This window comes from Pipistrellus hanaki, assembly GCF_964339955.1.
Source record: "Pipistrellus hanaki genome assembly, chromosome: 17".
NCBI lineage: Eukaryota > Metazoa > Chordata > Mammalia > Chiroptera > Vespertilionidae > Pipistrellus > Pipistrellus hanaki.
The window spans coordinates 43041220-43113308 of NC_140519.1; the positions used below are offsets into that span (position 1 = coordinate 43041220).

The window sequence follows — 72089 nt, forward strand, 5'->3', positions numbered from 1 at the left end:
CGCTGCTGGTATGAAGTGATTGGGGCTGGCACCATCAGTGTGTGTGAGTGGCGGCTGCTGCCCCGATTGCCCCTCAGGAGCAGGGGGAGGTGGAGAAGCCTTCAGGGGTGATCGGGCTGGCAGCCACCACTTGCACGCACTGATGGTGCTGAGCGATTGGGACCGGCGCTGGGCACAGGCAGCAAGTGCAAGCAGTGGCTCTGGTGCTGGCTATGGATGTGAGTGGGCAGTGCTGGCAGCAGGTGCAAGTGCCAGGTGGGATTGCAGTGCACAGGAGCAAAGAATTTTCAGTAACCACTAGAGGCTTGCCCCGATAACAGTGACTGTCGCCCCACCTTGGTCTGGCACCTCCACTCACCTGCTCCACCATCCCACTGCAGTCATGTCCATCATGTTCTGTACACACCCCCTGGTGGTCAGCACACATCATAGTGACTGATTATTCAGTTGTTCGGTTGTTCCACTGTTCGGTCTATTTGCATATTAGGGATATATATATATATATATATATATATATATATATATATATATAATTTTTTTTTAAGGTCATATATGATGTAATGTGTATCACCTGATATAAGAAAAACAGTCACAGAGTCCCATTTGGGGAGATGGTATTTGCAAAAGAGGCATTACGTTCTCTGAATAATGGTTCGCCTTTTTTTTTTTTTTTTTTTAAGTTTTAATGTAAGTGTATATTGCATTTAAATGAGGGAAGGGGATTCCATAATCATTAATCAGCTCTTTCTGTTTTTTCCCTGAGATGTGATAAGTCTGTCCCTCGGAGATAGATGAGAGTTTATGTTTATTTTTAGCATTCAGTCCCCAAATCTGAACTGAAAAGCCTCCACACCGCACATGGAGCAGTGCACTCCATCCTCTGAGCTCCCGGTGCTCTGGTGAACGAGGGCGGGGACAGCGTGAGGACTGGGACAGGTAGTGAAGTGAGAGGAGGAGGAGCACTGTGTTCTCTGGGCTCTGAGGGCCTGTGAGCTCACCGCCCTCGGGGAAAACCTTCTGAAGAGCTTAGTGGGCCCTCTGCTGCCATCTGCTGTCGCCGTGGCTTCTATCAAGCCCCACAAACTTCATGTTTTGAATTTACAAAATAGCCCTGTGGAAAGTTTACAGACTAAGACTGAACACCCCACTTTACATAAGAAATGTACCGGGAAAGTTCATTTGCTCCATCGACGTCCTATCAATACTTGGTATTCTAAGTTTTAAAATTCTAGCTCTTTTGGTGGTTTTGTAGTGAGTGGTACCTATTTCATTTTATTTTGTATTCTCATATACAGGCTGTATTTCTCATACGAAGCACTATATGCACTTAATTTGTCATTTGGAAACCCTGATGGAGAGATGTGTCTTCAGCCTCTTGCCTATTTTTCTCTTAGTTTGTCATCTTTTCCTGATTATATAAATTATTTATTCTGAACGGTAGAGCTTTGTCAGATGTTTTTAAATATTTCTCATATTGAGGTTAATCTTTTTATTCTTATGATGATATATTTTGATGAATAGAGTTCCTAATTTCAATGTAAATAGGAAAATTATACCTAATGTGAAATACACATAAGTGTAAATTTAATGTAGAATGTAAACTTCAACTTACTGTTTTCCGTTAAGATTGGTCTTTTGGCCCTAGCTGGTTTGGCTCAGTGGACAGAGCGTCAGCCTGCGGACTGAAGGGTCCCAGGCTCAGTTCCAGTCAAGGGCACATGCCTGGGTTGCAGGGTTGATTCCCAGTATGGGGAGTGCAGGAGGCAGCCAATTGATGATTCTTTCTCATCGTTGATGTTTCTCCCGCTCTCGCTCTCTCCCTTCCTTTCTAAAGTCAATAAAGATATATATATATATATAAAGATTGGCCTTTTGGGGGGATTAAGAAATCTTGTCCTATACAACGTCATAAATACATTCTATGTTATCTTCTAGAAGCTTTATCATTTAACCTTTCACAATTTAATATCTACAATAGACCTGAAGTTGACTTTTGTGTGACAGTGGGGTGGAGATTTTTCCATTGTGATATTCAAATGTCCATTGAAAAGCCATCCTTTCCTCAGTGCACTGCATGCCACCCTGTCACAGACTATATACCTGTGGATCATTATAGACTCAATTCCAGTGTCACCTGTTTATCCTTGAGCTGCAGAATTATTTTAGGGGCCTATGCATTTCTAGGGGCGATACAAGGTGCACAGCAGCTTGTAAAGAACCCCTAGGATCAGTGGTCAGCAAACTCCTTAGTCAACAAAGCAGAAAACCACTGCTCTAGTGAATGGGGATGACTAGAAACCCAATGCCTGAAATTCGTGCAAGGGGCTTGGCTCTCGCAGCCCTGGCTGCCTCGGCCAGCCCTCAGAGCCCTGGCTTTGTCCGAAAGGTTGTCAGGACAGTGGTTCTGCTGTGGGGTCTAATTAGCATATTAGCTCTTTATTATATAGGATAAAGAGACTTAGCAATGGTTCTAGTAATCAGTAAAATTAGGAATACAGATGCAAAGTACAATGAGTTGGTACTATAGAAATAGACAAGAGATTATAAATCTAGTGGAAAAGTAGTCATGTGACCATAAAATCTAAATTATGGCAAAGTGAACAAAGGAGTCAACAGTGTATGAAAATCTGAACATTTTTCTTACCTAACCAAAATGAAAAGTTAATTCTGTTAAAAACTAGTGCGGAATCATTTTTAAGTGTCTTTTCTCTGTTTTAATTTATCAGCAGATGATCAACTAATCCTATTTTTTCAAAATTTCCATTTAAAAACATTCACTTTAATATTAACTTTGTACATATGGAATAAGAGTTAAATTTCTTTTATGTGCTTCTGTGTAGGTGGTTTTTAAAAATCTGTGCTAGTATATTTATTTATCTCTGCAGCTTTTATAAAGGGATTCCTGTAATGTGTCCCTTCAGATACTGGAGTTTCAAATACTTGACTTACTAACCCTCCCTCTTTCTCTTCAACAATTCTCAAGATTCAGGGAAATGTGTAAGATTCAACTTTGGCAATGGCTGGGGATCTCTGCCCCTATATTCTGTATTTATCCCTAAATGCTATTTCATGAAAGACACATTAATTAAACAGGAAATAGAAACACCAAGTATTTTATTCTATACTTTTAATTAAAAAATATAAACAATATTTACATAGCATTACATGTAAGTATTTACACAGTATTAACATAGAAGGCAGTAAGAAATGTTGATTTGGGGATTAATGATCATTATCCTTGAAATATAAGGTGCCTTTCAAGTATACAGTATAAATGAAAAAGACTGTCAAAAAGTTTAATGAAAAAAAATCATATAATAAAACATTATTAGCTACATAACTCAGAATTTACATTAAATATATTTTGGATCCCAATAGTGTTTCCTTATTTAAAAATATAACCCCATAAGCCTACTGTCTTATAAAGACTAAGTTTGCTTTCAGTAAAGCACCTTGTCAACATAACATGATAAATAGTTTATTTGTTATTTACAATCGTTAAACATAGAAGAGCAAAATTCTGACAGTGCTTTAAAAATGTTAAGTAATTTAAAGTGTATTCAAAAACTATATTGGGGAAAATATCACATATTATTTCTTAATAAAGATAAATGACATTTCATGAAAAGAGTATATTGACCTAATAACACAGACACATGATGGAATGAATATGTAATGGACCATGTCTTGAGATGCCTATTAGTCCAATAGTCAATTAGTCCACTGCCAAGCAGGGTGAGCGATTAAGATGAGGCAAATTGAGTCAGCAATATACAATTTTAAATTCTAAGTAAACTTAAAAATGTTTTTCAACATTCATTTAACCATAAAATATGTAAAACAAGAAAATACTAAACTAAAAACTAGGCTGGAACTTGAAGTCAAATAATTTTTTCAATGTGAGATAATGCAGGCAAATCCAAGCTTAAAAATAATCTAGAAACAAATGATGGGGACTGTTTTGATAATCATTAAAAAAGTGTTACATTGAAAGCAACATCTGGATTTTTTGGCCCCATTGTCAGTGCTGTCTAACCTATGAGTTGGTGAATTAAATACTACATATAATGGTAACACAGTATTTCCCATTATATCTTCTTATAAGCTCTGAGAGCAAATTATGTATCCACAAATTATAAAAATAAATCTTTCTGTAGGTTAAAAACAAATACAAAATATAATAATTTGTATTTAAAAAATATGGCAAACTAACCTGATAATCATGACCTTTTTTGGCTATGATTATATTGAGTTTTTAAGTTATCTATTCAGTACATTAAATCAAAAACCTTTGATCCACCAACGTTTTGGATGCCAAATTCTTCTGTCCTACTATATTACGAATAAATTTAAAAACCTGGAAGGGAAAATAAAACAATTTAGAATTATAAAAATCTGCATATAAAGAACACTACGTATGCAAATCAATTATAATATCTAAATTAAACTGGCCCTGGGCTAGATCTCCAGTGCTTGCCTTTTTATTACGTTAGCATCTGGCACAGAGGGTGTATGAGGGTCTAATTGCTGCTCACATCTGGCACTAGGATATGGAAAATGTAAGTGCTCAGTAACTTGTGCCCTCCATAAGACCCCAGTATTTCATTGACTCGACAGAGTATAGAAGACAGTGGTTGAAATGTTATTCATTTTGGGGGTGGGGTTAATCATATTCTAAACCTTTACAAATTCCTAGTGAAGTCATTGTTTTCTGCTATGAAAATAAACATGTCTACTTCCAACACTTTCTTTTTAAAAAGAAACCCAGAAAAAACATAAACCTTTACCTCTTGTTGCAGATATGTAAGGAAGGCTGCTAAAATAAAGTTCTGGCAAGCCAAGTCCACAACACAGAAGAACAGCAGGTCATAAATGAGAAGAGTGGCTTCATTTCCATAATACAGAACACTGCTGAATGAATAACCGTCATCTATTTAAAAAACAACAACAATTTGTAAGATATAAATTAGAAATCGAAAAAGATCAGTCAAGGAACTCTGCTCGTAAAATTCAGTTTTAACATTTGCATCAAGGGTTGGTAATTGCAAGTAGTAGTGTACGTTTATCATCAATACCTTTCAAAGACCAAGTAATGAATATTCCTTTCTGTTTATATAACAAAAGGCTAAAGAAACCTCGGGTTAAAAAAGCAAAACAGAACCAACGAGGACTATGATCTGTGTCTCAAATAGTCCTCTCAGGTTCTGCTCTGAAACCTCTTCTCACTTCACCAGGAGAGAGTTTTCCTTCTGGAGACGTAAGCGCCCGTTTAAGATTAAGGAGGAAGCTCCAGACCGTCCACCAAGAGGAGGAAACATCAAGCGCACAAATGCGAATCCTGCACACGCACCAGGGGGTTCTGAGAACCACTGAGCGGCCGTGGGCCCAGCCAGGAGCTCTCACACAGGGACATCAGGTGATGGTCTTGTTCGGGTGCTGGTTACAGGGCTCTCTTCAGGGCCTGTATGTTATTTCCCTACATTTAACATTTAATTTTCATTTTATTTAAGTTCTTAAAAATTGCCGAAACCGATTTGGCTCAGTGGTAGAGCGTCGGTCTGTGGACTGAGTGGTCCCGGGTTCGATTCCGGTCAAGGGCATGTACCTTGGTTGCGGCACATCCCCAGTAGGGGGTGTGCAGGAGGCAGCTGGTCGATGTTTCTCTCTCATCGACGTTTCTAGCTCTCTATCTCTCTCTCCCTTCCTCTCTGTGAAAAATCAATAAAATATATTTAAAAAAAAAAAGTGTGTGTGTGTGTGCGTGTGTGTGTGTGCGTGTGTATACAATTTACAAATCAGGTCTGCTTAGGACTTTTGGATGACATCCATGTTCATTTCCTTAACCGTAGTTACCAAATTATTTCCACATGTATCTCTATCAGAATACAGTGCTGAGCATGCACCCCACAGTAGGCATATTTTATTAATTATTTCTATATATTATCCATTTAAAAAATATAAATTAAAAATGATGGGACTGCAAATATACAAATAGACATTTTAATAATTTCTTCTCACATCTCCAAGGAGCAACCTGCATGCCTCCTATGGTACAAAAATTTTAAAAAAACAAAAAAAACAAAAACTTTTTGGAAACTGCAGGCTAGAGTGAAACTCCTTAGGGTATCAGACAAAGCCTTGGGGCTGGGTCTCGGCCCTCTCTCCCCCAAGAACTCTCTCCCTGTGTCCGCTTTGCCCGTGGCTTCCCTCCTAAAGCTCTTCAGTGCATAATGCCCGTCTCCCTCCGCACACGTCTCTGCCTCTTTTCCCTTGACCCTCCTGTCTGACAAGAGCAACTTATATTTAAGACCCAGCTCAAGCTCCTGGCTTCACCCGGTGTCTGGTTGAGTTTTCTGCTTTCCCTGCTGTCTCCAGTGCAAGCTGTGCCTGCACTCATCTATCCCATTCACAGGCCGACCTCTCCTAGTCCACCAAGAACTGCTCCAGGGAGAGACCGCTGGTCTGTGTGGCCCAGGACTGGCCCACGTGGCACTGGGGGAGGCACGGCGAGTGCAGTGAGGCCGGGACACTGGTTATTACGGCCATTCTTACCAAGCCAGACAGGCGCGTATCAGTCACATGACAAATGGCACAGACATTAATTTTTTAATGTTAAGAAATCATGGTTAGTCACTATTCCCATCACAGATTACCTGCAATTTTTCAAGAATTTGAATAAAATGAAAATTAAATGTTAAAAATTAGTCACAAATGTTATTCAAGTCTTTCATAAGTTTGCTACTGAATGGACATTCCAATAAGATCTGAATTTTATTTGTTTTACTATTTCTTCTATGTGCGCTATTGCTTTTGAAATTCAGCTTTTTTACTTTCTTGTAGAATAATTACGTTTTATTTATTTGTTTCTAGATACATGACATGACAAAATAGAACTGAGAAACTACTATAATTCCATGAAATTAACTGAAATCGTTTTCTTTTTATATAAATTTATAAAATCAAAAGAAAAATTAATAACTACAACAACTTTTTTTTTTTTCAAACTTTGAAAATAGTAATCAAGTTCTGCAAAGACAGTTGAACGATACCATTATAAAAGATGCTTTTTTCCATTGGTTCCATGAATTCTATTCCAAGAATTTTTTCAAGAAGCAATTTATCTTTTATGAAGTAGTCCATGTCCTTATGAACCTAGTACAAAAAAAACCACAGTCATTTAAAAAATAGCATTGAAATAAATGTTTCCCAATTATTTTTTTAATCGAAAGAAAACAAATAATAGTACACAAAGAAGATCCGTTCTTCAAAAAGACTTAATTTACTCCATTGGGCTTTATAACAAAATTCCTTTTAGGAATATTTTAATTTTTAAATGCCCTTAGTAGTAATTAGGGCTAAATATACTGACAATTTATAATAAGTTTTTCAGGAAAACAACCATAGCAAAATATATTTCTAGAATAAATAATATGAAAGATTTTGGTAGCTGGCTAACAAAATTCCAGTATTGACATAGGTATAGACAATGTGCTAACAGACATGTAAAATCTCATTTTACTTTTACATAACCTACATCTATATTCTTAAGCCACATGATTAATTTTAACAGAAAAAAACAAACAAAACAAAAAACAAACAAACAAACAAACAAAAAAACCCAAGGTGGGGACTATCCTAAGTCCACCACCTTGCTTAGCTAAAGAAATAGCTGATATTCTTGGTTAACTTTTTAAACTGCACTTTGATTCTAGCTTAAGTATAAATGCTGACATACATACATGATCGATGAAAGAGCCCAGAAATTTATTCATAGTATTATATGCCTTTATACTCTGCTCAAAAGTACTTGCTGATGAACTCAATAGTCTAGCAGGGCCATTTTTCTAGTGTGAAAAGAGATAAGAATAAATGCAAATGTCTTAACATTCTTGACATTTAAACATAAAATAGTGGCAAAATATATCTTAATCATATTGTATACAAACCCTTATTAGAGTCTCATGAATTCTGTCGTAGTGCTGTCTCATCTGGCTAGAAATTGCAATCTGGAAAGTCTGACCCTCTGTGTTGGGTACCAAACCTCTCTGGCTACACAAGTTTTCCTGAAAAGTTAATGGATTTAAATCAAGATAAAAGTTATGAAAATTTCTCCTGTGTGTGTGTGTGGTGTTTTTTTTTTTTTAAGATAACTTTTTCTTTCAGTTGGTATTACATATTACAAAATTCAGATACCAATTGAAATTTTACTGAAATCATATTTGAGACAAAGAGATTCCAACATTATCCAAGGTTCCCATTCTCTCAAGGTTTTATTGATCTCTATTTTGCCATATTCCCTTGTAGGTCTCTGTTATCTCCTTTATTCTCTCCTACTTTTAAAAAAATCCAGGTATAGTCCCTTTTTCAATAAATCTTCTTGTATTTTCCTCTTAGGTATATAATTACCAGGTTTAATCTATCCTTCCAAATTTTCTTTAAAAAAAAAAAACCCAAACCTCAGATACTATGTCATTTCATTTGTAAGTACTTCTGTATATATCCCTAATAAGGTCTTTTTAAAATACATATATTTTTCAATTACAGTTTACATTCAATATTATTTTGTATTAGTTTCAAGTGCATCTAATAAGGTGTGTTTAAAAAAAAAACAACCGCCATGCCATTCTTAGACTTAAGATTAATCTTCCTTAATATAACATATAATCCATTAAATCTTTTACATTTTCCCCCAAATTTTTTATAATTGATATATTTGAATCAAGATCCACAGTCAATACATTGTATTTGATTGCTTTGTTTCTTAAATTTATCTTATTATCCAGCAGTTTTTCTCCCATCGCCACCACCCCTTTTTATTGTCATGTCTTTCATTTGGAGTCATTGGGTCTTTGTTCTGTGAAACATCTTATTTTTTTAAATTAATCTATTTATTTGAGTTTTTTTTCCTGTGAAACATCTTATATTCTGAATTTTACTAAGAGCTTCCTGTGATATTATTTAATTTTCCTCTCTATCCCCTCTATTTCCTATAAACTAGTGGGTAGATCTAGAGGCTTGATTATATTCTTAAGCAAGAATATTTCATGGGTGACATTATGTACTTTGCACTGTGCCATGACAGGAAGTACATAATGTCAGTTTTCCTAATTTTTACTTGTAAGATTGAGCCAGTGTATTCAGATTATGAGAACCTGATTCCAGATTACAAAGTTCCCTCTCTACTTTCATTTAATTGTTTTAGCATCCATTGATGATTATAGCCTATATTAGTCATTACAAAATGATGATTTTTACCTTAGAATTCCTTTTACTGTCTTATATAAGGAAGAACTTTCTCTCGTGAATTATTTGGGTATTCTGAAATACATTTCATATAGGAACTGCAGCATGAAATTTAATTCTTTCCCTTTATCAATGTTCAGGGTAATGAGTTGGTATCCTAGCAACTTTCAAAGTAATTAATGAGGATTAAAAATATATATTATTACAAATCCTAGATTAAGAAAAGAGAACCTATCCTTCAACTTAAAAAGATGTAAAGTACATTCCTACCGCTTCTCTTTTCAGATTCATATTCATTTCTTCCATGTTAGTATCTGCATGCCCATGTACTGATCTGCCATGAATGTAATATCCAAAACATTTGTGGGATAACAGAAACACTGATATCTATAAAATGAAAAGAATAAGGAGCAATTAACAATTGATCTGCAAAGCAGTGAAAATTAACTTTTCTTAAAATTGCTTCCTTTCAAAATAATGAGGGTTGAATTTTTGGAAAATATATGAAGATAAGAAGGTAATAAAGGATAGTGAGGTTATTTTTTAAATAAAAGTAGATGGAAAAGAGATTGAAGATATTTTCTAAGAAAGTAAGAAATAGGTTGATATATGAAAATTTTTCTCAGCTAGATGAACTATTGGGTGGCATAAGGAATTCATAATTAAGAAACTGCAAATAAAAATGAAAAAATGAAGACAGAAAATATTAACTTGTAGCTCATTATAACTATCTCTGGAATTAACAACCAGTGGAAATTAGTCTAAGAATCCAATTATACCAAATCACTTTTAAAGCCTCTCTTAATGTATTCATGACCTTTAAAAAGGGAAAAATAACAGTTGCAAGATAAAGTCAGAAAGTACTTACATTGCTCATAGAGCATAAATCCACAAACTGTCGAATTTTATCCTCTATAAATCTCTCATAAAAGACAGCAAAGAACACGATCTGAAACATTAAGCCAAGTTCAAGCTTATTAACTTTTAGGATTTAATTTTCTTTTATAGTCACAATGTAGTATCTTAAGACAAACGAAGTTCCAACCAAGAACACGATGGCCCTAATGGTTCTTATGGGATAAAATCCTCATCATTTCTGACTCTTCTGTCAGATGGGACCTGAGGCTGAGGAGATTTATTTTTAGTTTCAATAAATATTTTAAAGAAAAATTCACAAGGAGTATTGGCAATCTGAGTTTTAATGATACTAAGTAATGGTTAATACGTTATATTTCAGAGGAAAAAAAGAATATTAAAGGTAAATTAGCCATCCTGTAGTTATAAACTAAACAAGGAGTTCATCATCTGACTAGAAAACTTCAGACTTCGAAAGACTTCAGAGCCCCACTATTGATAAGAATGTATCTCTGAAATCAGAATGCCTGGGTTCCACCTGCAGCTCTGCCGCTCTAATTGTATAAACAAAGTAGGCACATTGTAGCATAAATGTAACGTATCAATGCAAAAACTAGGGATATTTAAGTATCATAGAATACTCGAGGCCTAGTGCACGAAATTCATGCACTGGGGTGTGTGTGTGTGTCCCTCAGCCCAACCTGCACCTTCTCCAATCTAGGATCCCTCTCACAATCCAGGACCGCTGGCTCCCAAACACTCGCCTGCCTACCTGCCTGCCTGATTGCCCCTAACTTCTTCTGTCTGCCAGCCTGATATCGCTTTAGGCAACTATTTAACCTTTCATGCCTCAGGGATGTCATCTGTAACATGAGGTTACTAACAGACCTATCTCTGAGGGCTACCATAAAAATTTAAAAAGTTAACATCCACAACGCAATTCACACAGTGCCTGGATTACACATTACATAAGAATTAGTTATTAGCTATTATTGTTCTTATTGTCAGTTATCAGAATGTGGTCAATATCTGAGGATAATCAGTATGTAAACAGTTATAAATATAGAGAGGCAGTGTTGCTTAAAAATATAATCTCTTGTTACCTGTATCATTCCAATCACTAGCCAGAGAACAGAAGACACTGCATATCTCAAAATGCGACTATAAGGAGCTATGTAGCTGGATGGATCTCTGGAAAGACTGGAGGATGAATCCATTAATGCTAAGTTCTTAAATCCCACAACCTGTAGTGAAAAGGAAAAATAATAATTTAAACAGACAAGGAAGAAGGAAACTTCTCTAGTTTAAAAATTACTCCTCCCTAATTACCTTAAAAAAATGAAAATATTCGAGTTCATATAAACAGTAGAAAATCTAGATAAAAGTAGTTATCCAGTATTTTTAATTACAAAACACTTAACATAAAATAGTTCATCTGGTATTTTCTTCAATATGAATGAAGGCCAAATATAACCCTATTATCATTTACACTGAAAAAGCTAAAAAATTTGTCAGAAGAATAAAACTTCTTCAGTAAACTGCCAATGAAAAAACAGCATTTCATGAGATTTTAACATATGCCAGATACTATGCAAAATTCCTTTTACGTTAAAGAAATCTACATGACTATTGAATCCAGTGTTTTCTAAACTTACTTGGATATAAATTTTTTTCTCATGTAATGCCCTTTAAAGCTTTAAAAAACACTACTATCAATAACTGAAATAGTATTCATATGTCCTAAGGACACATATTCTCCTAGCTTTAAAATAGGAAAGAAAGAAGAGAGGAGGGCAAGAAGGCAAAGGGAAGGAAGGCAGACAGACATAAGATTAACGATTCCTGAGAAAATCTGTTACCTATATAAATAGTTTCCATATTTCAGTCCCATACCCAGTATTGAATACTTCCTTTAATAATTCCAACCAGATCCATGAACTAGCCATAAAGGGCATTTACCCATTCATTGTGTCTTGTTCTGCTCTTAACATAGAACACAGTTCATAGGAGGTGTTCAATAAAAAATTGTTGGAAAATTTCAACCTTATAATAGTGGTTCTAATACAGGACTAAGAATATGAATCATGAAGGGACTTTTTCAAAATACATCTCCTGGGCAAACCTCAGAGCTACTGAATCAAACACAGTCTCTAGGGGACGAGGCGAGGCACAGGTATTTAGTTAGTAAAAGCTTTCCCAGGGCATTCTGCTATCAGCCAATGGTTTACGAGCCACTCCTTACCCAGAGCAACCGAATTCAGAGAGACAGAACAGGGTGGTTGTTTTCAGGGGCTGGAGAGAGGGAATGGCCAGTTGTTTGAATGGGCACAGCATTTCAGTTTTGCAATATGAAAAGACTTCTAGAAATTATTATTGAACTGTATCCTTAAAATGGTTAAGATGATAATTTTCACATTATGGATATTTTACCATGATTTTTAAAAAGCCACTCCTGTGTTGTTGTTTTTAAATTTAATTCTCGCCGAAAGAGTGAGGATACTTCTTCCATTGATTTTTAGGGAGTGGAGGCAGGGGAAAGGGGACAGAGAAACACCAAGGTGAGGAAGACACATCAATTGGTTGCCACCCACTGGCGGCCCGACTGGGGCTGAGGCTTGTACCTGCACCCGAGGCGTGTGCCCTGAACCACAACCCCCCTGTCCGAGGGCTGACACCCTAAACACGGAGCCAAACCGGCCAGGGCAGAGCCACTCCTCTTTGTAATCGTTTGAACAATGTTCCAGCCTTTAGAAAACTTCAGCGCACATGAAAACTTAGCTGGAATTAAATTAAACTGGCATCTATGTGGTACCCGTAAGTTGCATACAATTACGTCCAATAGTTCATACCTCCAAAAAGAAGAGGACAGTGAGGCCTTGAAACAGTGGGTTAATTTTCCTCACAGTCTGAATTTCATTCCATTCATTTGCTACAAAATACGTCCTCCATATGCTTACGGGCACGGTGGCGCTCCGCACACCGCCCTCACCTGGTCCGGGGGATAGAATGGGGAAAAGGGTCACTTCGTCTTTGTCCTGCAAGGAGAGCAAAGGATCCTAGCACGAATGGTTACTTGTTACCTTCAACGGCTTTCAGAACCTTTCCTTTCGGCCGCTCCCAGTCGATAAAGAATATATCAATGGTGACCTGGGATACGAACTTATGCAGAAACTGCAGCGCCTGAGAATGACAAACAGAACACTAAATGCATCCACACTAAGCCTACTTATAAAACCATATTAATTCTTTTCTGCGTGTTTGGTTTTTGTTAGTCCTCACAAGGATTTTTCCATTGATTTTTTTTTTTTTTTTTTAAGAGGGAGATGGAGAGAGAGAAGGAAAGGGAGAGAGATGAGTGAGAGAGACACATCAATGGTTTGCTTCCCAAACATGCAATCGAGCCGGGGATCCAACCTGCAACCCAGGCACGCGCCCCTGTCCAGGAACCAAACCCTTCCGTACACGGGGTGACACTTTCAACAACTTAGCAACACCAGCCAGAGCACCAATACTGATTCTTTAAAAGCAAATATACTGCAGTCATAAGAGCATACAGTTTTCACAAGTGACAAAGTTATAATGCCACCAGAAATCACTAGAAGTTCATAAAATAACATGGAATCACCTAATTCACAGAAATTTTATGCACATATTATTTCGCCGTCCCTTCCTCCATCTTTGTTTGCAATAAGATTATGAAAAAAGGAGAGGTATACTGCCTCTCCTCTACAGGGCCCTTGCATAACTGACTCTCTTTTCCAAGGTTTCCAGAAAGAGACTTGGTTTTCCAGATAATCTGACTTTTTTATAAGTAAAGATATTTTCCCACTGTAATTTTCTTGTTCTAATTAAAGTTTTAAGGTACTTTAATAGTCCTTTTTTTTTCTTTCTATTTCTGGTATTGAGATTTCTGATTTAAATAATGTGTGGCTGAAGCACATTTTTCATTTATAGAAAGTAAGATGTTTAAAATGAGGCACTCTTCCTAGTTGATGCATTATTAATTAATCAAAGGATAAAAATCTAAGTATGGGGTGATTCCTCTCCTCAAGGAGGTCACAATAAGTGGGAAAAGCAGTTACTAATCATCATACAACGAGATGAGGTCTACCACAGAGGCATGTAAAGAGCTTTAGGTACACTGACAAGGAAGTGAGGAGAGGGATGATACGGGAAGAGGAGGAAAGGACTGTGGAGACAAAGAAAACAAATTCTAAGATTCCAGTACCTTTTACTTTCTATTTACAGAAACAAAATTCATGCCTGAAGACATTTTGTCCCCGTTGTCAGAGTATCATCAGATTTTAAAGAAGAAAGTCATAAAATGAAATATTATTTTATCAAATTAGCTATAAATCATTGAATTCAAACATATTTATGGCTCCCTAGAAAAAGCTGTTTAAACCAGATTTTCAAATTGAGCTATTACTCATCAAAGTAGTATAGCCCTAGCCAGTTTGACTCAGAGGATAGAGCATCGGCCTTCAGACTAAAGGGACCCGGGTTCAATTCTGCTCCAGGACACATGCTTGGGTTGTGAGCTCAATTCTCCTGCTGTGCAGGAGGCAGCAGATCAATGATTCTCTCTCATCATTGATTGTATCTCTTTCTCTCCCTCTCCCTTCCTCTCTGAAATCAATAAAAATACGTTTTTTAAAAGAGTAGACTTCCTATGTAAAACAGTAACTCATGCTTTCTTTCAAAATCCAACTAAATTGCAAAGATTTTGAAAGTCCAGTAAAACCTTGGTTCTCGGACATCTCCCATCCTGAACAATCGGTTCTTGACCAAGTTGTTTTCAAAAAAATTTCTCTGTTGTTGAACAAAACTTCTGTTCTCTACCCGACTACCCTTTCATGTTGACACCTGTATGATCAGTCACACGTCTCCTAGGTGACAGAGGTGAGAACGTATGAATCCGTTTATCACTAATCCTTGTTAACATCTCAGGAAATTGTGCTGTAAATATTTCAGTGGGTTTTTGTGTTTTTTGCTTTTGTTGCTGCTTATTAATATTAAACACATACAGTAAGTCATCATGGGTCCTAAGAAGGTTAGTGATAGCAGTAAAGTGAAAAGGAAAGCTGTGAGAATAATGACAGAGCTTAAAAAAGAAATAATTGCAAAGTACGACAGAACTGTTTGTATGTCTGATCTGGCTACTGACTACGGCACGGTGAAATTCATGATTAGCGCAATTATAAAACAGAGAGAGGCCATTAGGAATGCTGATGTTTGTAAGGGTATGAAAGTGCTCACAAAACAAAGATCCCAGGCAACTGGAAAAGGTTAAATCCTGGAATTATTTGGGAAACTGGAACGGATTAATTTAATTTACATTGTTTCTAATGGGAACAAATGATTCAGTTTCAATCAAATCGTTCCTTGAACGGCCTTCTGAAATGAATTAAGTTGAGTCATTGAATTCAAACATTTATGGCTCCACTGTGCTTTAATTTGAAAGACGTACAAGTGCATTAGCAGGCCTTTTACATTTTTTAACCTGTGCTTTCAACCTTACCTTCAGAGCAAAAGCACATCCCACAAAAGTAACAAAACGTTCCTCCTGAGTCGGCGTTGGTAGAAAAACAGAGACAGACTTCTGTGCCTGTGACAAAAATTACACCAGTAAATGTAAGCACAGGCTTTTACTAACCCGAAGAAAGCATAGAGGAAGGCTGTAATGCTCCCAATAAACACAGCGTACTCAAGGAATGCTGAGTGCAGCACTGTCTCAACGCCCACATCAGAAACACTCCCAGCTACAAGGAGCTCCTTCCGAACCGGCACTTACAGTTACTCATGAATTGGCATTCAGCTCAAATTCAGAAACTCACTCACTTTGAAGAAAATGAGCCAATAGAGACCTGTGGCCACAGTGATGATAACAAATACATTGGTCAGATCACCAGCATAGTACACCAAGAATTTCATAACTGTCTGCAATTTAAAAAGAATGACAGCTGTTATACACTCAATGCAGTTATGCCACCACTTTTAATAGCATATTCTGTACCCGCTGCTCGAGCATGCAGCCTTGTTTCATGTATGCATGGATCAGTTAGGAGGACCAACTGCGGCCACTCCCAGGTACCCTTTGGGTCCTTACCTCTGGGTCCATTCCCCATCGCCTGTCTCATTCAGCCCTCCTCCTCTCTCTCCTTCTGCGACAGAGCCCCATCCTAATGTTCTCAGTTTGGAGCCCTTCTCCGTCTATCCTCCACGCTACCACCAGTCAGTAAATTGGATTGACTGTCCCTCTTCGCCAGTGACTCTCTGCTGAAATATAAATTCCTAACCCATCAGGTCCTTCACAACCTAGACCAAAACTAACTTTTTTAGCTTCATCTGCCAATGCCGGCCTTTTAGTGATTTGCCACCCCACACTTTTCATCTCAAACATTTTGTGGAATGAAATGGGTACTGTCTCATCAAATATTCTTCCCTTATTCTCTCTGGTAAACTCCTGGGAGCTCTGAGGGCAGAGGCCATGTCTGTCTTTGCTCACGATCACTTATCCCAGCACCCGATAGAGGGCCGGGCCCCAGCAGTGGCCCGGTGACTGGTGTGGGATGCAGATAAAAATACTCCAGCTTCTCTGCGAAGCCTTTCCTGACCGTCCCAAATGGAAGTCACAGCCCACCCCTCTGAGTGCCGTGGCCTGCTCGGTTTGGAGTCGAAAAGATACCCTAGCACAAACAAGCTACTGTGCTGCTTTTTCATGTTCCTCATCAGCGAGATGGAAATACCTATTCCTGAGTCGCTATAAAAATTAAATGAGTGTAAAATGTATTTAATGCCTGCCAAAATTTCCTCTGTGGAAAATGGCAATAGTCATACCCAACTTCATACAGCTATTGTGAGGATTAAATGAATTATACATGTAAAGTTTAAAAAAGTGCCTGGCACATAGTAAATATTCAATAAGTGATAGATAAAAATTAAAAGAAAATCTATTTTAAAAGAGAAGTAAAACTGCAAAGTTAAAAGAATAAAACACGGGAGAAAATATTTTTGAACTTGAGATGGGAAAGGCCTTCTTAAGCAAGATCTTAAAAGCAAAATATAATATGAAAAACTATTCAGATGTGACAATATCAAAATTAAGAGTTTCTGTTAAACACAGGAACACATAGATAAATAACAGGGGGTCACACTTGGAGAAGAAATTTCAACATCAAAAAAAAAAGGGGATTCATATTTAGAAAATACAAACAAACAAACCCCTTTAAATAAGAACAATTGGAAGTCTAATAGAAAAATGGGGCAACAGATATAGACAAAAGGGAAAACCCAAATGATGCATGAAGCATATGAAGAGCAATCAGAGAAATAAAAACTGAGTCAACAATGACATACTCCTTACACCCACAGGTTGGCACAAAATGGGAAGGCTGGGAAAATACCAAGTGCTGGTGAGGGCGTGAGGAAGAAGAGCCGCACTGAGGGGCATGCAGATGGGGTGCAGCAATGTGGGAGGGGAAGGAGGGACCCTGCTACGCCAGAGAAACTCCAGGCAAACTTTTACTCACCCACTAGCTGTGTCTTATTAGAACATACAATAGTCAAAGCTAAAAATATACTTCAGATCTCCCGAGACCGTACCTGTAAATCAATCATAGGACTCCCAATGCGCCTCTTCCATCCCGCTGTCTTCAAAAGAGCTGTTAAAACAGCTAGCCCACCCAACACTCCCAAAGCAATCTAAGGAAAGAAAAGAAAATTTAGGAATTTATATAATTTCCCCCATCAGTGTTTAAAAAGAACACTATAAAGTCTACAAATACTAAAAACATGGTGGTGGATGATATGCTCAAAGAACATAGGAGCCAAACTGAAGACCCCACCCCCACTGGCCACATCTGGAACAATTTGGCAAGAAAATAGTGATTGGACTATGATCATAAGAATAAATAGGTATCCACTAGTCCTTACTGATTTAAATAAATAAGTAAATAAATAAATGTGGGCAAAAGAACAGCTCGTCTTTATATAATTTCAATTGACAAATATAGAAGAAATGATGGAAACAGAAAATCACCATCACACACATATCACAGTAATACTTTCTACAGACAAGAATTGTCAATAGACGCTAAAATTAGAGGTCAGAATAATAAGTGTGATATCTGCCTAATCTCAAAGCATTTCTCCCCAAGATATTTATTAGTTACAAATGGTAAAATACAGTAGAGAACTCTACAGATAATCATCTTAGTCATATGATCAAAGTTAATATCAATAATAAGATATATGGACATCAAATATTTTGACATGATTCACTGAGAAGGGCATAGTATCATTTCTGTAGTATTGTTACAGAAAACCGAAGAAGAACAAAGCAATACCAGAGAGATGGAGTTACATTTATTATGCGCAGGTCCAGAGGAAAATGTCTCTCAAATTCTGGGCCCTAACATGCAGGAATTCTCCCTATTTATATGATTTTACCCTCTTTATCTCCCAAATATGGAGTGTTTCTGGCCCCTTTTGCAAGTTCTTAAAGAGCCCGTATGTGCTGGGCCTTGAGATCTCAATCAGAGGCCCAGCCTGGTGCCAGCACTGATAACCTTGTCTGGGGAAAGTTTAATGGCCTCTCTGAAGTGGGAGTAGTCTTAGCAAGCAAGAATTTACAGAAGCCAATTAGCAGGCTTAAAATTTCAAACAGCAGTTTTCATATAAGATGGATGCTTCAGTATCTGTTCTAAAACTACATTTAATCATGGGAAGATATCACATTAGCCCAATTAAGAGCCATAATAATTCAAAAGTAGTAGGGTCAGGTATGAATGACAAAGAACAACTAAAGAACTGTCACAGATCAAAGGAGAAGCCGGCTAAAAGTAATATGCAACCCTGGCCTGCATCCTAAACAAAAAAAGGATAGTAAAAAATGTGAAATTCAAGATTAGTTAGTAGGATTATATCAATATTGATTTCCTGGTTATGATCTCTGTATTGGAATTATGTAAGATGTTAATATTAAGGGGAGGCTGGGTGAAGGACATAATTCAAATCTATTTTGACAACATTCCCGTCCATCTAAATTTTTTTAATTTAAAAAATATACTGCAAATATTTCAACAGGTTAAAATAAACTCACATCGCCAAAACCGGTCTGGCTCAGTGGATAGAGCATCAGCCTGCGGACTGAAAGGTCCCAGGTTCGATTCCGGTCAAGGGCATGTACCTTGGTTGTGGGCACATCCCCAGTGGGGGGTGTGCAAGAGGCAGCTGATAGATGATTCTCTCTCAATGTATCTAACTCTATCCTTCTCTCTTCCTCTCTGTAAAAAAATCAATAAAATATATTTAAAATTAAAATTAAAATAAACTCACATCTGTCTGGATACGTGGTTCTTCTTGATTCATTTCATATTCGACTGAGAAGGAAACCTGATATTTAAAATAAAGCAAATTAGCCATATTGAAATTATATCACACAAATCTACCTTTACTATAAAAATACATTTGTAGTTGGATTTTACCATAAATGCCATATTTTTGAACTATCAATACTACTAGTGTTGACCCTAACTTATACATAAATGGATATGCTTTGGAACTATTCATGCTGCTTAAATATTCCTTTTGAACATACATTCAGGAAAGAGGGTTTCATTAGAAGCTAGGTTAGTTCATTAATGGCAGTCAATCAAAACTAATCATTTATTTTCTGATAGTTTTCTGTAACTGAGGAATGTGACAGAATTTATGTATCAAGAATTTAGCTACTGGCTAACCAATCATAACCTAAGAAGGCAGATTAAACAAAGGGGTGAACAAGAATCCTAGGGATACCATTGTGTTAAGAGACAGAAAGAATCTGAATAAAAAGAGAGACAGGAAGAGAAAGAAGAAGCAGTAAAAGATAAGAGAAGCGGTATTGTGAGAGGTAGGAGAGGCAAGATACATAAGTCTCACCATGGACAGAGAGTTTCAGGAAAGTCAAGAGATCAGTGTCAAATGTGTGTCAAGTTAAAGAAATAAAGCCATTGTATGTGAAATTCATTGCAGACATTCATGGATAGAGTTTTTTCAAAGAATCAAAATGGCCCATTTATTTTTTCCTTTGTTTCTCTTGCCATAGGCAATGTATCGAATGAAAATTCTGATATGTGAGATGTCTGATATTTTTCTGCCTATATTTTCTCCTAGTATGTTTATGTCTGCTTGACTTACATTTAAGTCTTTAATCCACTTTGAGTTTATTCTTGTGTATGGTGTAAGTTGGTGGTCTAGTTTCATTTTTTTGCATGTAGCTGTCCAATTTATTGAAGAGACTGTCTTTATTGTGTCCTCTTGCCTCTATTGCCAAGTATTAACTGAGCATAATGGTTCGGGTTGATTTCTGGGTTCTCTGATCTACATGCCTGTTCTTATGTTGTTTCTATTATAGTGTTTTGCAAATGATGAAAGAGTAAATGGCTGGAAAATCAAGGAAAGATATACAATAAGAAGCTGAAAAGCTAACAAAATTAAGAAAGCATTTTATTGTGTATTTTTATTTGCTTTTAAGATGGGGCAACCTGAAAGGTGTTATAAGCAAAAGAAAGGGACTAACAGAAGCTGACTGAATAAGGAGCTAGGGTGAAACAGAACACTGGAGAAAGCTGTAAACAAATAAAAGTCCATTAGCTGAAGAAAGGAGGAGGGATCTTTTTCCCCTTAGAAACAGGAATAAGAGACAAGAAGGATAACGAAACACAGAGATTCTAAAGTATTAAAGAGGAAATCTGAGGAAATTCATACTGAATAGTCTCAATCCTCATAAAATATGAGGGAAGGTTATTTGCTGTTGGTGAGAGCAGAGAAGAAGCTGAATGCTTAAAACTAATGTAGAATTTTTGTAACAGCTGGCATAGAAATTAAGAAATGATGAAAGAACTGTATATTCTACACTTAGAATGAATTTGAGGTGGACTTTGTCAGTACAATTTTATGATTCTCTCAACTCTCTTATTTCCCAGTTTGTCTAGACTTAGTTTGGAATATTTTGGACAAGAAAAGATCCAGAAATGTTTTATGTTAAAATAAATATACTCATACTCTTGGTTACTCAAGAATAATTACTCCAGGAAATTGTAAACCAAGCCATCTTTTGTTACTAAGCATGCTTCTGGATTTTCTTCTTCTGTAATTACAGTATGTGTAAACCAGGACAATGAAATGAATTTAACACTGGATTAGGTAATACACATGAGGATTTAAATCTTTCAGAGAAAAGCTATGTTATGTGCCTTCTTTTTGCTTAATGAAAGCCTAAATCCAATAGTACTGAGTACAAGTACCAGCACAACAGGGAGGCCAAAAGCACTGGCTGAAGACACTAGAACATTAAAATTCAGAAAAGTAAAACAGTGGAAATTAAAAGCTAGCAGTGAGTCTTGGAGGAAAGAGGTGCTTAACCCCCCCATTTTTCATGTTTTTAGAGAGGGAAGGGGATAACCACTTAATCTCTCTGAGGAAAAGGCACAGAAGAATTACTTCTGGTTTGAATATATCCTCTCATTTACCCCTCTTCACAGCAGAATGCTGTATCTACTGGTGAGGTGCAGAGGAGGCACTGAGCGTGTACGGCTCAGCCTTTTCCAGGCTCCTGCTCTTGGGTGTAGCCTGTCGTCAGGGTGCACACGGTCTCTCTCCCATCTCCTGACCCTGCCAGGCAGCGGAGATCTTTAGTTCTGTGGGGAAAGTTAATTGAGTGGGGAAGTAGCAGAAAGCCAACTTGGCTGCAGGTCCAAACTGCATTCTCCAGTTCATTTTAGCACTAGGGATAGAGTTGATCATTTAAATCTTTTTCTGCCCGTTCAAGTGTGTCTTCAAGTGGGCAAGACTACCCACCGTAAAGTTTGAGTTCCTGGTTTAATCGGAAAAGAAGACAAAATATAGTATTAATTGTTTGATTTTGAGAGAAACATTGATTTGTTATTCCACTTATTTATGCATCCATTGGCTGATTTTTGTAGGCCAGGGCAAGGAGAAGACAAAACCTTAACAGAAGCAAGGTGGCCAAAGAGAATAAGCAGCAGGCTCCGCATCTCAGCATACCTCAATATCCTGGATAGGGAAGCCCAACTGGTGGTGACAATGTCTACAAAAAACTTCGTCTTGCCTTTTTAATACTCAGGATCCATAAGACTCACCTTTGACCATCATTAGAGAAAACTAATTAACACTTGGCTATATAAAGAGCAGTGTCTACGTAAAACTTGAAAGGGACTAATTTGTAATGTAAACTGTATCCCACATAGAGACACTGATTAGTAAAGAATTCACCTTCACAAACTGGCTGTTGGGGTCTTTGACATCAATGTCACTGTAGCCAATGGTGATTAAAGGAGGGTAGATGTTTCCTTTCTTTGTGTTGGGTACAAGGTGGATGCTGTTTAAAAGAAAATATACTTCTCATTATAAGTATGTCTAGGCCCTGAAACATACATTTAATTTATCGTTTCTTTTGAACTCAACATGGACAATTTGGGTAATCTCAGAACCAACCAGTTAATAAAGACTAGGGAAAATAAAACATAAACCAATGGTAATAACATAAGCTATCTTAAGTGGTTAAAATGTTAATATTAAAACAAACCCTCTGAACCCCGGGCAGTGTGGCTAAGCTGTTTGGAGCACTGTCCTGTATACGAGAAGGTCGCACATTGGATTCTTGGTCAGGGCACATAGCTAGCCTTCCGGTTCTATCCCTGGTCAGGCCATTTTGGGAGGCAACTGACTGATGTCTCTCTCGCATTGCTGTTTCTCCCTCTCCTCTTGCTCTTTGCCTCCGTTGGCCTACAGCAAAGTCATTAGTCAGCAAAGCCAAATATCAACAGTACAACGATTGAAATTTCTTTGAAGAGCCAAATTTTTTAAACTTAAACTTCTAACGCCACTTCTTCAAAATAGACTCGCCCAGGCTGTGGTATTTTATGGAAGAGACACACTCAAGTGGCCAGAGAGCCTCATGTGGCACGTGAGCCGCAGTTTGCCAACCATGGGCCTAGACCAATCTACTGCACAGATATCTAAAGTACCCTTATGTTGTTTTTTTCAATTCGGTTGTCTTTATTGTTTTCATTTGATAATTACTGGTATACTTTAAGCCTAATTTAGTGTATTAGACATTTGTTTACCTCAGAGATATTCGTGTAGCAATTCGAATTAATCTTGGCTGACTTCCTAAGTCATTTTCTCGTCCACTTAGTGCATCCACTAAGAAAATGCGCCGAGTTAAAATCCACTTGCCAGAGTTACTGTCTTTTATTATAAAGAGAGAGAAAAATAGCATTAAAAGTACCTTCAAATGGTTCCAGATCTGCCCAGCTGGTGTAGCTCAATGGTTGAGCTTTGACCCAGGAACCAAGAGGTTGCTGGTTTGATTCCTGGTCTGGGCTCATGCCCAGATTGTGAGCTCAATCCCCAGTGGGGGGCGTGCAAGAGGCAGCTGATCAATGATTCTCTCTCATCATTGATGTTTCTCTCTCTCTCTCTCCCTCCCTCCCTCCCTCCCTCCCTCCCTCCCTCCCTCCCTCCCCTCTCTGTGAAATCAATAAAATGTTTTTAAAAAGTTCTTCAAGATGGTGCTCAAGGAGAAGTTTACTGAATAAATTTAACACACAAAGTTAATACATTTTGTTTTAGATAAAATTGTTGTAAAAAAAAAAACACACACTCAACAAAACACATCTATTGTAAGAAATTCCTACTAGGTTTTTCTACCACATTTGAATGTTTTCTGATTGTTTGGACTTTTCATCATTTTGGAAGACCTGTCCCTGAAAATTACCTGAATAAGCAGAATTTTATAATATGTTCTATTAATTTTTCTCAGGACACACTTTTAGCAATAATATAATTTCTTAACAATAAGCATGACACGTTTTGTAAAAATGTTTGAATATACCAGCAATGTAATTGTTTCACTTTTTAGCATGCTATATAAAACCATAAAGTAAGAGAGAATCTATGACCTTTCTTATAATACATGGTATAGTACATTATCAGGTTGGTTGACCTATTGTTGAGTTGAGCTCAGAGAAAGAATGGCTTGCATGGACGTCTTACCTTGGTTCACAAACATTTTATTGTGTTGAAGATTTAGGTTTAACACAGGCAGAGCCCAAATATATTGGTGTTGATTTTCATCGGTATATTCAAGGTATAGATCATAAAATATAGGACTGGGAAAGTTAGTTAAGATCTTAGAGACAGGAATCACACACTGGAAAATAAAATGAAAAATAAAAGCATCCCAACTGAATATTACAAAGCATATTCATTATCTTTAAAAGACTGTTTTGTTTTGTTTTCATTTCTAGAAAATAAAGTATATTTAAATTACTTGTTTATATGCATTTCCTGGTACGTACCTTCCAAAACATGAAGCTATAAATATGATTTTTTTTAAATAAGGGCAAAAAAAAACTAACAGTAAAGAACTGCCTGGCTCTGGTCCTGCAGCCCAGCTATAGAGGGTATGCCTTCATTCTCAACATTAAAGGTACAGCAGTGAAAAGGGATGAGGTCCTAATTCTTTTTCCTGATGTACAGTGCTGCCTGTGATTTGGCTCCCCTTAACAAAGACAGGCTCATTTATCACTGCTCCTTACTAGTTTAGAGTCCATTCATACCAATCAACTTGCTGTTCCTAACTATGCTAGGCTACTCTATGTCTCTATTTTGCAAATGTTGCTTCTGCCTGCCTGTCCCTTCCCCACTATGTTCTCGTAGAAAACTCAAATTCATTCTATGAGCCCCGGTATGAAGCCCTTCTCTACTCCCCCAGGAACTGCCAATGCTGTACCTTGCCCATACCTATTGATCAACACTTACCATATTCTTTGTAAATTTTTGTTTATATAGCTGTTTTCTCTACTACTCTGAGAGGCAGTCAAGTTCAGTGGAAAAACCACAACTGTGTAACTTAACAGAACATTAGCTACACAATTTACTTGATGCAAGACCTTGAGTAAGTTACCTAGCCTCACCGGACACCGTTTCCTTCTCTGTGAAGCACAGATAATATGTATTTCACGTAGGTATTTCATGGGTCAGATAACAATGATAAAATGCTCAACAGCAGCAGGCATTTAACAAGTGTTGATTCTTCTGGCCACGGTAGACATATAACATTTATTTTTCTTCTTTGCGGGAAATAATATCTAACATTTCTGATAATAAAAGTGAATTCATATTCGTGATAGAAAATTTGAAAAATATAAAAGAGAAAAGAAAGGCGTGTATAATCCTATCACGCAGACATAACCACATTAAAAATGTTTATTTTCTTCCATTGTTTTCTATGATAGATTTCTCATCATGGCTTTACCAAAACTGGAATCACAGTTTTGTTCTATAGTGTGTATATATGCATTTAATCAAGAAGTATTTTTTGTAAACTACTGAGTGTTCAATGGATCATAATATTCCTTTGTATAATATTGTAATTTCAAAATGGGTTATAAAAAAGAAAAAGGTCAGGGAAGGAAGGAGGAGGAAAAGATTTGAAAAAGCATTTTATGGGAGGGTGAGAGGGATGAGTAACATTTTTATTAGTCACTAAAAATAAAGTAACACTTCTATTTTATTCCAAAACTCTCTGAAGTACACTTTGTTTTGAAGATCTATATGCCTAGAGGAGAATCAACAACTGATTATTAAAATCTAACATTATATGATGTATAAAACTCTGTGGAGGACAAGGTACTCTCTTCCTGCTAATTAAATTAAGATTTTCTGTACCCAGGTAATAAAAAAATGTCAATCAGTGAAGTTCTTCATTACTATTAAAAACATTTCCAATTTCAAACATTCAAAGTTTATTCCAATTATGCCAATGTGAAAGTGAAAATAAAATACTGCTTAATGCAGTTTAAACTTAAACTTACGTCTTGTTGATAGGTTGTTCCAAAAGAATAAGCTGCATTTAATCTTGTTTCTGTGTCTGGACAAAGCTACAACAAAAGAATACAACTGATAAATATCTCTCACTAATGTTTTCTTGGGTTGTAGTCAAGAATTCTCAAGTCCCAACATGGATATATACTTTATATAATATTTATCTAACGAATTAAAGGTGTAAAAATTAAGGAGGAAAAAAGTTAAATAAAAGTCCTAAAAAGATGGTTTTAATAAATTCACACACACACACACACACACACACACACAAAATCAACTGTTGCATGCAACTTCTCCACTATTCAAGCAATAAACGAATCTTTTCCTCAGGCAAAAATAAGGCACAGAAGTAATTCTTTATCCAGAATCACGCTGACCTGTAAAATACCACCTTCTAAAGTTTGCCACTTGAGAAAATTTCCTCTTACATCATAGGAAGCAGCAACAAACTTCATTTGTGTATTCTGATTAAAGAAAGATAAGAAAAGAATTTCACATACTCTAAAAGCAATATAATCTTCTATCTATCTATCTATCAATCTATCTATCTATCTATCTATCTATCTATCTAACGGCTAAGTGACCAGCCATAAGTCTGTCCGATTGGCTGGCCAGCACATATGACACGCACTGGTAACTTAAAAATAAATACTGACTCACACATGTGCGATACATGCAAAGCTCTTGCTGGTGCCAATCTGGACAGAGCAGGAACATTCCCACCTGATCCCATTTTGGACATGGTCAGTTATATGTTGCTTTCTTTTGAGTTTGAAGAGCATGTGGCGTTAAGTTAAAGTTGTAAATACTTTATCACAAGGGAAATTAGTCAAGTACTCAGAGTGTTTTTACTCTTAATGTGGTATAGAGGGAGGTATTAGAATAAGTTTAATCAATTTATCAGTGATTGTTTTTATCAATGTGGTTTTTATGTTACTTTTTTGTTGTTATGTTATTTCTTCTAATTAATTTCCTTTCAATGTGCACAAATCCGTGCACTGGGCCACTAGTATTCTATAAAGAAATTGTTATTGATGACTGATCTTTTATTTTCCCAGAGATCAAATATTAAATTCAAAATTATCTTAATTTTGAAGCAAAATACGTCTAAGTGTCTCTATGACTGAACACACCTAAAATAAATGGACCAGATTCTGTGTTCTTTTTTTGGTATGAAAACGATTGCTTCAGAATTGAGGGGCAGTGCTAGTGACAGATAACCTCCTTTCAAACCTGTTTAAATGGGGTGTAGAGAGGGGGGAGGAATAATCTGTTACTTCATTCCTCAAAGTGGAAAAGCTGGAGAACGGGGACCATGAAGTGCCGGGGAAATGGCAGTGAGCCCTATGTTTGGAAGCACTTCTTAAACATGCAGAGATATAAAGGGACAGAGATTGTTTTGCATTTGGTGATGAGAACTACCTTTCCCAACCTGACAAGTGGTAATTGCTGCCATAATCACATAATCCAGATATATACATATATGTACTCAAATGAGACAGCTAAACTCTATTTTTTTTAGTTCCTATGAGTAGTTGATACTTAGATTTAGGTTAGTAATTAAGATTTAAAAACAACCCAAAGGAGCGATACTTATGACTAGTAGCATTCTTATTACTTTTTCAAATTGAATATAAAAATGTAGTTATGCTTGTACCTGGTTTTGCCCTTTAAAACTGAAATTTGAAGGAAAAGGTGTAGTACTGAGGACTTGAGGTGCTAACCCAAGCTGATATCCATAGAACAGCCATGGAAGATTCTGTTTCCTATAAACAATTACAATTGTTTTAATAATGGGGAAGCAATATTTATATTAATATTGTGAAAGTAATTGCACTGAATTTGGTCAAAATGACAGTTCATCTATCAGACTATCCTCACCAAAATGAAACAGAATGAACAGTGCGGAGTCCAGGAGTACTTTCAGAGACAAACTGAAATAGTCCACATGCATCAAAAGTGGCATAGTTATAAGAATTCATGTTCATCACACACATATTTCCAAGAGCTTGGCAAGCTGTTAGATTGGCATATACCTACAAGAGAACAATGACAAATGTAACATGGATTTTAATATCCTAAGAAAAGTTGATATAATAGATTATGCCTGGCTTTAATTTTACCTATTCTACAAATTATTCTTTTGGGTATTCCTTTATTTTTGATACCATTCCTCTGTTTCAGTACAAAAGAATTTTCTATATGGCAGAAGAATAATGTACCTTTTATGCAAATACCTTGCAAACTATTCTGAAGGGATGGACATTTTAATTGTAAAGTTAGGCTAAAATTAAAGACAAGCAATTGAAAGAACTAAAAACTTATAGCATGACATTTAAAAGAACTGTTAAGTAGGATAATTATATTTGAAAGAATAATTTGTTTGCATTTTAGATTATATATATATATATATATATATATATATATATATATATGGCTAATATGCAAAATGTCCCATTGGGAGTTCAACTGGGAGTTCAATAGCTCGCTATGATGTGCACTGACCACCACAGGGTGGCACAGAATGAAGGGAGGCCCCAGCCAGCAGCCGGCAGCCAGGTAAGGGAGGCCCTGGCCAACAGCCAGAAGGCCCCAATGGGCCCTGATTGCCAGCCAGGCCTAGGGACCATACCTGCGCACAATTTTGTGCACCATTCCTTTAGAGTGTGTGAGTGTGTGCGTGCGTGTGTGTGTGTGTGTGTGTGTGTGAATCTATCCATTGAGTTAAGTAATTTGTTTTATAAATAATAAAATAAGACAATGTGTTGAGCCGCTCAAACTTCTTTTTCAGTTTTCCCCATCAGAAAAAGGAAACTCCATTTTTACAGTTATTCAAGACAAAACACTAGAGTGCTCTTCTTTTCTCCCTTCCCATATCCAATTAATTAGTAAATCATGCTGGCTCAATGTCCAAAATATAAGCAGAAGTATATCCAAAAGTCTCTTTCATTTCCATAGTACCATCCTTGTCCCTTACTCGGATTACCTAATAACTCTCCCTAACTGGCCTCCCAGCTTCTGTCCTTGCCCCAACAAAATCTGCTCTCTCTGCTATAGTGGTCCTTTTAAAACCTGACGTTCAGTCATGCCTTCCTTTGTAGGAAAACCTTATCTCCCTTACAGTAAACCCATCCTTGCCCCAGCCACTCCTTTCACCCCCGAACTCACTGCTCCACTTCCCCTGCTCTCTCTGCTCCTGCCACTCCAGACTCTCTCCTGTTTCTTAAGCATGAACAAGCCAGATAACTCCTGCTCTGGGACCTCAGTACCTGCACGATCTTTGCTTAGAACATTCTTCCCTTAACGTGGTTCACACTCACTTTCTTCAGATCTCCACTCAAATATCACCTTTTCAAAGATGCCTGTCCTGACCACCCTATATAAAATAGCACCCTCTTCCATTCTCAATGTGCTTTATCCTGATTTATCTTCAGAGCACTTAGCATCACTTGACATTTTAAATGTCTTTTTCTGAAATACATAAACTGATTTAAGAACAGGGCTGGGAACAGAATAGGTCATCAATAAACATTTACTAAATGACTGTATCAATCAGTTTCAGCTGAATAAGCTTAGAGACATCTTATATAACAAAATATAAAATTAATAACATTTTCTTTATATATTCTCATTCAATCCACTAGAAAAGATTTATTCTTCTAATAGTCAAAGAGATATATCTACTTAGAAAACTTCTGTGATCTGAGGAAGAAAAAAGTACAATTCTTCAAAATTATATACAATTATTTTTTTAAAATTCAAACTTACCCTACAAGCAGCTGCTGATGAATGCAAATACTTTGCAAACCATTCTGAAGGGATGGTCATACCCTATAAACAAAAAGTTGAATTTTAGTTTTAAGTTCAAATAAAAATTCCTTAATACTACATTAGGAAGATGTTAATAATGCATATTAATGAATGCAAAAAGACTAACATGACTTTCTCAATGTGATTAAAAACATAGATTCTAATGGGAATATAAGAATTAATTCTAGCCCTGGTCGGTGTGGCTCAGAGGGTTAGAGCATTGTCCTATGCACCGATCAGGGAATGTGCCTAGGTTGCCAACTCCATCCCCAGCAGGCGGCATACCAGAGGCAGACAATCGGTGTTTCTGAAGGCAGTATTTTTCTCTCTTTAAATATCAATAAAAAATATTTTTAAAAAATAAGGTTTCACTTGAAAATGAGAGATTAAAAAGAACTCTGAAGTATCCATTTAGAATTAAACTCCTTTATTTTAGTTAAGCCTTGATTGTGGTTGGTATCACTAGGAGGAATTGACCTCCAGGCCAATTGGCTGTGAGGACCCACTGTGTCTATAATGGAAGAACTGCTGTGCTGGAGACACCCTTATGGGGCAGGACTGGGTTCAGTGGAGCTTTGGTGCTCACTGAGTCTGCCTTTTGAGTGTGTCACTTATGGATATGAGGAGCTGAACTCTGGTATCATCTCACACTGACCACTAGGTACACTGGCTCCTGGACCTCCAAGGAGGTGCAAAGTCAGCCACTGCCTGAGGCCACCCATCAGGAACTACAGTGAGATCTACAGATTTCTCCTCTTTATTTGGGGTTTGAAAGTTTTGGAACTCTCTGATCCAGCTGCAGTTTGTTAGGTTAGGCTGTGAAAGGACAGGCCATTCATATGCAAAAGCCACTGTGCACAGCTTGGGTGGGGTTGTAAATTGGGAGGGGCAGGGTCTCAGGAAATCACCAGGGCAGAGCAAACAGCGATGGTTGCCAGTCAGCTGACTCTGCATCTCCGAGTCCCCATGTCCTGTACCCCCATGCAGTAACAATAATTCCTGCAAGCACCTCTGCGAAAAAGCCACCCTCACTTTCCGACCCAATGCCAGACAATGCAGTTTCTCCCCATAGGAGTCTAGGTCCCCAGGATCTCGCCGGAAACTGGAGTTCAGAGCAATCGGGAGCTTGTATCTCCCTTCGAGTGAAAAAAACAGCACACTCAGTTGCCAGCCCATTTCACTAGCCTCCGAACCTCGGCTCTTCTGTGCTTCCGCACCTGCTACCAGTCTCAATGTGCTTTTTTCTTTCCTTCTAGTTGTAGAATTTCTACTCAGCCAGACTTCCTGTGGTTCTGGATAATAGCTGTTTTGTCTTTTAGTTACAGTTTTGGTGGGGTTGTGATTGACAGCACGTACAGGTGTATGTATACCTTATGCTGCCATCTTGGTTTCTCCTAAACTCCTTTATTTTAATACTAGAGGCCTGATGCACAAAATTCATGCATGGATAGGGTGCCTAGGCCTGGCCAGCAATCAGGACCGATCTGTGGAATCAGGGTCGATCTGTGGAGTGACGGGGAAAAGCGGGGGGCACGATTGGGGTCCCCACTGGTACCCGCCTGGCTGGCCTGGCGCTGCCCGCTATACTCCATGTTTATAACTAACTTCCAGTCAGTCCTCTAACTCCAATTCTCTTGGATTTGTGACCTCTTCAGTTCCAATTTATTCATACTTTCCATTTTACATCCCAGATGCTGGCATCACTAGGATCTGTTACAAAAGCTCTAACTCTGTGCTGTCATCTATAAATAAAGAACCTGGCTGGGTAAGAGAAATCCTCCTGTCTCCAGTGACTACCATGTACAGGCACTGTGAGATTGGTGTTATTATTATGCTCAATTTCCAGACGATGAAACTGAAGTTTAGAAATGTTAACTAAATCCAAAGATACAAAGCAGAAGACTGGTAAGTCCAGAGTTGAAATTTAGTCTCTGGTGCTCCTAACTAAATTATACTGCATTCTTTACATGACCTTGAATGGACCTTTCAGTCTAAACATTCTGAGATTCACTGAAAAAAGAATGAGCCAAAGTAGAGAAGACAGGAACTGAACTTATAAAGGATAATGCTGAGTTGTTAGTCTGTTTCCTAGACTGAATAATTTCTGTTTTAAAGTGATTTACAGCCTAGCGAGTTTAGCTCAGTGGATACAGAGTCGGCCTGCAGACTGAAGGGTCCCAGGTTCAATTCCAGTCCAGGTTGCAGGCTCAATCCCCAGTGGGAGGCTTGCAAGGGGCAGCCAATCAATGATTGTCTCTCATCACTGATGTTTCTATCTCTCTCATTCTCTCCTTTTTTCTCTGAAATCAATAAAAGATTTTTTTAAAGTGATTTACACATACATGTTCCTTATTTTAATCCCAAATTAATTACTAAAGAAATGCAGAAATATTAACAATGAAACAAAAAATTTAAATGTACTCACAAGCTCTCCGTAACGTGCAGGTGAAATCATAGGTGGAGGAAAATTCCCTGTGCTGAAACATAAGCCCCCTGTCTAAAAAAGGAATGAACAAATGAATAAATAAATAAGAAAGTATAAGCAATTTAATTTTAAAATGTGTACTTTATCAATTTGATTAGCCTTACTAAAATGTTAGGTTCTGAGCACACACAGGACCTGCTGGTATTAATGAATGTTGGCTCACATCGGACACACCTGTCAATATAACAAACATAATATTTAAAATGTCAGTGAATTATACTAAACCTGAATTTAATCAAGAACTTGCCTTCTAAACACTAGATTAGATTCAATCAGCTAAGCAATTACTTGTGATAAGAAAACAAATTAAAAATATTACACTGACTTGAATCGTTTTATACTACTCTTAGTATTACAAGGCCAGGTATGAATAAATAAAATTAACCAGAAATAGGAGTGTATTCTCTTGAAGCTATATGGGATGTAAGGAATAAGTAATACTGAAAAGTAAAGATGGATAAATCACTCAATTAACAAACGAGCCCAACAAACTCATATAAATGAAACCAAGTCCATTTTTGTAAGTACTTATATCAAATACACTTTCCCTATTTTACCTGCCACAAAGCAAAAAGTAACATGCTGAAAAGAAACATGTATCTACTACTTATCAAACATACAACCAACAATTTTAAAGTATTCATCTTTATTTTAGGAAAATATATTTTTCATTAATGAACAATATAAAGGGACAGAGGGCATTAAACTAGTTGGGGACACTGATTGTTTTATTTATTTATTTTTTAAAATATATTTTATTGCGTCAGAGCAAATGATATGGGAAAGTACTTCAAAAGGGTACAGAATCTGCATAAATATAAGATGATGCTAATGAAGTCAGCACGCAGCACACTGCTTACCTGTTTCCTAACGCATTTGCTACTGTAAAAGAGTTTTCGCTTCCATCACAGGGCCTACAAGTTGCTTGAGACAACAACGTTCCATTTACATCTCTTTCCACTAAAATGTAAAAACAAAATTCAGACGTGACTCATAGTCAATATCTAAGCTTGTACACACTTACTAAATCTCACTGGCAATTCTAACAATTCTCAAAATATTATCTGCATTAAAGGCAAGTGAAGCACCTCAATTATATAGAAAAGTGAAATCCTCCCCATTCACATAAAAATAACAACACACACACACACACAAACACACACACACACACACACACACACACACCCCAAAAACTAATTCTCCAAATCCTCAAAACAATGAATTAATATTTTTTAAAATAAATTTTATTGATTTTTCACAGAGAGGAAGGGAGAGGGATAGAGAGCTAGAAACATCAATGAGAGAGAACCATCGACCAGCTGCCTCCTGTACATCCCCTACCAAGGATGTGCCCACAACCAATGTACATGCCCTTGACCGGAATCAAACCTGGCACCTTTCAGTCCGCAGACCGACGCTCTATCCACTGAGCCAAACCGGTTTCAGCTAATATTTTTTCTTGAAAATTTTCCTTACCTCTTACCTGTATGTTTCTAATACACTGAGAATGGGGAAACAAGCATTTTTACACACTCCTGCTAAGTTTCTGCTACTTAGAAGGCCCTTGATAGTATCTATTAAAATTTTACATTCACATACCCTACACACTACAATTTTATTTTTAGACACCTAGCCTACTGAAACATATATATATATATATATATATATATATATATATATATATATATATATATATATATGCGTTGTATTTGTATTTGTTTTTGAAGCATTGTATTTGTTAGAAAACAACCTAACACATGGTCTATCTTTATGAAAGACCCGGTGCACTTGAGAAGAATGTATATTGTGCAGCGTTGGGGTGAAATGTTCTACAAATGTCAATTAAATCCACCTGATCTAGTGTGTCCTTTAGAGTCACTGTTTCCTGTTGATTTTTTGTCTGGAATATCTATCCAGTGAAATTAGTGGGTGTTCAAGTCCCCTCGTATGACTGTATTGTTGTCGATCTCTCCCTTAAAGTCCTCCAGAAGTTTTTTTTATATGTTTAGGCACTCCTATATTGGGTGCATATTTGTTTACCAGGGTTATATTCTCTTGTATCATTGATCCCTTTGGTATTATGTTGTGACATCTGTTGTCTCTTGATGGCCTTCATTATGAAGTCTAGTTTGTCAGAGATGAGAATTACTACCTCAGCTTTTTTTTTTTTTTTCCTTTTCCATTTGCTGGATACTGACATTAAGAGGAATGCTTAGCCGAAACCGGTTTGGCTCAGTAGATAGAGCATCGATCTGCGAACTGAAAGGTCCCAGGTTCGATTCCGGTCAAGGGCATGTACATTGGTTGCGGGCACATCCTCAGTAGGGGGTATGCAAGAGGCAGCTGGTCAATGTTTCTCTCTCATGGATGTTTCTAGTTCTCTATCCCTCTCCCTTCCTCTCTGTAAAAATCAATAAAATATATTTAAAAAAAAAAAAAAGAGGAATGATTATTTTTCCTTATTAAGCATCATGCTGGCTTTTGATATTTGTTCATATTATATTAAGGAATCTAATCTTACATTATTAAGAATTATTAAAAATCAGGTAGGGTTTTTTATCTTCTTCCTAATGCCTGATGCTGTTTCAAACATTAAATTTTGAAAAAAGAGTAATAAAGAAATTGTTAAGAAATCACCATACTATTTCAATTAATGCCCATATCAAAAACAAACACAAATGAAGATGTGTTACTATTTCATAAGAAATCTACTTCTTACCTAAAATGTGGCCACTGGGACACTGGCATTTTCCTTCTGAAGTTAAATCAGCAGGACAAGAAATGCAATTCCAGCCATCATTGGTAACACCTTTCTAAATTAAAAAAAAATTATTTTCTCCTTAACTTCTTCCTCCTTTGATCATGTAAGTCCAAAAGCCACAATACTGTATAATTTGTAGTTTTTATTCTCATACATAGTAAACATCTAGGCATGTAAAAATTTCCTGTGTAGCCAATTTGTGTTTATATTTCAAAATTAAAATATACATTTATAACCATGTATTGGCTACTATTAACTTTGGGAAATAGTTCTTTTTTCTTCATGATTTTCAGTTCAAATGAGTTCTTGCTTTTATAATTCAGTTTTTTCATTTATAAAGATAAAACAACATTCAACAGAATTTAATAGCCAATTAAGTTTAGCTTTATTTGTCTTAAAATAATTACCTATTCTAATCTCTCATAATCCAAATACATCAGCTTTTAAAAATTAAGTTATGATTCAAAATGGGGTAATGTATAGTATATAACATGATACGTGAACAAAATTGTTAAATTATGAGTCTATTTCCTTCCATCCATTTATAGTTTATATAAGTAAAATACATCATTCAAAATTAAGCTTATTATATGATTGAGGAAAAATATGAGACAAAAATACAATAATTACATTACGAACATGAATGTAGCCAAAATTAATAGAGAACAATGGCAATTAAAAATAATGCCACAGCCGAAACCAGTTTGGCTCAATGGATAGAGCGTCGGCTTGGGGACTGAAAGGTCCTGGGTTCGATTCCGGTTAAGGGCATGTACCTTGGTTGCAGGCACATCCCCAGTAGGGGGTGTGCAAGAGGCAGCTGATGGATGTTTCTCTCTATCGATGTTTCTAACTATCTCTCTCCCTTCCTCTCTGTACAAAATCAATAAAATATATTAAAAAAAATAATGCCACAATTTATTTTAAATTGGATATATTAATAAGTGCTCCTATATTTGGCAGCACATTTATATAAGACTACTTAAAAATTATGACTTCTTAGTAATGTCATTGAAAAATAAATCTCCTTTGGCATCATTTCCTAATAATGGCTATTTATCATAAGGCCAGTATTTTCAAAAGTAAAAAGTAAGTATCAAAATTATCATCAAATCTATAAGTACTAGACATAAGGTAACTGAATATTACATTCCTAAATTCAAGTGTTTTTTTTTTAACACAAATAATGAGAAGGTATAGTAGTAGTAAAGTCAGAACTAGCACACAGAGAGACTCTTTATCTTAAATGATTGAAAATATATTTCTGTTCAGAATCATCCTATATAATAACTGTTAGCTTCCAAATTTTTCAAAAATCCTACATAATAAAAATATGGTATGCAAACTGTCCCCTTGACTGGGAGTTCTTCAAAGAGTTCGACCAGGGGCTGGGGCTGGCCTGCAGCAGGTGGCCAGGGGAAGGGAGGGGAAAGAGAGAAAGGCAGCGGCCAACCACTAGGCACCCTACCAGTGCATGAATTTCGTGCACTGGGCCTCTAGCTACAATTAATGAAATGACTAAGTGAATGGCAACAGATATTATTTAACCTATTTAATGATGCAAATTGGCATTTCATGAACTTACCAATGTAATATCATTACAAGCATAAATTATTATATAAAACATTGAAATATAGGTCTAAGACACTGAACTCAATTTGTACCAAAGGATACACATATTCCAAATTGCTGTATATATGTATCATTCATTTTTTTTTCTTTATAACTGAATTACTCTACTCTATGAGGAAAAATAAAAACACACATTTTTGTAGGCGTTTTTTATTTCAAATTTTAAAAAGCAAAGCAACAGATTCCCATTTACTCCAAGTTTACATAAAATTTTACCAACCTCCCAAAATGTGCTCTAGCAAAAAATAAAAAAAGAAAAAGAAAAAAAGTTAGCTTTATAATGTTAAAGGTGGTGGGGAAATAGTAGTGTACAGTATTAAATGGTAGTTTAAAAAATGCGTTTAATTTACTACCTTCACAGTGAAATTATTTAAAGATATATACTTCATACCTTGTCGTCTGGGCACTTTTTACAAATAATATCTGCTCCTCCATTATTAGAGATCATCTGAAATCCTGGTAGACACACACATGAAGTTCCTAAAAAGAAGAGAACCAATTTTGACCTTGGTAAATAAAAACGTAACCCCAAGACAGGGAAACTTTTAATAATTCTTAAGATCGCCGGGACCGGTTTGGCTCAGTGGATAGAGCGTCGGCCTGCGGACTGAAAGGTCCCGGGTTCGATTCCGGTCAAGGGCATGTACCTTGGTTGCGGGCATATCCCCAGTAGGGGGTGTGCAAGAGGCAGCTGGTTGATGTTTCTCTCTCATCGACGTTTCTAACTCTCTGTCCCTCTCAATTCCTCTCTGTGTAAAATCAATAAAATATATTTTAAAATAATAATAATAATAATAATAATAATTCTTAAGATCTAGAAAAGTAGTCTAGTAGTTTAGAGCAAGACTCTGGCGCCAGTAGGTTCAAATCCAGAAACCTACTCCTTGGGGTCTAATCTTGAGCAAGTTACTGAACTTTTTTCTGTATTCTGGCTTCTCCTCTGGTAAAAGTGGAAAAAAGCAATACTTCCCTCATAGGGGTTAGTATGAATATTAAATTAGTTACTATATATAAAGGTCTTAGAATGTGTGGGGCATACAGGAGGTACTGTGTTCACTACCATTTTTAGTGCAAGCATAATAAACGATTGAACTATTAAACCAATAATATTAACGGATACGGAAATTTCACATTTCTACTTCAGCCACACACACACACACACACACACACACGCATGTTCAATAAATTTGCATTTACTGTATTTTTCGGACCATAAGACGCACTTTTTTCCCCCCAGAAGTGGGGGGAAAAAGTCCCTGCGTCTTATGGTCCAAATATAGCCTACACATATACTGTAAAAAAAAAGTTTTTTTTACTTGCCCGGCTCTGTGTGGTCTCTGTGTGCTTGCCCGGCTCTAAAATGGTTCTAAATGCTGCTGTTTACTTTACAGGGTTGATTACATGTGTTTATGACTGTGATGTTGGGTTTTAATGCACATAAAACATTTTAGGACACTATATTTGTTTCAGAATCTTTTTTTCTTCATTTCCCTTCTCTAAAAACTGGTGCGTCTTATGGTCCGGTGTGTCTTATGGTCCGAAAAATACGGTACTTTGTCAAAACAAAACCTATTAGAAAAGTTACACTCATTCCAATAAATTACCATATTCTTCTGTTTGCACAGATAGTAAACATCATGAGATCATCAGTATTCGATTTGCTGGGAAGTAAGGACATCATTCTCTAAGGAAGCCTGGAGTGGAAACAGCACCCACAGGAATCTTTGTACTAGAATGCATACATCCGGGTTCATACTTATGAAGCTAACACCAGACACTTGGGAGGCTGTGAAATTCTTTCTCATTGATATCTCCTCACCTGAGTGGCCTGACCTGTCCTATATGATGACTTAAATGGGGATAGGAAAGATGGCAGAAATTTAATACCCTGGGGGACCAAATTGAGATTGAAAACATTGTAGACTTTTCCATCTTGATTCGGTCGCACCAAAAATAGATCCAGATATATAGAAGCATGGAACAGACTGAGAAATTTCAGAGAGAATGTGGATGGGGGGAGATTAATCGGGGAACTTAGGATGAATCTATCATTAGCCCATGGACACATGGTGTGGTGAAGGCCAGGGAGAGGCTGGTGTGGGGTGAAGAAGGAGGGGGAGATATCTGTAATACTTTCAACAATAAAGATAAATTAAAAATCAAAACAAACACAAACAAACCTTAGGCTTTAGAACATAGGAAAAGTCTTATTCTAAGCAGTTTCTGTGAAGAGAACCAGGACCAAATGATGACCATTAGCTTTTAAAAAATTAAGTTTTAAGCAAAAAAAACAGATAAAAATTGGGCTTAGTTGAAAGAGACTTTAAGGTCAATTAGTAATATTCAATAATAAAAGGAATAAGTCCTAAGGAAATCTATACTATTATAGATGCATGCTATAGTGGAAATACATGGGTCCAGGCTGAGGGCAAAGACACATGCTCTTCCAGTCCCCAAGTGAGGTGGCAGAGAGGACATTACAACCTTACCTGGACTGCAATGCTCTTATCTTTTAAACGAGAGGGCTGGACCTGCCTGAGTGTAAGGTCCCTTCCAGCTCCAAGTGTCTGGCTTTTTTAAAAATTATTAATATATTTTTATTTATTTATTTATTTTATTTTTTTTTTTTTTTACAGAGAAGAAGAGAGGGAGATAGATTTAGAAACTAGATTTAGAAACATCAATGGAGAGAGAATCATCGATCAGCTGCCTCTTGCACACCCCCTACTGGGGATGTGCCCGCAACCAAGGTATATGCCCTTGACAGGAATCGAACCCGGTACCTTTCAGTCCGCAGGCCGAGGCTCTATCCACTGAGCCAAACCGGTTTCAGCAGTGTTTGACTTTTTTTTTTTTTTTTTTTAATATATTTTATTGATTTTTATACAGAGAGGAAGGGAGAGAGATAGAGAGTTAGAAACATCGATGAGAGAGAGTCATCGATCAGCTGCCTCTTGCACACCCCCTACTGGGGATATGCCCGCAACCAAGGTACATGCCCTTGACCGGAATCGAACCTGGGACCCTTCAGTCCCCAAGCCGACGCTCTATCCATTGAGCCAAACCGGTCCCGGCGTGTCTGACATTTTTAAAAGTAAGATAGCTCTGGCGGGTTTGGCCCAGTGGATAGAACACCAGCCTGTGGACTTAGGGGTCTCAGTTTCGATTCCGGTCAAGGGCATGTACCTTGGTTGCAGGCACATCCCCAGTAGGGGGTGTGCAGGAGGCAGCTGATCGGATGTTTCTCTTTCATTGACGTTTCTAAATCTCTATTCCTCTCTTTCTCCACTCCTCTCTGTAAAAAAAAAAAAATCAATAAATAAAAAAAAATCAATAAAATATATATTTAAAGAAAAGAAAGGTAAGATAACCGGTTATCACAGTCCCCAAGGGCTAATCTGCATTCCCTCCCCGACCTGTGCTGTCACTGCTCCTCTGGACCTCAGATGACCTCTCCATTGTTTCCTACTTTCGCTAGGCCGCTTTCCAGGTGCTCCCTGCAGACCCAGGGGCTGCGGGGGAGGGGACCCCGGCGCCAAGTGGCGGATTCGGGGGCGGGGGTTCCCTAAACCGCAATCCTCCAAGGAAATCCGCCCTGGCGTTGGCGGTTAACTTCCCAGACACACTCTTCCCGCAGACGAAAAGGTGTTCCAGCGGCCGGGGCCGAGCACCGCCGCCGGCCGGGGTGTCAGTTTGGCCGGGGCCCTCCAGCAGCTCACCTCGGGCGTCCTGCCTCTGGTGGGCTCCGCACGGCGCGCAGGCGAGCGCGGAGATATCGAAGAACTGGTGGGGGCCGCAGGCCTCGGGCTGCCGGAGAGGGAACGAGAAGGTCTGGGCCTGTGAGACGCGAGGGAGGACCCCCTGGAGGAGCACAGCCACAGCCGCCACCGCCCAGCCGGACCCGAGAGCCATCGCTGCCCGAGCCTGGCAGCGGCCGGTCACCATGGAGCCGACGCCGGCGGTACACCGACTCCAGCGCCCCGTCAGCCTTTGCGGCGGCGACTCTGCGAGCCGATTGGACCACTCCCGCCGGGGGTTCCGGAAGTGCCTGCTGGGTTGCTAAGTAACCAAAGCCGCGGGCTGCTGGGTTGCTAGGTAACTGAAAAGGATGGTCCTGAAAAGGATGGGCTGGGGGTGCGCTAACCCTGAAGCCTGGCAGGGAGGCGCGCTCTTTAAAAAAGGTTTGTTTCAAACTCTGGGACGGGATCCACAGGCGGGACGCGAGATCGGTTTGGAGGTCGGGAAATAAAATGCCACCCGAGAGAAAAGAGTAGATTACATCTGACAAATTAAAATTATTGTTTCAGCCAAAACGGTTTGGCTCAGTGGATAGAGCGTCGTCCTGCTGACTGAAGGGTCCCAGGTTCGATTCTGGTCAGGGGCATGTACCTTGGTTTCGGGCACATCCCCAGTGGGGGGGTGTGCAAGAGCCAGCTGACTGATGATTCTCTCTCATCGATGTTTCTAACTCTATCCCTCTCTCTTCCTCTCTGTAAGAAATCAATAAAATATATTTTAAAAATAAATAAAAGTATTATTTCAGCCCTAGCCGGGTTTGCTCAGTGGAGAGAGCATTGGCCTGGGACTGAAAGGGTCCCAGACCGAACATTCCAGCTTGCGGGTTAGATCCCCAATAGGGGGCATGCAGGAGGCAGCCAATCAATGATTCTCTCTCATCACTGTTGTTTCTCTCTCTCCCTCTCCCTTCCTCTCTGAAATCAATAGAATTAATTATACCCTGTTTCCCTGAAAATAAGACAGTGTCTTATATTAATTTTTGGTCCCAAAGATGCGCTAGGTCTTATTTTCATGGGATGTCTTATTTTTCCATGAAGAAGAATACGGTACACATTTATTGTTAAATGAAAATAAAGGAAATTTATTACCTGTATACGGTACGGTAGTACGGTAGTTGTCAACACAAACCAGACAAACTGTGAATCCTACCGTATCAAGAATTTACTCATTTATTCGATGACAATCATGTCATCATCTTCTGGAACATCATCATAACAATCCAATTCCTGAATTTCCTGGTGAATTTCTTGTGACTCCATTTCTTTCAGAATCAGTGGACCAAATCTCTCATGTTTAGCAATAGCACTGTCTTGTCAAGGTAGCCTGCTTGCAGTGCATTTGCAATGCAACTGTCAGTGATTTTCTCCCATGAATTCTTCACCCAAGTCACAACTTCTTGCAGTTTAGGTTTCACAAAGTTTCCACACTGATTTCTCTCCATTCTATTTTCAATGTAGTCATTAATTTCCATGACCCTAGCGACCAGTTTACGGTAAATTAATTTTCATTCTGAGGCAGAGCCTGGGGGGCCTTATTTTAGGGGGATGCCTTATATTTCACTCAGAAGGAAATCTGTAAGTAGGTCTTATTTTCGGAGGATGTTTTATTTTCGGGGAAACACGGCATATATATATATATATAGATAGATAGATAGATAGATAGATAGATATAGATATAGATATATATTAAGGTGACCAGACGCTTTTGGTGGGATAGTCCCTATTTTTAACAATTTGTCCCACGTCCCACAGCATTTTTAAAAAGCTAGGGAACGGTGGGAGAACGGGAAGGGAATATATGGTTTTCGGCGGCCATGTGGCTATTTAGCCAGGATATGAGTTTTATAATATTTTTGTTAATTTTATAATGTTAAACTTTAATAATAACAAATAATTGTTGAGAACTGATTATCAAAGTTCGCACTGTTGATCAGTTGTTAGAATTCGACCACCATTGTTTGGACTTAATGAACAATGGCACTTTTTTGGGATTGGCAATGACGAAAACATTTTGTAACTGTCTCTCAGATGATACACATCATACTGCGTGCTAGTAAGCTAGTTAAACAAGTGGTGTCATTACAAATCAGCTATTCAGATAATTTACGTAAGTAATTTATTTATTTCATAAATACATAAATTTTCTTGAATTTAGCAGACAGTACTCGTATTATTTATATTTTATAGTGGCGGCAAAAAGTCTAGTGCTGGCCTTGAAAGTAACACAACTATACATAATTTTTATTTATTTATTATATTTGTAAATTGTATTTATGTTGAAATTTTAAAAAAAGATATTACAATACTATTTTTGCATTCTATAAAAATTTTTGTTGCTCCATATAGACCAAATTTTAAATCAAGAACACGCACCCCCCCACCCCCAACCCCCGGTCAATGGTATCCTGCTTTACCAATGTTAAAATCTGATCACCTTTCTTTACTAGTGTTTCTTCTTGTGAATTAATATTAACAATATTATCATTCTGGAGCATTTCTTTCGAGTGCTTTCTATTTTATTTTTTAAGTACAATTTTCATTTTTTTCCCCAGGGAACTTTTCTTCAGTCTTTAAGGACTTAACTCCTTACATTGGTGGAGGTCATGGGGCAGCATCTGCAGGGTGCTAACTCAGTGTGGAGGTGTTTGTCCTTCCAGACCTCACAAGAATGATTCCTGACTACTGTATCTTGCTGTGAATGACATGACACACCGTAATGTAGTTTCGAGTACAGCTTGGGAAGCACATAAGCATTGAAGATACTTATTTTGCAAATGTCTCTAAGGACTGTGGCCTGTACCGTGTTTCGAATGACAAACTTCTTTAAAAAAAAAAATCTATCTATCTATCTATCTATCTATCTATATGTTGATCTTTAGAAAGAGAGGAAGGGAGAGGGAGAAAGAGAAACATTGATGTGAGGGTGAAACATTGGTAGGCTGTCTCCTGCATGTCCTCCATTGATGGAAATCAAGCCTGACACCTGGGCATGTGCCCTGACTGGGAATCGAACCAGCAACCTTTCCATGCACAGGATGATGCCCAACCACCTGAGCCACACCCGCCAGGGCTCGAATGACAAACTTCTTAATGACCTCATCCCTGGGTGCAGCTGGTGCAGTGAATAGGCTGCACATGGCCATGGCCTGTTTTGGCGCAACCATTGTTCCTTCTTTTCTTGGTTATCTTAGAATCAGGGACCCAGGGGAGCTCCTTTGTACACTTTTGAAAGGGAGTCTGCCTCGGAGGACAGAATCCCCTTCCTTTATCACAGAGGACAGGCACACCTCATTTCATCGCACTTCGCTTTTTTTTGTGTGTGTGTGTGTGTGCTTAGCAGCTATTATTTATTTAAGAAATACATTTTGCAAGGCTATATATAGCTGCCATAGGTAGTGATTCCTAATGGATCTGGGAAAAACCTTCTAGGAAGGATTCACCATTCTAGATGCTATTGAGAACGTTCATGATTCATGGGAAGACGTCAAAATATAAATTATATGAAGTTCGTGAGAGATTGAGTCCAACCCTCATGGACGACTTTGAGGGGCTCACGAGTTCAGGGGAGGAGGTAACTGCAGATGTGATGGGAACAGCCAGAGAGCAGGAATTAGGAGTGGAGCCTGAAGATGTGACCGAACTGCTGCATCTCATGATCAGACTTTAATGCATGAGGAGATGCTGCTTATGGGTGAGCAAAGAAAGGAGCTTCCTGTGATGGAATCTGCTGGTGAAGATGTTGTGAAGATTGCTGAAATGACAACAAAGGATTTAGAATGTGACATATGCTTATTTCATAAAGCAGCAGCAAGGTTTGAGAGGACTAACTCCAATTTGGGAAGAGGGTGAGTAAAATGTTATAAAACAGTGATAGATCCTCCCTTCCCCCAACTGATGGATGGAGTATGATGTAAACTGCACCTGAGGCCTGGGCATTCCTGAGCCAGGCACCTTCTATGGACTGTACATTGAACCACCAATCAGCACCTGCCACATACCCTAAGCCCCTGATTCCTAAGTACCTAAGTGCCTAATCCTGTGCCTTATATGAAACCACCAATCAGCGTGTGCTGAGTACCCTAAGCCCCATCCCTTCCCTTTCCTCCCCTCAAAAGGCGCCTTCACCCCTGCACATGTGCTCTCTACCTTTGCAAGGCAGCCCGGCAGGGGTCCTTCTCCTCTAATAAAGCCTGTAGTCCTGGTTTTCGGACCTCTGTCTCGTCTTTCAAACAGCATTCCATGCCACAGACAAGTCACACATGAAAGGAAGTGTCAGTTGATGTGGCCAACTTCATTGTTGTTTTAAGAAATTGCCACTGACACCCTAACCGTCAGTAACCACCACCTGATCCGTCAGCAGCTATCAATATAGAGGCAAGACCTTTGTTAACATAAAAAAACAACACATTCACCCTCGCAGGTTTGGCTCAGTGAACAGAGCATCGGCCTGTGGATTGAAAGGTCCTGAGTTTGACTTCAGTCCGGGGCTCATGCCAAGGTTGAGGGCTTGGTCCCCAGTGGGGGGTGTGCAGGAAGCAGCCAATTGGTGGTTGTTTCTCATCACTGATGTTTCTGTCTCTGTCTCCCTCTCACTTCTTTGAAATCAATGAAAATATATTTAAAACAAAACATAAAAACACATTCAAACCTGTAAAATATTGTGGGGTCGAACCCTGGGTTCAAAATAAAGACCACCGGAGGCTGATGATTGATTAAAGAAAGCAGGCAAAGATTTATTGAAAAACTGGCCAGGACGGCAGCAAGAGCACCAGACGCAGGTGGAGTCCACATGACCGCACTGTTCCAGGTGTAGGCAGTCTTTTTAAAGGTCAAAACCATAGGAATTTTCCTTTGTTCTAAATTCTAATGGCTGGGAATATTGGAATGTGGCCCTATCTAGCGATAGCCGATAATACAGAAGCAGAGCTCAGAGATTAATCTCTAAAGGTTATCTACAGTTTCTATCCCTGAAGCTACTGAGTCAGTGGGAATCAATCTCCTGTAGTTCTGGTCCCAGGCACAGGAAAATTGCCTTAGCCTCCAGGTCTCCACCTGGAAGCTGAGGTAACTACCCTATGTTTAAGCAGGTGCAGGAGCCAAAATAGCAGGGTTAAAATACAACCAGCAGTTTTTACCCAAGTATGGTTGCTACCATATTTCATAAAGAATTTATGTGAGTTTATTTGAGCCAAACTGTTGACAATTGCTGGAAAGCAGAATTTCAACCTATTGGGATAGTGCTCTGGAGAATGATGGGTTTTTATCTTGTTTTTATAAATTACCATAAAAAAAGGAGCTATAGAGGGTTACATGAAATCCATTGGTGATAGACTAGGGAAGTGGGAGAAGCAAAGTGGGGAAACCTCTGGGATTGGATGAGATGATGGACACATGTTTCTTTTACATAGATGGATACAGGATAGTTAACAGTCAACTATTAACATGAAAACAATAACAATGAGGGAATCTGTGGTCTCTGCCCTGGTGCCATTTGTTGCATACTGAGGGATCCTGAGAAAAGGAAGTTATAAGTTACCAGACATTTCACAGGTATGTTATCTTAGATGCAGAAAGACAATGGGCTCTGTAAAGATCGGAAGTTGATCTTTGTCAGGGAAAGTACTGGCCTAGAAAATGACTACCTACTATAAACTGCTTTTTAATTTTTAATTTCAGACCATCCTTTATGGTTACTTTAGGAAGGAAGGAAGGACAGAAGGAAAGAAGGAAGGGAGGGAGGGAGGAAGGAAGGAAGGACAGAATGAGATAATACTGCATAGGGCCTGGCACACAATAAACCCTCAATAAATGTTAGCTTGCTCACAACCCTGGCATGTGCCCTTGGCCAGAATCAAACCTGTGACCCTTCAGTCTGCAGGCCGACACTCTATCCCCTGAGCTAGGCCAGTGGTCAGCAAACTGTGTCTCAAGAGCCCCATGAGGCTCTTTGGCCCCTTGGGTGTGGCTCTTCCACAAAATACCTAGGCCTGGGAGAGTCTATTTTGAAGAAGTGGCATTAGAAGAAGTTTAAGTTTAAAAAATGTGACTCTCAAAAGAGATTTCAATCGTTGTACTGTTGATATTTGGCTCTGTTGACTAATCGGTTTGCTGACCTCTGGGCTAGGGCAATATTAGCTTTTAAGTTCAGGTTCCTAAGCTTGCCAGGCCAGGACCCAATCTTGGACTGGGGAATAATCAAGGTCAAATGCTACCGAGTCAATGAGCCTAGCTTCCCAAGGGCTTGTCTCTGGATCACCTTGACATTTGAAACAAGTCGTTAAACTTAAGTAGTCTCAGATACAACATATTTACTTCTATAAGTAATTTGCCCAAGTCAGTAAATGGTGGCTCTCAGTGCAGGAACCACCTGTTGTCCATTTGTTAAACTACCTCTTCTTTCTCACAATCATATCACTGAATTAAAGTGAGCTAGGGATTGAAAACTCAATTTTTCTTTCTTATCTGTAACTTTAAAGACGTGATTCTTGCTTTCTTGGTGAGCTTTGCATCAACAGATAGATGCATATATAATCATGAACATGGTGGACTGCTTTGTTATTTGTACATAATAAAATAACATCACATGCAAGGTGGCTCACCAGCTGTTACAGAACAGGCATTACCAAACATGCCAGTCACTGTGCCTTTTTACTTCCCAATTCTCATGATTGGCCTTTCTGTTCTCATGTTTCAAAACACCATCCAAGACGATCAGCAAGCACAGGCATAAAGTTATTAATGTCTATAAAGTTGAATATAGTATGCATTTACTGAGCCCCCTGGGTGTTGGCACTGTACTTGGGGGATACGTAAAGGCAGTAAAACTAACATTTTGTGGCCTTCTAAGAGTTTACAACGGTCCTTTCTGCGAAGTTGTTTACACCACACAGGTAACTGTGCAGCGCTATAAAGAAAAAGAAAAGAAACCGCTAACTTTTCTCTGCTTTTACAGCCCTTAACTCCTGGAAATCGCGAACGGTTTGTGCAGTCTACGCAGGCAAGTTCTTGACCGAAGCTTCTTAAGTTACAAATTAACCTCCTAGTTTTGGGTCAGAATCTCCCCTCTCCTCGGTTGGCTGGGACCCGAGCATGCGCAGAAGCTCCGCGAGGCCGGGCGTGCGTGCTCGGGCCGGCGCCGCCCGGCGCCGACAACAGGAAGTTGGGTGAGCGTCAGGGCGCATGCGCACAGCTGGCCGGCGCGCCGGGCCCGTGGGGGGAATCCTGGAGAGCGCATGGGCAAAGTGTGCGTCCGTTTTTCCGGAGTGGAGGGGTGAGTGGGCGCCATCTTCTTCTAGGTTCACCGAGGGGCCCTTCTGGGAAGGCTGCTGCTGCGACGAGGAGTGAGGAGTGTGCCCTCCGCCCTTCTCCCTCCCCCAACCCCCTCCTTGTGCGTCCGACCCGGCCCAGTGCGAAGCCGTTACCGCGGGGCGTCGGGGGCGGGGAGGGGTCGGCGTCGGAGACGGAAGTGCCGCGAGAGGAAGCGCCGCGAGAGGAAGCGCCGCGAGAGGAAACGTCGCGAGAGGCGGGGCCTCCGCCGCGCCGGCACCCAGCGCCGCTCCGCCGTTAGGGCGCCCGCGCTCCTCGCTCCGCACCGACTCCCGCCCGCCTCCATGTGGTGCCGTGTGCGCGCTCCCCGGGGTTCTTAACAGGGAAGAGACGGCGGATCTCCTAGGTATTTGCCCCCTTTGCGGTGTCATCGCGGTCCGTGCTGGCGGCGGGCTTAGGCAGGGGCCGCAGCGTGCGGTGTGGGAGCAGAGTTCACCCGTAGTTGTCCTTGGGACCCGGTAACGGGAAGGCGCGGAGGTGGGGCGGTCCGAGTTAATTGGAGAAAGCGGATTTTGTCCGAAGGTTCTGGCCGCGGCGTCGGATCTTACGGAGCAACTCTGGCCGGCGTGGGAAGAAGCAAGCTCCGGCCCCCGGGAGCCTGGACCGAGGCTGCGGGCTCTGGAGGCGCTGCCTCCGACCGCTCCCCGTTTGCGGATTGATGGATGTTTTGGGAAAACCTGTGCCCTGTGGATTCGTCGCCATTGACAGTGCCTCTTGGGGACCCCGGCTCTGTATCTTCATGCCTTTGGTTTTCATTTTAACCGTCTCTACGCTATAAAAGGATACAGGGCAGGTCATCATAAAGAATAATTTCGGACCAGGGGCAGGTTATTTTTCTCGCAGGGGAAACTCATGCATTTAGAGTTTGAATGTGCTCTATCACAACTTGGGGCTTTAAGAAGTTGTCGCATTTTTCTCTCCTTGACCATGTTTGGAAAATGACTTGTTCACTAGTTAAAATCAAATGGATTTGAAATAATGCCTGTTTAAATTTAGTTCTCCTCCCGTTAACAACCCCCCCCCCCCCCAGGCTTGATTAGAATATACACATTTCTTGTCGTTTAGTGATAATGGTATTAAGGGGGATGAATCATTGGCTAAAAATAACAGCAAAATAAGTTTATTAATTTCACTAACTTGCCCTTAAATGAGCTCTTAAGGACCCATTTCCTTCTTTTCATAGGTGGAAGTTCTAACCTATCTCTGTCTTTAAATCAGCAGTTACCAAAAGTACTTGTGTTGCATTCAGAAGTAATAACATTTTAAGTGCTTTATTTTGTATTTTGTTTTTTTGTGTGATGTTCTAAGAATAGAATTTCTGCAGAATTTACTTAAGGAAATTGCATGGCAACCACAGGAAAAGTGCTTATTTTGAGAACTGCTCTCATAGGTAGTTGGTGGTCTCGTATGTTATAGAGAGATAATCACCCTAGAATCTCAAGGCAAAAAAGTTGAAGCATTTGTTATAATTAACTGTGACAAATTGAAACAATTTTTATATAGTCTACTTAAACTGAATTTATAAAATTTGCCCTCATTTAAACTGCTTAGTGACAATAATTGTTTTTAAGTTAGGGGGGATATATTATTAGTATCTTTTGAATTTGACATATATTTATTCATTGAAACATCCCTAACTTTTCTTGTAGATTTATTTTTGTTCTCAGGATAAATCTTTAAAAAAAAAAAAAAATAGCCGGGACCGGTTTGGCTCAGTGCATAGAGCGTCGGCCTGCGGACTGAAGGGTTCCGGGTTCGATTCCGGGCAAGGGCATGTACCTTGGTTGCGGGTACATCCCCGGTAGGGGGTGTGCAAGAGGCAGCTGATCGATGATTCTCTCTCATCGATGTTTCTAACTCTCTATCTCTCTCTTCCTCTCTGTGAAAAATCAATAAAATATATTTAAAAAAAAAAATAAAAAAAAAATAACAGAAATTTGGCAAGGACAAATGATGTGTACTTACACTGCTTTCTGAAATATTTTAAAAGTAAAGGAGCTAAGTCAGTTTAAGGAGTCTCAGAACTTGAATGGGGACTATTCCAGAAGCCGTTTACAGTTTTTGTAAAATTGCTGGTGTGGATTGATATATTGAATAAATTAGGCTGTACTTAATTCTTTGATACTGCAGATTTTTTTTTTTAAAGAATATTTTACTGATTTTTTTACAGAGAGAAAGGGAGAGGGATAGACTAGAGAGTTGGAAACATCATGGATGAGAGAGAAACATCGATCAGTTGCCTTCTGCACACCCCCTACTGGGGATGTACCCGCAACCAAGGTACATGCCTTGACTGGAATGGAACGTGGGACCTCTGAGTCCGCAGGCCTATGCTCTATCCACTGAGCCAAACCGGTTAGGGCAGATTTTTCTTTTAAATTCACATTTTTTTAGAGCAGTTTTTTTTTTTTTTTTTTTTTTTTTTAAGGTTCACAGCAATATTGAGTAGAAGGCACAGAGATTTTCCATATACCTACCATGCAAATATTTTAATAGTAAGTCAATATATATATATATATATACACATATATATATACACACATATATATGTATGTATGTATATATATTTAAATATATTTTAATGATTTTTTTACAGAGAGGAAGGGGGAGGGATAGAAACATCAATCAGCTGCCTCCTGCACACCTCCCTACTGGTGATGTGCCCACAACCAAGGTACATGCACTTGACCAGAATCGAACCCGGGACTCTTCAGTCCCCAGGCCAAACTGGCTAGGGCAAATCACAATATTTTTAATACCAATTTGACATTGATAATTTAGATGCAGACTGTGCCAAGTAATTTCTTGGTAACTTTTTTAGTTTAGCTAATAGTTTTAAGTTTAACTCATGGACCCTTTTCAAAAGAAAATAAACTTTGTAGACCTTAAAGAATATGACTTAAGATCCTACTTTGTGGAAGAGTAGTACCTAACTGTAAGTACCAAATTAAAACATTTATTTGCCCATTAACAAATTTATAATTATTAGCAGGTCATAAAAACTTATTTGGAAAGACTACTTTGGGTATCTCAGAGTATTAGATGTAAATTTCTTTAAACACTATGTTGGGATTTTTCAGCAGTTAACACTGATAGTTCCTAAACATTCCAAATTAATGTATTTTTATTATATTTTTACTTTCCTACATTGTCATTTGTGTTTCTTCATTAGAACTCAGGACATAGCTTAAGAAGATGTTCTATCTGAACATTTTTTTTGTTTGGCTTAAGAAGAATTTTAGTAGTAATTTTTTTTAGGAGTTAAAGGAGTAGTGAGTTTAAGATAGGTAGTTGAGTTTAAGATAGGGAGTGGTAGAAGTTGAGATCTTTGATTTTAGGGATATTTTACTATTTGCATTAATTATATTTGGTTCCATATTTGGAAGTGTGAGCTGTATATGTGGTACTTAACACTGTACCCAAATAATAGCCATTGTTTGGATTTTGCTTTAAAAAGTAGTGTTTGAATTTGAAATGTTAGTGTTTCATTAATTTATTTTGTCATTTTGAATGGTTGCTTTTTAAATTTGATTTGGTCTTATGTTTTGAAAGGGAGGAGAATTGCAAGAGAGTCAGACATAGGTGTTGAGTCTTTTCATGGTTGGAAGAGATTGAAAGTTTTTGGGAATTTTCTGGTGTTTTTAAATTTTCATTTTACTTGTGGAGCAGTTGTCTCTCTCTTTTTTTTTAAGTGAATGTAAAATTTATATACAGTGAAATGCACAGACCTTAAAGATAGAATTCACTTAGTCTTAATAAATTTATACACTCATGTAACCTAACACTCCAATTAAAATATATAACATTTCCATCACGCCTTTCCTTGTACCATTTCAAGTTTAGTTTTTAAAAGGTTTTTGTTTTTAAATAATTTGCAGATGTCTATTCTGAATTTGTACCTCCTTTTTGCTAACGGATGATTCATTTCCTCTTGGAATAAAAAAGGTCATCTTGTAATGTCCTTAGTTGTGGTTCCTTATATTGCCTCACAGTTTAAGTAGGTCATTCTGAAGTGACTATCCTAATCTGGCGTTGTTTAAGGTCAATTACAGGGTCCTGGGATTAATTATATTTCATTTTCTTTCCACAGTTAAGTTGCTTTTACAGAATTAACAGGTCTCCAAGAAATAATAAACAGGTAAGATATTCAGAGCTTAAGGCTTTTTACAGAGGCTTGACAAAAGAATGTAAAAGTAAAATAATACATCCTTAGGTATCCATGCCTTCTGTACTTTATGTCTGGCCATTGATGTACTAGTGGTAAGCAAGCAACTTAGCAGAAATTATATACTGACCATAGATGGCTTTGTAAATATGTATAATTCCTCAAACCACAAAGTTCTCTCTAATGTGTCAGAAGATATGTTTCTTAGTGAGTTTGAAAATAGTTTGGTCTTGGTGTGCAGCAGCACTTGGCAGACTTACAAGATTTGATATTTTTGTTGTTCATACTATATAGGATAGGTGATGTGAAAATGTACCTTTGAAGTAGTTGGTTTATTTACATGTGTAGATAGGAGGAAGCTTATTCCTTTTTTAAAAATTGGATGCAACCAATATTTTTGTGAACTTGTATTTTGTTTTCATTTATATATGCTGAGGAACGTAGGAACCAAGTAATTATTAAGCTTAGTGTGGGATAAGGTACTTCAAAAATAAGACTTGCTATTATGTGTACCTTTTTGTCTGCAGGTCATTATTGCTGTGATTTGAGCTCAGCATGGCTGTAGTCATCCGTTTACTGGGGCTTCCTTTTATTGCTGGGCCTGTGGATGTTCGTCGTTTTTTCACGGGATTGACTATTCCTGATGGAGGAGTGCATATAATTGGAGGGGAGAAAGGGGAGGCTTTTATTATTTTTGCAACAGATGAAGATGCAAGACGTGCCGTAAGTCGTTCAGGAGGGTTTATCAAGAATTCATCTGTAGAGCTCTTTCTTAGCAGTAAGGCAGAAATGCAGAAGATTCTAGAAATGAAAAGACCTGATCACATAGGAAGAGAGCGACCAGGATCTGGGGCATCAAGGACTGGCTGCTTACCTAATTTTGTTGAGGGTATTAAAGAAGAAGCAAGTAATTCTGGATATGGCTCTCCGATTAATCAAGATGCTGGGTTTCATACTAATGGTACAGAACATGGTGATATAAGGCCAAGAAAGACACGGCCATTGCAGGCAGAGAATCCTTATTTGTTTCTACGAGGTTTGCCTTACTTAGTGAATGAAGATGATGTACGTGTCTTTTTTTCTGGTTTGTGGGTAGATGGAGTAATTTTCTTAAAACATCATGATGGCCGAAATAATGGTGATGCCATAGTAAAATTTGCTTCATGTATTGATGCTTCAGGAGGTCTTAAATGTCATAGAAGTTTTATGGGTTCCAGATTTATAGAAGTAATGCAAGGCTCAGAAGAACAGTGGATTGAGTTTGGTGGTAGTACAGTTAAGGAGGGTGACATTCCTGTGAGAACTGAAGAACATTCTTCACCAAGAGGAATCAATGATAGATATTTTCGAAAACAATCTCATTCAAAATCTCCCAGAAGAACACGTTCTCGTTCCCCTCTTGGGTTTTATGTTCACTTAAAAAATCTGTCCCTAAGTATTAACAAAAGAGATTTAAGGAATTTCTTTAAAGATACCGATCTGACTAATGAACAGATTAGGTTTTTATATAAAGATGAAAGAAGAACAAGATATGCCTTTGTGATGTTCAAGACTCTGAAAGACTATAACAGTGCACTGGCTTTACATAAGACGGTTTTACATTATCGTCCAGTTATTGTTGATCCAATTTCTAGAAAACAAATGCTGAAGTTCATTGAATGTTATGAAAAGAAAAGACCAGCATCAATAGAGAGAGAGAGGCTTGGGCATGTTTCACAAAAACACTCTCAAGAAGGCCACTCTGCCCAGAAACTGTGCATATATATAAGAAATTTTCCATTTGATGTTACAAAAGCTGAAGTGCAAAGGTTCTTCGCAGACTTCTCTCTTGCTGAAGAGGACATTTTCTTGCTTTATGATGACAAAGGAGTTGGTCTGGGAGAAGCATTGGTGAAATTCAAATCAGAAGAAGAGGCCATGAAAGCCGAACGTCTAAATCGTCAGAGATTCTTGGGGACAGAGGTGTTGTTAAGACTTATATCTGAGGCACAAATGCAGGAGTTCAGTGTCAATTTTTCCAGCAAGAGAAGGCAAGACCGCTCACAGTCATGTGACAGAGATGGCCCTGCCCGTTCCTTTGACTCGGATGATCCACCAAGATTCACAAGGGGCCTTTCTGTGAACCTGAGGCACCAGCAGGAAGCCGGGAGGCCGCTGGACAGCTTCAGGCACGCCCAGGGGGCCTTCCAGCGGCCCGAGCGGGGCCCCCCAGAAGACTTCCGGCGTTCCCCCGAGGCCCTCCGGCTCCGGCGGGAGGGCCTTCTCCGGAGGCCGCCCGAGGAGGACTGCAGACGGCGCTGGGAGGATTTCGGGCACCATTGGGAGGAGGGCTTGAGCCCCCCCAGGGAGGAGGACTGGAGGCGGCCACCAGAGGACGATTTCAGGCACCCTCCTAGGAGGGACTTCAGACCATCCCCCGAGGAGGACTGGCGGTGGCCTTCGGAGGAGGACCGGCGGCGGCGACCTCCCCTTGGCGAGTTCAGGCGGCCCCCGGAGGCCTGGAGACGGCCCCCCGACGCCGACTTCAGGCGGCTTTCCCCCGGGGAATGGAGGCGGCGCCCTAAGGAGGACCTCCGGCGGCCCCCCGAGGAGGACTTCCGGCGGCTCAGGGAGGAGGACTTCAGGCGGCTCTCCGAGGAGGACTTCCGGCGGACTCCCGAGGAGGACTTCCGGCGTTCTCCTGAGGAGGACTTCCGGCGGCGGCTGCCCCTGGAACACCGGCGGCCCCATGAGCACTTGCGGAGGCCGCCCCAGGAGCACTTCCGCCGGCCGCAGGAGCCTTTCCGGAGGCCGTCCCAGGAGCACTTCCGGCACCCCCTGGAGGAAGACTTCCGGCGCCCACGAGATGAAGACTTTAGGCGCCCGCGGGACGAAGACTTCCGGCGCCTTCCGGAGGAAGACCTCAGGAACCCCCGGGAGGAGGACTTCCGGAGCCCCCCGGAGGAAGGCTTCAGACGCCCTTCCGATGAGGACTTCCGGCGGCCCCCAGAGGAGGAGCGCAGGGAGGCTCCGGAGGAGGACCCGAGGCTTCCGGACGATTTCAGGCCGCCCGGGGAGGAGTTCAGGAGCCCCTCTGATGACCTTAGAAGTCATCGCCCTTTTGTGAATTTTGGTCGCCCAGAAGATGGCAAATTTGATTTTGGAAAGCGTAATGTGGGCAGTTTTCCTGAGGGGAGGTGTATGCCTGATCCGAAGCTAAATTGTAGTTCAGGTAGAGTAGTACCCGTTAAGATAATGAATCTTCCATTTAAAGCTAATGTTAATGAGATCCTAGACTTTTTCCATGGTTACAGAGTTATACCCGATTCCGTTAGGATCCAGTATACGGAGCAAGGGTTACCTACAGGGGAGGCCGTTGTTGCTATGATGAACTACAACGAAGCCATGGCTGCTATTAAAGACTTAAATGACAGGCCCGTGGGCCCGCGCAAAGTTCGGTTACTTTTGCTCTAGGGAGCACTTAACGAGTTACCTCTTCCCAGTATTGATGCAGTAAAATGCTTTTATGTTTTTCTAAAAAGTGTTCATTTTAGTTATCTAATGAAGCCTTTTAAGTTTGACCTGTGACTAGAACAAATGTAAGTAGTAGAATGTAAGTCCAGTTATCTTTTGCTTGCAAATTGTCGTTTTTTTCTAATGAAAATTAAATGGTTTTCTTTTGTTTATTGTTTTTTTTTTTTTTTTTGGTTGTTGTTGATTAACAGTAGGGAAGAGGACTGATTCTCTGAGTGCATTAATTTTTTTGTTGATGTCATGGGTAAACTTCAAGACCTGTATGAAGTAGAGCTGTATTTGAAGAAGATACATTATATATTCACTTTTGTTTGCATTCTGTAGTCTGCATCTTTTACTAAAAAATGTATAAGAAAATGGTCAGTAACTCCTTGTTCAGGGTTAGCATTTTTATTGCGACTGCCTGCAGAATTAATGCCCTCTTGTCTGAGATATTACTGTTAAACTTCCCATTAATTATCAGTACTTCAAAATGAACATACTGTGAACTTAAAGTTTACTTATGTAAAAAAGTTAGGAGATTCTTAGTTTATATGTTCACATCTTGAAAAGTTTTATAAAAATAAAAAAAATTACAACTGGAGAGACCAACTAATTAACTTGTATTTGTATAAAAGGTGAAAAGAATTAAAACTTCTTTTGTGAAGTTTTTCAGCAGCTACATTAAACAATATTTGTTAGTGCAGAGTGTTATGTATAGTTCTATGGTTTCTTCAACATCTCATCAAACAAACAATTTAACTCAAAATACTTAAAAGACAAAAATAAAGTAATGGTAGATTCAAGGAGACTTTCAGGCTTATGCTGGGAACAACTGATAAATAGATACAGTTTATGTTTCTCGGGAGAATTTTCTGATGATCCATATAACTTCTATTTACTCTTAGGTTCTTATTTTTTTAAATTCAAAACTTTGTATCACAAGTCTTAATAACTAAATATAATGGGACTTGTGAGATTGAATTTTGACTTTGATATTCAACATTTAGTGTAGACATTTTTGCAAATACTGGATTTGATTTTCTTTTTAAAAAAATATATATTATTGATTTTTTACAGAGAGGAAGAGAGAGGGATAGAGAGTTAGAAACATCAGTGAGAGAGAACTTTCGATCAGCCGCCTCCTGCACACCCCCTACTGGGGATGTGCTCGCAACCAAGGTACATGCCCTTGACCAGAATCGAACCTGGGACCTTTCAGTCTGCAGGCCGACGCTCTATCCACTGAGCCAAACCGGTTTCAGCTTCAGTTCATATTCTTAACACTTTGCCTGCTAACTTTGTTAAATGGTACTTTAAATTTTAATATGACGATGCCAAAATTATTTACAAGCGTGAGCCTTTTCTTCCATTGTTGTTTTAAAAATAACGTTAAAAATAAAATTAGTATTCTCAAACATTGTTAATAAAAGACAAAGTAACTTTAAAAGTTTTTATATATCGAGGGTTTCTCTTATATACTAACATTATATGTTGGCTTATTTAAAATTGTTCATTTTACTAAACTAAATTTGATTGTGGGCTATTATAGTTATATAAAGTTAATTTTTTTCAATTCTGTGATCCAGAGATTATCCACATTGAGCAAATAAGTATAAAATTTCAGTTTATATACTGTAGTTATCATTTAGTAATAGGGTATTGCAGAAGTAGGATATATTTAGTCAATTAGTACTATATGTATTTTGGATTAATCTTTAGTGATGTGTAAAGTCAAAGGAAGCCAACTTAGGTTTTTTTTTTTTGAATATCCTGCTTGCTGGTAGAATGAATAAACTGGTAATTTTTTTTTTTTTTAAAGTAAAAGCACATCAATATGACTCATTAAGCTAGTAAGCTTTTAAGTAACTAGGAAAATGATAAACTAATATCCAAACCAAGCATAATGAACAAAATAGATATTTTTAAGTGCTAAAAGATTATGTAGATGGTTCATTTAATCAGCATTCTTAAGGAATGTATGGAAGACAAAAACACTTCTCAAATACACATCAAAAGCTAAAATGAAGCTTAAAAAGTGAAATATCACAATGTGGAACTGCTGAAAGTACGCTGGGGTGGTGTGATGGTGGTAGATGAGGCCAACAATAGTAAACATAGCTTTAAAAAAAAAATTCTTACTGGAGGTTATGTTTTTTTGGGGGGGGGGGGGAGAGGGGGGGAGAAACATCAATGTGAGAGATCATTTGCATCCCTACCCAGGATTGAACCCATAACCATTTCGGTGTAGAGGATGCTCCAAACAACAGCCATCTGGCGAGATGCAAACGTAAGCTTTGTATTTCAATTATAAATGTAAAATTAACGAAGTGGTGTGAGTGACTTATCAGTTTAATATATACATATATTTTTTAAAAATATATTTTATTGATTTTGTACATAGAGGGAGGGAGATAGAGAGTTAGAAGCATCGATGAGAGAGTCATCGATCAGCTGCCTCCTGCACACCCCCTACTGGGGTTATGCCCGCAACCAAGGTACATGCCCTTGACCGGAATCGAACCCGGGTCCCTTCAGTCCCCAAGCCGACGCTCTATCCACTGAGCCACACCGGTCCCGGCTTGATATATTTTTTATTGAATTATCTGTGTACATATTTTAACATTGCTCCCCTCCTCCCCCCCAGTTTAATATATTTTAAAACTTTAAAAAAAAAAAAGTTTATTATGCAAAGCTGGCTTCTGGTTAGGAGCCATTTCCCCCCATCTTTTCCCAGTTCTTCCTCTAGAGATATGTTAATGACTGAAATTAGCCATGAAGTATTACACCGTGGAAATAGGCAAATGAGAAAAATCAGGGTGCTATCTAGAGAGCCAGATTACCAGCAAACCACCAAAGTTCAAACACGTGAAAGAGAATAATATGCTAAATCCTTATATCCCTATCACCCAGCTTTAGTGATGATCTCATAGCCAGTTTGTTTACATTCTCTTAATGTGAAAAGTCAGTCAGGTAAGAATCTTTTTCGGAGTGTACTTTAATCAATTACTGAGCACATGGTCAAGAGCAGTGGTTCTTAGTCCTTGTATCTTCTGTTAAGGAGTGACTGTCATCTCCATATTTGTACTAAATGTTAGCTATCATTTATTGTGCTGCATTAGATAACATATATGTATGATCTGTAAGTATATATGAGTTAACTATATCATTTAATCCCAATAACCCAAGAACCTAAAACCTATTTTGGAGATAAGAAGTAGGTTATGTTAACTGATTGAGGTTTTTTTAAAATATATTTTATTGATTTTTCAGAGAGGAAGAGAGAGGGATAGAGAGTTAGAAACGTCGACGAGAGAGAATCATTGACCAGCTGCCTCCCGCACACCCACCACTGGGGATGTACCCGCAACCAAGGTACGTGCCCTTGACCGGAATCGAACCCGGGACCCTTCAGTCCGCAGGTCGACGCTCTATCCACTGAGCCAAACCGGTGCCGGCTGTTTTTTGTTTTTTTTTTTAATAAGAAAGCTAAAAGGTTTTCACATTTTTAAAGGTGGTTACATTTTAAAATAGTTGACTTTTGTCTCTAGGCCCAATAATATAAAAAAATACTTACCATCTATCCTTTAAAAGAAAAAGTATGCCAATCTCTATCTGGTCTAAAAGAAACTTAATTTTACATTGGCGAAAGGTATTATCATCTATGGTATACCTTTTGCCCTTAGAATACTTCTTAGAGGTAAGCAAAGCATACATTATATATCAGAATCATTTGCTAATTGTTTTATATATCGACACTTTTGACAGAAAGGGCAACCGATGCTCAAGAGAAAGTGACTTGCTATTTATTGTAAGCAGCAAAATAAATACTATAACTCGTTTTTTCCTCAAGTTCACCAAAATTAAATACTAGGACCTAAGAATGCAATAATTTCTGCAATTTCTTAAGAATATCAATTTAGGATTTTATAATGTGTTGAATATTTTAAAGTTCTGAAGTAACTTTACCAATAGGATTTTCCTCAGGAAGCAGTGCTTTGCTAAGAACACAACCATGAATAACAGTCAAAAAAGCTTTCTAGAAAGTCTTTATTTTTCTGTACTTTTCCCAAATGATTTTATAAATTTCATAGTTTTTATATGCCTGATTGGGACCCATGAAATAAAGTACAATTTCCTATCCAAAGAAACAAAAAGCAACAGCATACTGAAAAGGCTGATTAAATTGTTTTAAATTTTCAGGAATAAGTGTGAAAATTTTAAAACAATTTTATTAGGTGGCAATTTGGTAGCATTTTTCATAGAATTTAATGATTTATGGTTTTCCATGATGCTTTCATAGGCAACATTTCACCAAATTACAGGTTCCTAGAAGTTGTAGTTCCATGGCAACTTTAGTATGATAGTTTTGCTTTAATACCAGAATCAGGCTGAAGATGGCACTCTTTTTAAAGCTGAAATTATATACTGTGTGTATAGTTGTAAAACACTGATATCCTAGACTTCCATTACTTTTAATCAAGAGTGATTAGACTCTTGTTGAAAAGTAAATATATGTATTAGAAGAAATTTTAAGTTTTGGTGAAAGTGGAAAAAAAATATGCCTTTTTGATTAAGGCTATCAAAATAGAATTTATATTTAATCAGAATGAGTAAGGACCCTTTTTTGATAATGAAAACATGGTATCTTAATCTAAAAGAAGACAGTGGAATTGTTAAATACTTTTTCTGTCACCTATTTACTATTGCAATCTCAACTAGGTATATAGTGCATTAATATGAAATACTTTTAAAATCCAGTCTTTGGAAAAAAAAAAAAAAAAAGGGAACCTATACAGAATGGCCACATACTGCTAGACAGGATGTCGAAAGACTGGAGTGTAATGTTTTTTAAAGCCTCCATTTTTTGTCAACATAAATTTCCTTTATTTTACATTTCTAGGAGGATTTCATTTTGAAGTTTGATGTATCAAGCCAGTATAAAGTTTTACAATTTAGTAATTCTGGATTCCAAGGCATTTAAGATAAAAATGGAAATGTTTAGTTTAAGAAAATTAATTTTCTTCTTCTGTTACATCTAAGTCTTCATCCTCTTCCTCATCATTGTCTGCTTGTTGATCCTTTCTTAGTTGACAATTGGGTACCTGTTAAAAAGCACATTTTAAAGAATTCTCACTTAAAAATATTTTTACATGCTTGGTATCTTAAAATGCCCTCAAAGAGAATGGCACATAGGACAAATATTACAGAAAAATGTCCATAAGTAATAATCTTTAGTAATGAAAATTCCCTATGAATTACTGTATTTTAAGGTAAAAAACAGTCAAAAGATTTTTCACTTGTTATTTTTTGAATAAAAATGTGAAATTAATCATTCCGGTTGGATATCAGTACTTCAGTAACAAAATACTTTCAGAAAAAAGTAGTCTCCGTATATTATGAATGTCAGAAGAAGTTCAGGTTAAATAATTCTTGGGTCTCAAAACAGGTATCTGAATGAGAGTGATTAAAGGGATAGCAAAAACAAGGATATTTCAACAAGGCAACTGAAACATTAAACTTTAAAAATAGTGTGATTTAAATGGAATGAGTTGATAAACTTAATTCAGCACTTAGGGTTAAGTCCTTACTATTATCACTTGGGTCATCTTGTTTCAAACCTTTCTGAGAGTGATTATACCTCCTAGGGGACATTTGGCAATGTCTGGTGACACTGTCCATCGTCAGAACTGTGTGTGTGTCACTGGTCTCTGGTTAGTAATGACTAGTGATGCTCCTTAATACCTTGACACGGCTCACACCAATACTACCCCCTCCAGCACCCAGTTGTCTGGCCCCAAATCTGTCAAGTGCTACACCGATGTTAGCTAACTTGGGTAACATCATTACTGTAAGTCTAACAAAAACCATATGTACTGTAATACTAAATTTATGCAGTTTATGTTTACAGTACTTCCTGCTGGAATCACAAAAATGTAAGTTGTTTAAGGGGAGAGATGCGTGAGTATAAAGTAGTAAGCAAATGCTTAGAGGACTGTCAGATGAAAACAAAGTATTGGGTCGAATTTCCCGAAAAGTCTTTTGAAAGTATTTTGCTCAATTTTAAATTCTGAAAGCAAGATATGAAAACGCAACTCTCTCAATTGGGAGTTGGCAAACTATGGCCCAGTTTGCCTGTTCTTTTAAAAAATAAAGTTTTATTACGGCACAGCCATTTTTTGTATTTTAAATTATCAAAAAATATTGATTTCAGAGATAATGGGAGAGAGAAACATCAACGATGTGCCCTTCACTGGAACTGAACCTGGAACCCTTCAGTCTGCAGGCCTGGTGCTCTTCCCACTGAGCCAAACGGGCCAGGACCATTTTGATTTTTAAAATGTACTGTTTATGGTTGCTCTTAGTTGGGACAGAGGGACATAGACCACATATAGTCCATAAAATCTATTTTTCTCCTTGGTCCGTTAGAGAAAAAGGTGGTTGACCTCTTCCTGCCCTACTAGGATATACCAGGTAATTTAGACTTCCTAGATATGGAAGAAATGGAAAATTGGCGCTCTGAAGATCTGTGCTTCTGGATCTATGATAATGCTCAGGAAAAGCCCTTTTTAGGTGTAATTACTAATCACGATAGTGGGGCTTGAACCCTTGCAGTTTCACTTGAGAATTTGCTCTTCTTACTATACGAGAGAACAAATTTAGATTAGCATTCTCCTGTGCTTTCCATCTTTGCTCTGAAGTGTTCTGCTTTAGAGAATATTATAATATACACAGTAAAATAAGAAGTAACAGAGTTGCACTTAGTGCAATCTGACATCATTTGACCTAAGAGACAAAGAATGGGTAGTTACAGGAGGTCAGATGACTTAAGGGAAGTATTAGTACTGAACGGCAGCAGCTCAAATTCTTTTAAATTATGGTTTCTAGCTCACCTGTCCTGTTCCAGGTGCACACTTAGTTGACAGTGATCTCTGAAGTGGTGACTTTGAATTTGCTCTTACAATATCTAAACGAGATGAATAATCTGGTGGATACAGAGAATTTCGGAAAACCTGTTGCAATGAAAGGAGATTATTAAACAATGGAAATCTTGAAAGCCATTTAAATTCTTCTTAATGTTTTTTAAAAATATATTTTATTGATTTTATACAGACAGGAAGGGAGAGAGATAGAGAGTTTGAAACATCGATGAGAGAGAGTCATCGATCAGCTGCCTCTTGCACACCCCCTACTGGGGATATGCCTGCAACCAAGGTACATGCCTTTGACCGGAATCGAACCCGGGGCCCTTCAGTCCCCAAGCCGACGTTCTATCCATTGAGCCAAACCGGTCCCGGCAAAATTCTTCTTAATGTTTTTTAAAAGCACCCACCCCAATTCCCTGATACAAAATTTCTATTATTTATTGCACATTTAAAACAAAACAACAATACCAAAAACATTTTAAGTTGTAAAGATGAAGGCTAAAAAAAATCTATTTGGACCATATTAGCCCTGAAACAGTCACTTGAGCTTTTCCTGGGAAAACGTGCAAGTTCCTACCCTCAAAGAATACGCAACCCAGTAGGAAGGCTGCAAGTCCCTCCTTTGCTTCTCTGCTCTGCTGGTCCTCAACTCTTTCTGTTTAACTTCTCTGTAGTGCAGTCGGGGTAAACTGGAGCTACTATAATTTATGGATTCCAGTCTCATTAGGATGGGATTGCCATTACTTTCCGTCCCTTTTCCTTAAAGCTGTGCTTCCAAATCTTACCACTTTCTAAAGCCTCCTTATCTATATCTTTTCTCTTCCCCATTTCTCTAATCTTGATGGGTAAGATTACCAGATGTAATTTCTTCAACTTCCCTCCCTTTTTCCTTCACCCCATTTTTAAAAAAAAGTAAATATTCTGATTCTTTCAAAGGTGTGTTTTTCCTTTGTCCAAAATTTCAAACCAAGCCTACAAAAAGGCTTTATTTCTCCACAGATTCCCTCCCCATCACACAAGTTCAAGATCAATCTTTTTGCCCTCTCCTGTTTTTAGTCACTTTAAGATACAACTTTACTCCTTTAAAAAACTTCTCAAATAATCTACTTCTCCATTCTTCTGTCAATAAACTACAATTAAGCGATCACCTACCACTGAAACTGTTTTTGTCAAACAAATCACTAGTTATCTTTTTGTCCTTTTCACTGGCCTTGTACTGAAACTTCCATGCCTACCATTGCTACACTCTTCCTTCACATATCCTCACATGGTAAATATTTTTATTTTTAAAGGGTTTCCCTTAGGCCACTTTTCCTCTTTTTTGAAATATATATTTTTTGACTTCAGAGAGGGAGAGAGAAACATCAATGATGAGAAAGAATCATTGCTTGGCTGCCTCCTGCATGCCCCCAACTGTGGACGGAGCCTCCAATCCGGGCATGTGCCCTGGACTGTAATGGAACCCAGGACCCTTCAGTCTGAAGGCTGATGCTCTATCCACTGAGCCAAACTGGTCAGGGTCACTTTTCCTTTTTTGGCACCTTTCTCTGAAAGATCTTATTTGCAGTGTTTAATGGCCACCCTTCAACCATTCTCTGGACTCTCTCCTGACAGTTGTATCTTACTCCCAATGTCTTAGAGAGACCAGCAGTCAACTAGAACTTTCTGCAATGATGGAAACACTGTTTTAGGATGTCCAAAAAGGCTGCATGTGGCTTCTGAGCCTTTAATTTAAATTTAATCTTAAATAGCCACACATGCCTAATATACTGGACAGTATCTCTCTAGATCACATGTGTCAAACACAAGGCCCGCGGGCCAAATCCAGCCCGCCAGGCCTTGCAATGTGGCCCGCACCGCGCTGTCATCACTGCACTCCGCTGTCAATTTATGACATTGTCAGTTTATGACTGTTCAGTAAACCATTCGGCCCGCAATTTAGGCTGGATTTTAGATTTTGGCCCCTTCTCTGATTGAGTTCGACACCCCTACTCTAGATTTATCTTTATAATGAAAGACATTACCACTAATTTAGTAGACTGAGCTAGAAGTTGGGCATCTCGATTTCTCACCTGAGCTATTTAATTGTTGACTATATTTTTCTTTATGGTTTACTTAGAATTGTCTTACTACAGACCAAAATATTCCTATACCAAAAAATTTTGTGGCTCCTGACTACCCAGAGTCACCCAAACCTACCCATCACTCTTCTCTCTAGCTATATACCTACATGCAGAACATGCTGTAACCTCACTTTGCAATGAATGCTGGTTTCTCACTGGAAATTCCAGTAAACTTACTCATCTTTCCAAAGCCAGGTCGGATTCCATCTTCTGCTTTCCCCTATTCTCTAGTCAGTAGCTCACACTGTTCATATACTCAGTATAGCTTTCATCACACTGTTTTGTAATTACTTATGTCTCCACAACTAGTTCTAAGTTCCTCTAAAGCAGGGGTGGGGACCGTCTGGCCTACGGGGACATAAGGCCACAAGATCATTTGGTCTGGCCCTGCCAAGGAACCAGGGGTGAGTTAATGAAATACCTGACCAAATATAGCAGGCTAGTTTTTAGGATGGTGATTTTAAATGGCCTGTGAATGACGTTATCAATATCCAAATGGCCCTTGGCAGGAAAAGGAGTTCCCACCCATGCAAGGAGCCCCGTTTTATCTGCAAATTTCCCTAGCTGAGGACAGCAACAACCTAGTGAATTAATGATTAATTCAGTTAACATGAACTTAATTTTGAAGTATTTTGGGAAAAGGAGAACCAAACTAGAGGCCACCGATGCATTCCTTTAACCTTTAGAGAGGTACAGAACACAAAAGGAATCGGAATGAAACTTAAGAGGCATGACTTGTGTCTTAGGGAAATTCAGGCATGCTAATTCGGTTATTTAGCAGGTTACCAAGGACCCAATTGTATTTTGGCGCCAGACATGGAACATTGGTATCCTGGTGTTACATAAAAACTGGATGACTTACCAACTAATATTTGGAAGGGATATATGTTTCGTTAGAACATTATTTTTTTAAACTTTTCTAGCAAAATGAAGTAAAATGTAGGAAGTGGAAGACAATATACACTCCTGGGATAACGTTTTAAACCAGTTAAATATTAATCTCTTACTGCAAAACAACAGATTTCTTGGCAATAATGCACTTTTCAATATGGTCCAAGAACTCCTTTAGGAGTGAATCCCAAGATCTGAATGGGCCTGACAGTACTTTTTATGTGAAAATGGGCCTGACGGTCCTTTTTATGTGAAGTACGAACAAGGTAAGATGGTTTGATATAACTGGAAAATGAGGTGCTGCCAGAATAAGTCGTGGTGAAGCATGGACTACTTAAGAATATCTAGTAATTTCTCTGTCCCTCTTTGCATATTTTCTCTTCTTGTTTCCAAGAAACTTTCATTTAAAGGATACTTCCTCCTCTTAGTATCTGTTTGATATAATTTTACTTTGGCTCTATAACTCTCCCAGACTATTGTCCTCTCTTCTCCACAATTTCTGTAATGGCATAATAGTTTATACCTATAATTCATCATGCCTCAGAACCTTTGTATATCTATACCTTGTGCCTTAAAGTTGTTGCCAGGCATTCTAATCCTCAAGCTTCAGCACACTGTATATTTTCTCTATGAGACTGACTGCATTACAAAATTCAGTTACAAAGTATATTTTTTAAAATTGTCTTAACTCTATGGTAGATTTTTAAGTTTCTGCTTTGACAAGTTGGGCCATTTCCAACTTACAAGGCTAAATCCTCAGCACTTAGAATGGTGCTGGCTTATAACGTGCTCAGTAAGCAGTTGCATTGACCACACAGCCCTGAGAGCTTTAATTTTTTATGATTTGCTCCTCCCACAAGCTCCCTATCTAGCTGATTAAAAACAGTGGTAAGAGAAGCTGTAAAGCAAGTGGTGTGACAAAAATATCTTAGGACCTCTGGAATGAGGAAAATCCTGGAGTCCAAAGGACTTGAAGGAACTTTAGTGTCAGTTAGATGGCATGTTAAGGGTATTAGAAAAAAGGAGAATGAAAATGTTTGTAAAGGGGGCTCCAGTCTTGCAGGAAAAGTGGGGGGATCATTGTTTCTGCAGGAAATGGTTCGTGTCACTCATGAAGAACCACGCTTCTGGCTGTATAATGCAGAGAGGATAAAAAGTGTCTATTATAAGGGGACTGGATTTGGATCCTAGCTATGGGAACCTCTGGAAGTTTCTTAACCTCACTGTGCCTCAGTTTTCTCATCCATAGAAAGGACAATAAGTACTTTCATCAAAGTTGATGGAAGGATTAAAATAAAGTGCATACATCAGTAGCTGGGCCAAAGTAAACGCTTGCTATTTTACTCCACAAATGACAGATAAAAGCTTAGTAACCTAGTTTTAAGAACATAGGACTGAAAAGTGAAAATGAAGATACAGCTTTAGTATTGGGAGAAATGGACACTTAGGAAGCCATCTGTTGACAAACAGTAAATATAAATATGATACGTATAAGTAATAAAACAGATTTTGGCATTGGAAAACTACATGAACTAAATTCCATGTACCTTTTTTCATATAACCTGGTTTTACTCGATTAAATTTCCTGGAACCAGTGGAGTAGTAAAGAGCCTGTAAAAGTTCAGTTAGTAAAAAAGAAGGCGCGGGAATCTTCAAAATTGTCAAATGGCAGACGCTCCCAAATTCCACCACTTACTACAGAATTCTAGTTCTATCTTGAGAATGCATGGCCTTTTTCACTTCTACTGTAGAGATAACACGTACAAAGTGTGTCTCAAATATTTTAGCAAAAACACTTTTGTGCCTCCTCCTCCCACCCCTCTTGGGAAGGTAAGAGGGTAGGAATACATAAATTCTTCTGATATGCTTATTGTAGCCAGGTTTTGATATTAAATTGCTCTAATGTTAGTTGGCCAATCAGATTTATTTGCCTTTAACTACTGATACAAAGCAAGCCATATATACTAGTATAATACACACATACACACACAGACATATATACACAGCTGTGTTTATTTCATGGCTTACTGATGAAGTCCTTGAAAACTGGTTAGAATCCTGATTCTGCTATTTATTAGCTACCGGTAAGTGTCATGGATTAGTTAGTTAAAGTCTCTAAACCTAAACCTGTTTCTGTAGCTCTAACATGAGAATAATAACAGCACCTACCTCACAGGATTAAGGAGTAAATAATAAAACGCACATAAAGCTTTGGGTACTGTGCATGATGTAAACACTCAGATATTAGTTCAAATCAGTGAATGCTATAGCACACTTAAATGACATATTACCATTATATTAAAATGATGCACTATTTCATGAAATGGCTTTATTTAGATTATATTTTACTGATATTAAGTTATCTCTTAGAACTTTACTGTGGTTAATTTGAAAAGTTAAAAATACAGAGTAAAATCATATAAGTTCAGCTATTTGGAACTGCTATGTATTCAGTACAATAACAAAATTAACAAATTAACCACTGTAGAATTCTAATTCAAGATATTTTTACCCAAATAAACTAATACTCTCTTTTAAAAATTTCCATACTAATAGAAGTACTAAGCTTAGATAGACAAAATCTTACCTCTAAATCTTCTTCTTCATCAATCTTTTGTATATTTTGGTAGGCAGCAGTGTAGACCTCCAAAGCTTTGCCATGAAACAGCATTTCAATAGTGATAAATTCTGAAAATATAGTCTAAAAAAACATAAAAGATTTGAATTTAAACAATCATAAAAATTGCATTGTGAATGTACTGAAGTTATTCCTTACTATATAGTCTTGCCATTTTATGGAATACAGAGGTATCTTTTTTTTTTTTAACTACAGGGCAAGTAAAAATAGTTGTAAGACCTTTTGCAGCAAAACCTTCAAATTATGCAAAATATTTCCTACCTCTTACCATTTACTTACCTCTTATTTTTTTTAGTCAGTTCTACTTTTGCCTTGTAATTGGCACTTGTAATAAAAAATATTGAGTTAAATGTATGCCATTATGTTCTGTTGCCTCATGCCTATAAGTATTAGGTAAAGCAGCTCAGTTCTGAAGCTGGTATTTTAGCTACTACAACTGATGTGTAAACAATAGAATGTTTTTTTCGACAGGAATTATATTCCACTATATTTTTTATTATGTTACTTACATTCTCTAACAACAAACGAATTATGTGGTAATAATGATATTTCTACTACTGATAATAGCATCATACATTTGCATAAAGCTTTCTAGCTTACAAATATATGACTTGCCTAGTGTTGCTCAACTGGAATGGTAAGGCTTGAATGTGAGTCTTCAGAAGTTATAGCTCTTGCTCATTGTACTACGTTGTTCTTGCTGGAAACAGTATTTCCTTTACAAATAAACTGGGTAGGTGACCTCTGAACATATTGACAACTTATAACAAGGAAGATTATGAGCAAAGAGAATGAAGATGTACATGTTGATCTAAACAGAGATGAGATAATCCATAGGCAGGGAAAACGACAAACATTGTTAAATTAAGGAAGATTCATACATTTGGAAAACATCTCATGTTAATGGATTAAAATGGTAGTATGCCCCCAAATGATCTACAGATTTGATGCAACCCTTTTTGAATAAGTGTTTTGGATCTCTTCAGATAAATACCCAGGAGTAGAATTGCTAGGTCATAAGGTAGTTTTATTTTTCACTTTTTGAGGAACCACTGGAGAGTTTTCCATAGTGGCTGCACCAGTTTGGAATCCCACAAGGTGAGGACTAGATAAAAAAGGCAGAGGTTTTAAGAAGTACAAACTGGCAGTTACAAAACAGTCATGGGGATTTAAAGTACAGCTTAGGGAATGTAGTCGATACTGTAATAACTACACATGGTATCTGACGGGTGTAAAACTTATGGGGGGGGGGGGGTCACTTTGTAGTTATATGTCTCACCACTATGCTGTACACCCAAAACTAATATAAAAACCACTGAATGGCAACTGTAATTGAAAAATAAAAAAATTCAGTAATTTAAATTTTTCATAAATTTAAATAAAACATAAAGGTTAGAAAACATGTTTTGAAACTTAATAGTTATTTTATTACCTTTATATCCTTTATTTTCTGCTTTTCAAAATTGTCAATGGTTTCCTCCAGCTGACGAGTTGTTCGAGTAGCATCCATTGTAGCTCTCTGTAACTCGGTTTCTGCCTACAAGAGTATTGCCCAACAAGAGATATGGGGGGGGGGAAAAAATCAAGTCAACCTATTAATTTGAGACAATTTGTAAATACTACCATTGCAATATTAGTTTTTTGGCATAACAGTATAAATGTCTGATATTTTTTGCTACATAAAATAAAATGATCTATATAAAAAGAACATGCAGAATAAATAAAGTTAAATCTGTGAAGTTACATGATTCATGATCTTAAAAGAAAACAAAACTCCCTTTCCTTCTACTAAATCATTTTCCCTCCTATATCACCTTTGGATGATTTATTATAAAACAATTATCTGTTTTTTTCTACTTCTTTCACATATTTCACGGTCTGTGCCACCCATAATATTATTTTTCCTCATCATTTCTCTCCCCTTTATCCCTGTCTCCCCCCAAAACAAAGGGCTTGTGATTTGAGTATTTTCAAATTTCTATTTTTCCAAATACATTAAATATTTCTAATTCTATAATATTCTAATCAGGTGGAGTAAAATATATATTACATTGAACAATATTACACTGTTACTATTAGTTAATGCTTATTACATGAAATATATATACCAATAACTAATGTTAGATGACAAGTCTAATGCTTTCCTTCATATACTCATAATAAGTACTTATACTGTCTAGATCTGTGTTGTACAATCAATGGTGGCACTAGCCATATGCGGTTCTTTAACTTAAAATTGATTAAAATTAAATGAAAATTTAAAATCTGGTTTCTCAGTTACTCTAGTCACATTTCAAGAGCTCAGTAGCAATATATTAGCTTGTGGCTGCAGTTCTGTAAAGTGGAGAACATCTCCAATCTTACGTGTTTCTTTTAAAAAAGCAGCTCTTTCAAGGACAAAGTTACCCCAAAATATTTAAGAGCTTTTTGTTAAAACAGTAACATAGATATTTTAAAAGACCAATTTTCTGATTCTTTTTAATAAAGTTTAATTTCCTATGCTAATATTATATTTGTTCAAAAGTGTCGCATATAATCATTTAATAACTATACATGGTATCTGTATAATCCATGAGGAAAATCTGCATCTGCCACATAATATTGACATTTAGCCCTTGCTTTTTTAAAAATTTTATTTTATTTTATTAAATTATTATCTGTGTACATATTTTACCATTGGCCCCCCCCCCATACATACCCACCCTCCCCAGAGTTTTGTGTCCATTGGTTGTACTTATATGCATGTATCCAAGTCCTTCGGTTGGCCCTTGCTTTCTTTTTCAAGAAAATATATAAATTGAAATAAGTAAAATGGTTTACTCTAAGGATCCATCTCGACACACCACTTTACTACCCACCTGTGACTGAAATTTGTCATAAAGGAAAAAATACATTTCAAAGAGAACAGTTTCCCCCCCCAATAAATTAAAATCATATACTAGTACTCTTAAAAGAATTATATATTCTTACAATTATACATGATTTATAACTACATATTGATTATATACTCTTACAATTAGGTTAATTAAACAATTTCAAGATACTAAGCATTTAAAAATATATTCATTTATACCTGTGTTCATGTGTGCACTTGCCTTAGGGTGTAAAGTTTTTAAAAACCACACGAACTTTTAACTTTAGTCAGAACTAGCAACAAAAAACAATTCTCTCTGTTACTGGGCTCAGAATTTTAAAAAATATAACTTCATCACAGAAAATTCAAAAGTAAAATAGAGCTCCCCAGAAGATTCATCAGAATGAAAAAATTTATTCGATGCATGTTAAACTTAATGAAAATTTCAAGCGGACTAATTTCTTAGTATTATTTGTGATTCAGGCAATTCTTTACTTGTACTTTCTTTTGATTCACGTCTTTCCCCTTCCCACTCATTGAGTTTCATTTTGGATTTTGGAAGGGTAGATAGATTTGGCTAAAGGAGGAACAAACGGGGAAACAGAAGCTGGTGTGACATCAGTATCTTAACCTACCACCCCAGCAACTCTCTTCGCTTCTTAAAGTCTCAAATCCTTTTATTCCACCCCAACTTCTTGCCTGAAGTTACACAGCTATTTTTAACAAAGAGGATATAGATTTGCTTCTTCTTTTTGTTGAAAATTCTTCAAAATCCTATACCGATTTGAATAGGAAATGGTTTTGATTAAAATACGGTATGACTTTATGAATACCAGTGTCTCTCATGAGTACTAAACAGCTTATGAAAGGGTGAGTCAGACTGGTGCTTTTCAAATTATGATCCAGGCAGCTTGTTCAGAAGCCACATGGTCTTAAGGAGTGAGGAGGCAGAGCCCTAGGATTCTTCTTTACCTCACCCTCTTGTACCAGAGCTATGCCATTTCATTTTACCCTACAGGCCTGGTGCATGAGCACTGGTGGGGCCCCTTGGCGTGCCCTGTGGGGGTCCAGGAAGGGGCCGCTACTGCCTTGAGCATCTGCCCCCCCCTGGTGGTCAGTGCATGTCATAGCAACCAGTCAAACAGTCATTAGGTCTCTTAGGCTTTTATATGTATAGGTATTGAACTTTAATGT

At 38.1% G+C, this 72089-nt stretch overlaps 3 protein-coding genes across 5 annotated transcripts in view; 1 reads left to right on the forward strand and 2 right to left on the reverse strand.

The window, feature by feature from the left end:
• Positions 1 to 3095: 3095 nt before the first annotated feature.
• On the reverse strand, positions 3096 to 40670 carry TMEM67 (transmembrane protein 67). Its single transcript, XM_084864694.1, has 28 exons — positions 40403 to 40670; positions 37075 to 37163; positions 35010 to 35103; positions 33151 to 33250; positions 32395 to 32464; positions 32231 to 32302; positions 29764 to 29826; positions 27877 to 28031; positions 27653 to 27761; positions 26373 to 26459; positions 25986 to 26051; positions 24163 to 24319; positions 23232 to 23355; positions 22378 to 22483; positions 19438 to 19494; positions 17704 to 17802; positions 15940 to 16038; positions 15620 to 15706; positions 13179 to 13278; positions 12948 to 13087; positions 11202 to 11342; positions 10112 to 10192; positions 9514 to 9630; positions 7947 to 8063; positions 7740 to 7844; positions 7050 to 7152; positions 4788 to 4930; positions 3096 to 4357 (listed from the first exon to the last, which is right to left on the reverse strand). The coding sequence occupies exons 1-28, from the start codon at positions 40626 to 40628 to the stop codon at positions 4277 to 4279; spliced, it is 2988 nt and encodes a 995-aa protein (XP_084720820.1). The 5' UTR covers positions 40629 to 40670; the 3' UTR covers positions 3096 to 4276.
• A 6979-nt stretch (positions 40671 to 47649) lies between these two features.
• Positions 47650 to 56067, forward strand: RBM12B (RNA binding motif protein 12B). 2 transcript variants are annotated; one of them, XM_084864695.1, is made up of 3 exons: positions 47650 to 47750; positions 51897 to 51944; positions 52499 to 56067. In XM_084864695.1, the coding sequence occupies exon 3, from the start codon at positions 52527 to 52529 to the stop codon at positions 55422 to 55424; it is 2898 nt and encodes a 965-aa protein (XP_084720821.1). In that variant the 5' UTR covers positions 47650 to 47750; positions 51897 to 51944; positions 52499 to 52526; the 3' UTR covers positions 55425 to 56067. The 2 variants fall into 2 exon arrangements, with proteins under 2 accessions (XP_084720821.1, XP_084720822.1); XM_084864696.1 differs by lacking the exon at positions 47650 to 47750 and adding an exon at positions 48073 to 48152.
• A 2073-nt stretch (positions 56068 to 58140) lies between these two features.
• Positions 58141 to 72089, reverse strand: part of CIBAR1 (CBY1 interacting BAR domain containing 1) — a 21593-nt gene continuing 7644 nt past the window's right edge. For both annotated transcript variants that reach the window (XM_084864745.1, XM_084864746.1), the window contains exons 5-8: positions 69474 to 69578; positions 67991 to 68104; positions 62357 to 62476; positions 58141 to 60568 (exon numbers count right to left, since the gene is read on the reverse strand). In XM_084864745.1, the coding sequence (XP_084720871.1) occupies positions 60479 to 60568; positions 62357 to 62476; positions 67991 to 68104; positions 69474 to 69578 (429 nt within the window). In that variant the 3' untranslated portion in view covers positions 58141 to 60478. The remainder of the gene's footprint in view (positions 60569 to 62356; positions 62477 to 67990; positions 68105 to 69473; positions 69579 to 72089) is intronic.

Bases quoted from the DNA above. Each gene is read 5' to 3' on its own strand.
- RBM12B (XM_084864695.1), top strand. From the start codon at position 52,527: ATGGCTGTAGTCATCCGTTTACTGGGGCTTCCTTTTATTGCTGGGCCT.
- TMEM67 (XM_084864694.1), bottom strand. From the start codon at position 40,628: ATGGTGACCGGCCGCTGCCAGGCTCGGGCAGCGATGGCTCTCGGGTCC. The intron at 35,104-37,074 runs GTATGAAGTATA...TTTTTAATTTAG, and splicing joins AAAAGTGCCCAGACGACAAG to AAAGGTGTTACCAATGATGG. The intron at 13,088-13,178 runs GTAACAAGTAAC...CCCCCGGACCAG, and splicing joins GGTTCTGAAAGCCGTTGAAG to GTGAGGGCGGTGTGCGGAGC.